This window comes from Chironomus tepperi, unplaced genomic scaffold, assembly GCF_022539635.2.
Source record: "Chironomus tepperi strain 1889 unplaced genomic scaffold, CSIRO-AGI_Ctep_v1 contig_337, whole genome shotgun sequence".
NCBI classification, from domain to species: Eukaryota; Metazoa; Arthropoda; class Insecta; order Diptera; family Chironomidae; genus Chironomus; species Chironomus tepperi.
In genome coordinates this window covers 1,712,715-1,784,803 of record NW_027226459.1, presented here as the reverse complement: position 1 = coordinate 1,784,803, position 72,089 = coordinate 1,712,715, and the positions used below count along the sequence as shown (strand labels likewise).

The 72,089-nt window shown below is 33.7% G+C and overlaps 2 protein-coding genes across 5 annotated transcripts in view; one reads left to right on the top strand and one right to left on the bottom strand.

Annotated features, from left to right (window-relative positions):
* Positions 1-22,580, top strand: part of LOC139093734 (broad-complex core protein isoforms 1/2/3/4/5-like) — a 23,400-nt gene extending 820 nt beyond the window's left edge. Inside the window, exons 2-7 of one of the 4 annotated variants that reach the window (XM_070644558.1) lie at positions 8,872-9,165; positions 9,232-9,318; positions 9,423-9,773; positions 9,841-9,960; positions 17,096-17,222; positions 17,503-19,147. In XM_070644558.1, coding sequence (XP_070500659.1) covers positions 8,872-9,165; positions 9,232-9,318; positions 9,423-9,773; positions 9,841-9,960; positions 17,096-17,222; positions 17,503-18,073 — 1,550 coding nt within the window. In that variant the 3' untranslated portion in view covers positions 18,074-19,147. Of the gene's footprint in view, positions 1-8,871; positions 9,319-9,422; positions 9,774-9,840; positions 9,961-17,095; positions 17,223-17,502; positions 19,177-20,854 lie in introns of those variants that run through there. The other 3 variants (XM_070644561.1, XM_070644560.1, XM_070644557.1) reach the window with 3 other exon arrangements.
* Positions 22,581-33,842: 11,262 nt separating this feature from the next.
* Positions 33,843-71,768, bottom strand: Hml (hemolectin). Its single transcript, XM_070644555.1, has 42 exons — positions 71,404-71,768; positions 69,438-69,611; positions 69,315-69,380; positions 69,202-69,261; positions 69,037-69,140; positions 63,638-63,826; positions 63,524-63,576; positions 63,412-63,462; positions 63,299-63,354; positions 63,042-63,067; positions 62,294-62,395; positions 62,099-62,174; positions 61,933-62,042; positions 61,529-61,630; positions 61,261-61,463; positions 59,316-59,765; positions 57,701-57,817; positions 56,700-57,048; positions 55,895-56,533; positions 55,587-55,730; positions 53,084-53,422; positions 52,767-52,857; positions 52,205-52,693; positions 51,810-52,120; positions 51,344-51,604; positions 51,129-51,275; positions 50,765-50,884; positions 50,210-50,694; positions 45,853-50,150; positions 44,329-44,449; positions 43,681-43,969; positions 43,103-43,621; positions 42,668-43,046; positions 42,121-42,162; positions 41,708-41,935; positions 40,142-41,339; positions 39,290-39,979; positions 38,899-39,196; positions 38,579-38,806; positions 36,775-36,947; positions 36,245-36,659; positions 33,843-35,456 (listed from the first exon to the last, which is right to left on the bottom strand). The coding sequence occupies exons 1-42, from the start codon at positions 71,517-71,519 to the stop codon at positions 35,275-35,277; spliced, it is 14,490 nt and encodes a 4,829-aa protein (XP_070500656.1). The 5' UTR covers positions 71,520-71,768; the 3' UTR covers positions 33,843-35,274.
* Between the last annotated feature and the right edge of the window lie 321 nt (positions 71,769-72,089).

Below are 72,089 nucleotides of genomic sequence, written 5' to 3'. Positions count from 1 at the left end.
AATTTGTCAATTTTTTTAATTTTTTTTTGTGAAAATAATGGAAATTGAAAATATTTTCATTAAAATTGAACGATGGATAATTTGAATAAATTTAAATAATTTAATGAAAATTAAGCAATTCAAAAGGAATTTTACAAAAATTTGCAATTAATAATTAATAAACTTTTAACATTTTAAAAATAGTTTTTTGATAAAAAAAATGGTAAAATATATAAAATTGCTATGGTTTTGGGGATAATAATATATGCACTTTTAGATTTTTAATGAAAAAATTGACAAAATTAAATATTTGGTTATCCACAAAGTCCTACAGTTATTTTTTTAAATTGAAAATTTTAAATGATTAAAAAAGTTTTTACTAAAAAGGTTTTAAATTTATAAAAAAAAAAAATTAAATCATATTTTTTTAAATTCATTGCAATTTTGTTTATTTAAAGAATTCATTTGAATTTTTAATCATTAATTCTTTTAAATAAAATAAATATTGGATTTTTTGGCATTTTACCACAACACTTTGTAACAAAATCACGACCTTGTCATGAACCTAAATTTGAAATCTTTAACAAAATTCTAGACTCGCCGTAATTTCCAAAATTTCCCTACTTCAATATTTTATATCCACCTCATAAAAAACATGCAATTTTTTTTTATTTTAGTTTGATTAAAACAGCAAAATTTGCATATATTCAAAATTCATTATTTTCCATTGTCCCAATAAATTGGATGAACATAAATTAATATGGATTAAAAATATTATTAGACTTTATTTGAAATATTATTAATTATCAATTAAATTGATGATTTATTCAACTCCATGATCAACATATAACACTTTTTTAATTACTCATTATTCAGAAATAGATGAATTGACCTAAAATATCATAAAATTATTGTCTATTTGAGAATTGTTGAAATTTGAAATGATTATGATGTGAAAATATTACATATCAGTTTAGTGGATGATCATAGGATAGGGCGGCCATCTGCTGTATTTTTGTTGGGACGCTGCTGTACTTTTCACTCTTACTACTGTGTCCCGACAAAGCCCCAAAATGTCACGATTTTTCAAAATACTTGAGAAAACTTGATTGGAATCGGTAATTGGCAAGCGGGAGAGTCTATAGGGGTCTAAGCTGTCGATAGAAATAGTAATTTGCTTGGTATTAGAAATTGGCAAGTGGAAACCAGAGATAGAGTCAGCTTCAGGCGACTCACGTGGAAGGTCATGGTTCACAATTGATCTGTACGGCCAGCGAAGTAATGTAAGTTAAAGCAAGCTCGTGAGCGTTGCTCTCAGCTTACTCTCCTTTCGAATGTACTGTTTTTACCTGATAAGATCATATAGCTTCAAAATCAAAGATTCCCTCACCCCCAAAATAAAAAACTTAATGAATGAACGACCCTAAAATCCACAAGCCATAAGTAATACATTTCAATTTACTATAAAAAGAAATGTTTCATAAAAAATGAAATTCCTTAAAAATTCATGAATAAACATGAACTTTATTGGGTCATAATAGGTCACAATATTAGAATTTGTCTCTCAAGTGACGTAAAATAATCAAAGATAAGCACACAAAACTAAGCAAAAAAAAATTTTTAAAAATAAATTATAATCAACCACGTCACAAAAGCAAGCATAACCCAAGCAGGGAGGGAAGCACCCCAAAATTTATCTCAAAAACAAATAAAAAGTAAAACAAAGCAAAAAATAAAAAAAATATTTCGAGACATAAAGTAAAGAAACATTAGAGACATCTACCCTCTTATTCATCCATATCATCTATTTCTGTTTCCATCATCCACACTTGCCTTGCCGTACTTCCATATATATTTATCTTTTCTTTCTCTTAAGAAAATTAGTCGAAAATTGAAGTTTCGAAAGAAGAAGAAAAACTTATCAATAAAGGCATGTACTCATAATATTCAGATAGTTCAATTGTGTGTATTTAATAAGAGAATTTCTAGTAAGTAAGCAACAAAAACTCAAAAGATAAATGTTTATTGTCGATAATCTTTAACATGTATTTTGGATAACATTAATGACATTTGATAAGGAAATGTAACAAGTCACATTATATTATTAGAAGTACATGTATACTTGCTTGTAAGATATACTCTCATGGTGTGGAAACAATAACATGTAAAAAAGTGCCTCGAGACAAACCGGCACATCATCTTGTGTTTTTTCGGGGGTATAAAAGGCAAAAAGATAAGCGGAAGAATGAGAACAAGACAAGAATAAGAAGATAGAAATAAGAGAAAAATAAAATAAGAAATTTTCTGTGTGTAGATGAGTGTGTATGTGTCGTATCTTATTACCGATTTGTCACTCTAAGGCAAAATCATCATCACATTATTCTCACTGGATTTGATAGATAGGAAAAAAGTTACTTTTTTGACTAATTTTATGGGTTTGGAAATTTGAATTTGTCTGACTGTCAGGATGAGGTTAGGGAGGTTGTCTTGAATATGAAAATAATTGGTTATGATCTGTAATGTGCGAACGAGTTCTTATTTTCGGAATTTCAATTTCGAATGGTTCTTATTTTCGGAAACAAATTTAAATTTCAAATGAACGTTAATAATCTAAACGAAAAAACTCTAAATTTGCCTTTAATTATTGGTTTTAAAGCAAGATTATGCTTAAACTAAACTAAATAATTGTAAAAAATTAAATAAAAAGTCTCAAATAATGAAGAAAAGTGAATTAATGACATTTAAGTTTTTCATTGTTTTCTTAGAATGTTTGTAAACAAACAATGAAAACAAAACCAAAAATTTGGAATAATTTTTGAAAAAACTAACTTTAAGCTGATAAGTTCAGCTTTACACTTCGATTAAATGATTGAAAAAGCTTCAATGAACATAATTAAATTGGTTGTCTTGATTTAAACGAAGCATTCAAGCTAAAAATCATGAAAAACTAAAAATTTTAAAAAATTTGATGTTTTTCAAGATGGCGGATTTTTTCCGAAAAAACATTCGAAATACGATTCAAATTTCTTCGAATCAACGTCCGCATCGACTGTTCGCACATTACAGATTAGAAGCATTTTTGTCGAAAAATTCGGATTAAGTAACAAATTTTCAGTGTCAGAAATCGAGTTTGTTTTTGAAATTTTGGCTTAATTATAATGTTTTATTAAACATATTATACGTCAAAATGTTCGTTTTCAAAAACTATACAGGATAAGCTATTTAAATATTACCATAAATATCCAGGAAAAGAGAAAAAAGCGAATTACATCACATTTCTGACACTGAATTTTCAAACGACTAAGCCCTTATTTAATAGAACCATGCTTCAATATGGAGCCTAGGTTTCCACAAAAGGCTTTCAATATGACTCTATTACTGATCTTAGCAAAAAGTTTGGACAAATTATCCGTGTTTGCATCTTAATGACATTTTCTTTGAACAATCCTACGCCATGTTGCTTAGGAAGCTCCAAGGTGTCTGTTGTCTTCTCAACGTCAAAATTAACCCATATAGTTAGAAGCGTAACCAGAGTTTTTTAATTACTGGGTTTTGAATTTTTGTAGAATTCGAAAAAAAAATTAAATTTTTTTTCAACAAAAGGCCTGCATTTGCTGAATTAAAGAACGGACTGCAGTCTGCAGTGTCCAGTTGCATCTTATACTTCGTCCACAGTGGCAGTTTTAGACGAATTCTAATTTTTTTACGAAAAAGATGGATTTTCGTTGGAAATTTCTTGTCTAAATGTGGATGGGAAGGGGGTTTGTAAGGTATCCCTGTATACGGTCCAATTTCTAGCTGTAAGATCTAAATATCTAAATCAAATCATAGTTCCTACAAATCGAGGTTTAGTTAAAACAGTGAAGCATGCTTAAATTTGTGAGGTAAAGAATCCGAAATTGACACTTTACTGCACCACCTGGCAAGACTAATGCAATTTTGCTGAAACAAATTGGAAAAATTGCATGCACATATTGATGAACTAATCAAAAATGCGCCATCAAGTACATCCCTCTATCTATATACCATTTTTCCCACACTTCATACTCATTTCCATCTGAATAAAATAAAAGTTTCATTTCTATACACTACATAACGACAATTGTCCAAAAGACAAGAATCTCCAATAAGTATGAAAAGTACGCGCTTATATCAATCTTATCAGGTTGTTAGTGACCCAAGGTACAGTTTTTTTCTCCGAAATAAATAATAAAATAATAAAAAAAAGACTTGAAGATGAGCAAAATAAGAGAGATCTCTTATTACTCACTCTATATACAATATAGACACACTCTATCTTCATTATAACATGAAAAATAATTTGTCTTTGTAACTTTCTGTGTACTTGCTCGTTTCTCTTCATCTCTAGTTCTTGATGTGGATGGTTTGAAAATTGTTTATGAATAATGTTCTCTTTTCTATTTTAGGTTTTAGATAATAAATTGATGATAAAAAATATTCCTTCTTGTGAAAAATTTTCAATTTTTTTGAGAGGAACAAGAAGAATGTAAAAAGGGTGCTTTTGTGTATCCTTCATGTGAGGGTTACAGCACAGTAAATGAAAATAATTTTTCGATGGGTCTAAGAATAATTTTTAATGGAAATGTTAAGAAGTTTATGAAGGAAATTAATAGGAAAAATATGAAATATTTTTGTAATGGAGCAATAAATATTACTTTATGGATTATTTATGGCAATAAAGCATTTGGATAATATTTTTTAAGATAATTGAAATTTATTCTTAATTTTTGGTAAATTAAATCATTTGAGTAATGAAACTTTTTTGGAAATAGGCTCATTAAGTAGATTTACTGAGACTTTTTTGAGTTAATGAGTTCAAATTTTGTTGCTCAATTGAGTCATATTATCAGTAATAGTTAGTAATAGGCTTCAATCTTAAATAGAACTTGTTGAATTTGAATTTTTGAGTCATTAATAGTTTGGTGTAAAGTGTTGAGGTAATTTGATAATTATTGAATCCAAAAATGGCAATCTAGAGGTTGTGAGACTATAAGATTAAAGGATCAAAGGATATTTGATCGATTCAGGTGGCACACTGCAGAAAAATCTAATTTTTGACTACAAAATGAGCCAAAAACAGTCTTTATGGTGTTACCAACACCTCCACATGATTCGTGACCTCGCACAGTTAATAGCAGAGCTCGAAGTCGACTCGAAAGCAAGTTCAAAACTATCTCAATTGACAGATTCTTTCCTTAAGTTCTTTAGATGACCACGTGTCATTTCTTGCCTTCTAACAGGTCTTATAATACTCGCAGACAATTTAAGGGTCAGACTTAGGAGGTCACACTTAAGAGAAGGATATATGAGTCAGACACAATCCTAAAAATTCGAACTTTTACAAATTTTCATAAAAAATTGTAAAAATTCCATACAAAATTTGTAAAAATTGCTAATTTTGTATTTAATTAGATTTGAAAAAAAATGTAAAAAACATAATAAATCACATGAATTATTACGTCAGTGCTTGACCCTGACCCAGACTCAAGGCTAGCTCACTTAACCTTCAAGAGAAGTTGAATTCAAAATATTTGTTATATATTTAATAAACAACCCCCATCAAAATGCACCCCTAAAAAAATACTTTTCATCATTAAAACAAACTTTCCATTAAATTAAAAAAAATAAAGAATTTCTTTAGTTAAATCCTCTCCGAAAATTCCCACGCCAAAGAATAATTGCCAAAAACTTTTTAATCATCTAAAAGTGATTCTAGCGATTACACACTGTACAAAAACAATTCAATGAAAAACCTTTATAAATGAATCTACAACAATGTTAAAGTAAAATTGCTCTCATTTCCCATAAAAAAACCCCCTTTTTTGTTACTCTCGATGCTCTCCATTCAAAGAAAAAAAAAGAAAGCAATTCTAAGAAAATTAAATTCAATTTCCATACCATCTAAACCATCTTGCGGAATGATAAAAATAAAAATGATAATAAAAATTGAGAGAAAGGAAATGAGTATTATTCTTACCCTAATTTTCGCACACATCCATCGTAAAATTTTATTTGTATTGTTCTTATGTTTTATTTCAAGGTCTTGACGAGACATTACGAATGAGAATTAGAGCGCTATAAATAAGTTTGTGAATTGAATGGAATTAAATTTATTCATGATGGCGCATTTTTTATGGGGATTTGATATTGGGCCAGCATGTGTATGATTATAAGGGATAGATTATGAGGCAATGGACAGTAAAAAGGGCTATTTTGAGTTCTAGAATCTATATTTTAGCAATTATTGACTTATTCTGGGTTCTGGATGCAAGACCTTACCCGAGTGAACAAAAAACCTGAAAAACTAGTCATCAACTAGGCATTAACCAGTTATACCGTATTGTTGTCCACCCTAGATAGATTTGGGATTAGAATTTAGTGCTTAACTCATCAATCGATTGAAATTCATAGCCCCCTTTAAGTGGCACTTAAAGCTTGTTTCATTAGTTGCTAATTTTCTATACCAAGCCTTAACACCTAAGCTTGAAGTTGACTCGAATTCTATTTGGAGTAGACTAGGGTTTAGTTGACTATTTCTTATAATACTACAGTCAAAAAGTCGATTTTTCATGTTACGTATTATGTGAATAGCTCCTTCAACAATTCAGTAATTAAGTAGCATTCGTTGGCAACTTGTTTACCGCGGTCGAAGCTTAACATCTTGGTATACCGGTAAAAAATATCGTAATTATTTAATCAAATCACCTATTTTTAAATATGTCATAAAAGTCAATAAACCATGCCAAAACCCCCAACAAACCAACCCAATGTGATCCCCAATCTCCTCACCTTATCACAAAAAGTCTAGCATCTTGAAGATTAAGAAACTTTTTTTTTATTCATTTTCCTTTTCTGCCTTAATTCATTCTTGTTTTTCTCATCTCCATCTTCTCGTACTTTTTTTATTTTGTGCCTTTTTCTCTCACAAGGTTCACGATCTCAATCAATAAATGACTCCCCAAAGACACGTGTTTAATTCGGTTGATTTAATTCAAAGTCAAACGAGATGAAGAAAATATAAATTTACAAAGTATTTAATTAAATAACAAATTATCGGATAATAATTTCACAGTAGGGAATTCTTCTTGCCTTTATATAATTTCGTAATGAGTTTACGTAGACGATGTTTATTTATTTATGCGAAAAAAAAAAATTAAATCATTTTGATTTTTCTGCGTGATTTGTTTTGTGGGTTTTGCGTCAACATTTTAATATATGGATTAGGAAAAGTAATTATTTTGCAGATATTACATAATTAATTCGGATGAAAATTTCGTGTTTTGAATTTTCATTACTCTTGGGACTCTTGATTGAGCATTTTAATAATCAAGTGGGGATTTTATGAACAGTTTAAAATATGTTATGGATAATTAGATGACAGGTAAATTAGCATTTTTAGGAAGAGAGTTGAAGTACATTAAATTTGGGATAAGTCGATGGGGAAGGGGGATTTATATCTTAATTTTAAGAAAATTCTGTTAAATCCCCTTGCAATTTTTTGAGAACTGTCCAAATTCTTGTCATACATTTGCAATCACTCTATGTAATGACTAAGAGATCGGTCTCAGTTGGTAATCTAACCCGCATATTCGCCTAAGCGTGATACAAATATCCGGTCTGTTATCCAGCCACCCCTGGCTGCCACTTGGCTTTAAGTATATTGCCATCTCGTCGCCGTGGTGGCAACATTTCAATATGTGCCGATCGGGCACAGAGCTTGATCCAATATAACAATAAAAGGTGTCTAATGGACATTGGAAGCAGAAAAGAGGGTTTAAGTCAAGTTTAAGTATCACTTTGTGTCACGATCCTTAACAACCCTCGGTAGCTCAGTAGGAAAGAGCACTTGACTCGTAATCCAGAGGGATCCCACGCGCCTGAGTCTAACTCAGAATCATAGAAGAAGTAAGATTCCAAACCAACCTCAATAAGGAATTTGAAATTTTTGAACTAATATTCCAAATTTTAATAATCATAAAATTTTTAAGCTTTAAGACAGCATCTAACCTTTGCCAAATATTCTATATACCTAATAAATTCTTGATACCTCCTAATTAACATTTAACATAAATTTTAATGTCGAATATATCACATGATTAAACATAATTCTAATATATTCTAAATAAGTCAAAATCCATGGTGTTGGTGTGCAGTGACATTTGATATACCAAAAAATGTTTACTTCCAAGAACTTGGGTTATATGTTGATGGTCGCAATATACAAAGACTCCAAAAAAGCCCACTCAAGCTTAATAAATATTGACAATATAGATTTTTTGTTGTATAAAGTTAAAGAGCAAAGTTCAGATAAAAAATTTTTTAAGGGTCAATTTACATAAAGGCACATTCCATTTGACTTTGAATCCTTCGTACCGTAAATATTTCTACATAAAAAAATTTAGCAAAATAGCATAAAACATGTTGATCCAATTCACACAGTCGACATACTCGTATGATCTCTTATTTTTGTTCCGTCAATATTCATCTATCATTTACGACCGGAAATTTAAATCTCATAAAAATTCAGAACTTTAGTGACTTGTTTACCCGAAAAAAATATGAAATCGTCTTAAAATTCCCCAGAAAAATCTTAAAAAACATTTTGATAACAAAATCTGAGACTAAAAATTTATGAGACATAAAAAAAATATAGGAGCGTAATGTGAAATTTCTTTTTTACTCAATTGCATCACCGCTGATAATTTTTGGATGTCGTACATATTTTTTTTTTTTTGTTCAGTCTTGCTAATCACATCAATTTGCTCACCGTTTTAACCTCTTTGTGACGATTGTCTGCAACAATGTCTTGATAATTTTTTAATACTAAAAGAATTTTGTGTTCATTAATTTTCGTCTTTAATCTCATTTTAGTAATTCTCAAAGACGTAACATTTTCTATAATGTCGGAGCTTTTACAATTTATGTATCAAGGCGAGGTGAACGTAAAACAGGCGGAATTACAAGCATTCATGAGCATTGCAGAATCATTACAAATTAAAGGTTTAGCAACAAACAGCGGCAATAGTAATAGTAACAATGGAACGAATAATAACAATAATAATAGTACCAGTAACGGTAATAACAGCACAATGAGAAGCAGTGATGCGATGAACTCATCATACAGTCAATTTCATTCGAACAATGTCAGTGGTGGTGGTGGTGGAGGTGGTAGTACTGCCAATAATACTGGAGTTCATCGTAATCATAATCAACATCAATTCAATTCCGCAGGAAATCATACGGAAAATCATCGACAAACAACATCAACGCCTCTGTCGACGACATCGTCAATTGATTGTGGAAATCATTCGATAAAAGGTAGCGACTGATTTTTTATTTCCAGCTAATTTCAAATAAATTAAATAAATTTTTTTCTTCCTTATTCGAATTTGAATCGAACCCTCTTTTTTATATCTATACAGGAGGTAAACACATGAGCGGTGAGAGTACAACACCCCAAACGGCAACACCCTCATCATCATCGTCATCATTCGCACAGAAGCGTACGATTGATCAAATTAGTGAGCAACAGCAACAACGACAAAGTCAAATGAAAATGAAACGTACTGTACATGATGTCAGTGATAGCGACATGAATGATTCAATTGATAATATGACATCTGATGATATTTTTTTACCAGCATCGATGCAACCACAAGTGACAATTAATGAATCTCCACGATTTGATGTGAATAGTGTAAAGCGTGAGAATAGTAATGATGTCATTCGGCCACAAAGTCCTATGAGTGGAAATGTCTATAGAAATTCTTATCGTAAGACATCAAGCATGTCTGCTTATGACAAATTTTTTTCTCATATTTTTTTTCCATCTCATTACAGATAGTTCAAATTCAATGCAAAACACTTCCTTTCCATATTTTCCCGATTTCACCTCGAGCGACTTATCAAACAGCAATAACATTAATGACTTGAGTAAATCGCACATGGAAGTTCCACCAGGTAAGAAAAAAATTTTACAATTCGAATACGAAATGATGAAAAAATATGAAAATTCTCGTTCAAAATTAGTTTGAATAAGGAACAGAAAATCTTGTCATTATCATTCATTGCACAATTCCATTATATTGTATGCTCTGTGTACCCTTAACTTGAGTTTTGTGTTTGAATTTTTAAGCGATTTTTTTGAGGATGGTCTCAAAAATCTTTTGTCGACGCAAATAGCTTGAGAAGGGTTCAAATTTTGAAAATTATCGATAGATTAAGATGTAGAACTAAGTGAACATCTTGTTTTACATAAATGAGATGTAATTCAATCATCTTATGGTTGAGGGTATTGACACATGTAAATTTAGATGTTCACATCAATCAACATATCCTTATTACATGAAACTTGAAAGGCATAAGGTGTAGAGAAGACAAGACGTAAAAAAAAGTGTTCTCAGGTTGGTGAGATTAAGGATTTTAATAATTTTATTGAATTGTATGAAATTCAGGTATTCAGAACAATTTTAAACCAGTTTTGGCATTTCTAGACATGACTAAGCCATAGAATTGAATTTTACTGACTTCCACTCCATGCCAAAGCCACGTCGACCAGGAAATACTTTACTTTGCGTGTTCTATTTGTGTGCTTTTCGGGTTGAAGGCCTTGTCTAAGGTAACAAGACCCATATTACTTTGGCAGATCAACCATTACATTTATCGACACCCAAAATTCTGAAGTCGACTCGGATGTCGTATGAAAAAGTCGGTTCTAGTCGACTCTACCACATATCAAGTTCTAGTCAACTTCGAGCTCTGATCAATTTTTCTTAACATCGCATCAAAGTACCAAACCCTGCATCCTAAATTTTCACGGTATTTACTTTTCATCTTTCTCAACTCTCACTCCATTGTTCACGTCAATTTGTGATAAAATAAATTTTAATGCAATTTTCTCCTCATCAAGAAATGAAAAAAATCGAAGAAAATCGTGAGTTTTGATTCCTTTTTCATTCCTCCTTTTCATTTCTATCTTGAGCATGTCGCTTCAAGAATTTTATTACCGAATGTGATTTTCATTTCTGCTTGAGTAAATCTCACAAAAAAAAAAAATTATCAATTCTTCAAACGAAAGCAATTTTTTAACGATGTTGAAGGTTAAAAAATAAAAAAAAAAATGTTTCATGCTTTTATCGAAAACAGAAAATTTATTGAGCATCACAATCTGTGTGTGTGCAGTCACAAAAAAGACAGATGAAGGAAGAGAAAATTATCGTATGATTGGGAATGAAAATGTAAATAAAAATTATGATAAGTGAACAGAAAAATAAGAGAAATCTCAAAGAGGTCACAATATGAGATCATTTAAGACTTAAAAAAAGGCGATATGAAGTTAAATGACTTTGCTTAAAGTTATCTCATTTGCTTTATATTGTGCTGTATATTGAGTATGCATACATGAGATATTTGCTTGTATTTGAGATTATATTTTGAAAATATCGACATGATTAATCTACTTGAATCTTGATTTACAATGTCTCATGTGTATGTCATGTCTAATAAAATATTTTTCAATAATTTTGAGTGAATATGTTAGGCATATGTGTAAAGGAAGCTATGAATATCTTGCTTAATCTGATTAAGAATTGATATCTATGTAAATTGGGAAAGTTTTGGATCTTAAAGTCAATAAATTATGCAAAATATCAGAAAAATTTACCTTGTGATGTTCATCCGACCTTTATGATTTGGATCTTTACATTTTTCGGCAAAAATTGACCAAAATCAGTCATAATGGTGCAGACAGGGCAACTTCACCCTATGTTGTTAATACGGCAACATAGTAATATCCTATTGAAAACGTTGTGCTGTTTGAATCATTTTCTAATAAACAGTAAACATACTTACATGCCCGAATGACACATGACATATAAATGTTAAAAAATTTGGCCAAAAAGCTAGATCAGCTATGTGATTTCCGGGATGTTATATTGAATGATGTCATCAGGGTATTAATTGTCTGTTCGGAATTAATTTAATTTGTAGTATTTTATGCAAATTAACGGTCTATCTAGCTTAACATTGTAATTTTTTAGGATAATGGAGCTTAAACCGCTCTCATCTAAAATTATCTAGACTTAGGATTGATACCTGTTTAATTTTATAGCATATACCTAGGTCTCTGTAAGCTTACAACCACTCATACTTACTTCATCGGTAAGAACGTATTTCGGTCGATTGACACGCGTTTCTAATATCCGAATCCGGCTCATTCGTGCTCAAAATTAATGAAAAACTGAGAAAATCCAGTCTCTCTAGCAGACAATGACCAAACTCACCTAAATGAGCGCGTTACTAATCTGTTCGGATCCATCATCTTCTTAAATTTTAAAACTCATAAGAGAATATTCCCCATAAGTCATAATTCAAAAGCTCATCTCCAAAACATGTGAAGCAATTGATAATTTTGACATAAAATACACAAAAATATGAAATAAAAAAAATTAGATTATTAATAAATTTTATTACAAACTCTCGTCGTCGTCATCTATCTATTTATTATCACTATGTCTTATTATTTACAGTTTAAGTCGAAAGATCTCGCACACATTTATCAATCTGACCTCGATTTTTGTCGAGCTAAACAATTTAACTTGATTCATTATTTTTTATTTAATTATTTCATATTTTACTTTCCTAATAAAGTAATGAGATTGATATAGGATGAGAGAATAAATTGCAATTTTTTTAAGACTTTTTTTTGTTATTGATGCATCTAAGTGATGACAATAAAATTGATAAAATTAATAAGCTGAATGGAATAAAAAAAAAAATAATCACTCAATTTATTATTGATAAAGGAAATGTGAAGGAGAAAATGAAACTTATAAGTTTAAGTTAAGGAGTTGTTTACATACTTAAATGTGTTTATAGAAAAAATACAATTGCGGAATTAATAACTTTTCGATTTCATATCAGTCGTGCTGATATTAAACTACATATAAAGCAATTTTTATAGTGAATAATATGATTAATTTTCAAAACTAGAATGGGATATGCATTTCAATTTGAAAGTTTTAAACTTAATTATTAGATTTCGATTAATTAAGTTTGGCATTTTATTAGTATTCAATTGCGATATTCTGATATTTTATTAAATTATTGAGTCCCAAAGCATTTGTAATGCTTTTCAAATTTACGGGATTTTCCGGTCCTGAAACCGAGTCCATGCCAGAATCTAGGGGTGTAGACAGAAACCTACTTGCTGACAACTGACTCGCTTGTCAAATTGTCAATAATGTGCAAATATTTCTCTAATTCTCTTTGTCATGATTAAATTCTTCTTGTATCTTCTTACGTCAAAACTCAATTTAATAGAATCTTCAAAAAATATTCTAATTAGGCTCAATAATCTGGATCAAATGCTTTCAACAAATTATCCTAATTGAATATCTTCTGAAAAATTTGTCAAACTCTAAGAAATTGATTTCGCATATCGCAGACATACTTCCCCTTTAATAACTGAATGTAATAAGCTAACGAATTTAAACTATTAATAACTTCATGAATATGCTGGTTCTATCCCGAACAACACAGCTTATTCGCTGATATACAGTCAAGTAACTGTGTTAACGAAATGACGTGAAATTATCCTGACGACATCATTATGACTGATTTTAACACATTTTCACGGCAAAAAATGTAAAAGCTTGAAGTCGATTCGGATTTTGAAAGAAAAAGTCGACTCCATACAAAATTCGAATAGACCTCAAGCTCTGAAAAAAGCGATTCGTCTTATTGTACTTACTTACCTCCGACTTGGGGCGTAAGTTGCTGCAAAAAGCCTTCCATCTGACTCTATTGCTGTCGAGCCTTATTATATTGCTCGGGTATTCAACCTTTTACATCAATGTCAAGTGTTTTCCAAGAATCAATGAACTTATATCATTAAATTTACTAACGAGTAAAATATTAATTCATAATTAGATGAACCCAGTCAGCCCACACTTGTGCTTCTAACAGACGAAAATTCTTATTTGGAGATAAAATCATTGACTTCTGTTCTGAGATATTTCTTTATTGTTAGATTTTGCTTGTTGAAATTTCATCAGAAAAATATTTCCCATGACAGTTGTTGAATAAAAAGATGAAAATCCAATTGATTCCATTCAAGATTCCATATAATCTCTTCATGCTTAATCTTTGCTATAATATTAAGTTTCACAATATCCATTTCATTATCAATCTCTTGATTTTTTTTTTCTCCCCCCTTGAAAGCTGTAATACGTGTAGGATGTAAGGATATACATAATAAGCACAATAAATCTAATAAATCCTCGTCGAATTTCTGACAGTAATGCTGATTAATTCTTCAAATTCCTTTACTTTCCTTATACTGTTAAATTATTTAATCGAATAATGCCAGAAAATTTCAGATAATTATTCTCTGACATTCGTATTACTTCCATGTTATTAACGATGAGCGTATTATTGCCACTGCTATAAGCACAACGATATTGATTAATTGGAACCAATGATACTAAAATCAATGAATGATTAATAAATTAGCGAAAAGTTTATGATTGGGGGGATGTGAATCAATGGGAGTAGTTGATTAATATTGTGATTTATTGCCTGTCTTTTGTGGCTTGATGAGAAGGGGGTAATGTGGGAGGCGTGGACAAGATTTTTTGGATAAGCTTATTATGGATTATTTACATGGAAATCAATGGAGTTCATTAATTTTTTAAGGGCATGATTTTGGGAGAATTGATCAAGTTGTAGACGAGTTTGTTGGCATTTGTGGATATTCTTGAAGGTAATGGATAAGAGCAATAGACTGTGACTTGGTGGACCTCACTCGATCGAGAGCCATAGACCTGCATTTCCTGCAATTTTGAGTTGATTTTAATAGTAAATTCCAAACAGGTACAGATACTGCTTTTAAGTACCGTATTGATCTGCTTATTGTCTCTTAAGGAGTCCAAGGTGGCACACCTGCGTTTAATGCCTTTTAGGATTACAGAAAGCAATATTTTGGACGATCCCTAGTTCAAGCTATAACATGCATGATTTTCATGATTTGTCCACGACAAGCAAATGTCCATAAATTTACAAAACCGCATTACGCTACTAAACTATTTCCAAAAAATCCCCAAAAATTCCACAATTTGTAATACATTTTGATGATAAATCAAATTCATTTCTCCACAGAATTATCAATCCAGCAGTAAATTACAATCAACATCTTCCACATGTCAAGTGTTCATTAATAGACAGCTGACATAAAATTATCAGCAGTTATCAGCTCAATGATGTTTTCACTCCTTGCCTTTATTTTACAACCTCTTAGTTAATTCCTCTATCTATAATTTTCTGTTTATGCCTTAAAAGCTACTTCATGTACTTTATTTTGTTTTAAAAAAAAATTCAAATGATATTTTTAATCGACATATGACGATGATAAACGTCAGCAGAAAATAAAAGTAACTAACGAGAGAGAATATGTCTGTATAATTGACAATATTCATGAACAAGTAGTATAAAAAATCAAAGATCAAAATAATAAAACTGATAAATCTGTTCTAAAAAGGCCGTATATCAAATAATATATGAGCAGTAAAAATTTTCCATAATTTTTTTTTTTATTCATACATTATTCGTACGTATCCGTTTGATTTGAATTATTTTGTAGAATTTTAAAATGAACTTTGATTTTTGAGATTTTTAAATGGCAAAATATGAATATTTTCTATCAATTTCTCCAGCTGTTTGTTTTGAAATTTGATTGTAATGTCGAGGGCAATGTGCAAATTCTACCCGATATCGACATCACTCTATAGATTGATTTAGTGATCCGGTATCTGATGGAAATCGAACCCATATGCTCACAAATAGAGTAATATATACAGATATCCGGTCTGTTGTCCTCAGAGGCATTCTACTCGGTTAATTTTGGTCCTTTTAATGATGAAAAATTTAGTTCCGGGCAACGTTCGGGTCTGGTATTAGCAGAATCGGTTAGATATGGTTTGACACCCCAGACTCTATTCTGCTTGGACACCATAATATAAGAATTGTCAATTTCTTGCTGTGAGTCGGGAGCAGATCCAGATTTAAACATTTATATTGGCCTAATCGATGTTTGAATTTAAAAGTCTATATCCAGTCATATCTAAAGCTAAATCATATCAAAAGCTCAGATCCCCATCCAGGGTCATGTCCTATCTGCACATCTGTAGATTAGTTCAGCCAGTAATCAGGAATCTAAACCAGACTAAGGTATTTTTTGTCATAGAATCAAAATTCCGCTATAATGTCGATAATTTGCCAAAACTTTTGTAAAAATTAAATAATTTTAAGCTTGAAAACTCTTAATCCCGAGCAACAAAGCCACATGGACACCGAATTCGGTCGGCTTCCATTTGATTCTATTATGTTAAAAGAAGAGCTTTAACAAAGTCTTAGCAGAGCCTTAAAAGCTCCCAGGTGGAGCCTTCTTCAATTGTGTCGCTCAATAATATTCAATATCTCTAGTGTCTGACACACAAAAAACTCCATATATGGTTAAATACTTAAATAGTCACGTACATATCATGTCAAACGCTTCAATAAGTACTTAAAATATATTCTCAAAAATTATTTCATCTAACCATAAACAATCAAAGTTTAATAAATGTTGTTTTATGAGACTTGACCCACAAATCGTGTGCGTTGATAAATTAAAGACAAAAAAAATCAACAAGATGAAATATTTTTAGTTAGTAAATCTCGCGAGCATTTGGAGATAATTTTTAATAGAGAATATTTTGTTGTTTATTTTAATTTTTTTGGATTTCATCAGTAGCAATGTCAAACGGCTTGATTTGATGGCTTTTTTATATAATTTGGTTTTTGTGATAAGATTTTTTTTTTTCTACAATTTATTATTGAGTGGAGCAGTAGCACATAGAGATAATGATATGTTTGATAATTGTGCTTATTTTTGAATATTCTAAGCTTTATATATTTTATATTTTATACATGCTCACTGAGCAAATGATGAGAATATTCTCAATATCATCAATTATGAATCCATCAAAAACAATATAAAACCTTTTGTTTTAAATACAAAAAAAATGACATGAGTATATCCAATTGTACCTCTCAACAGGTACTCACAACACAAGCCTTACTAACGTAACGATGCTATCTGCTACCTCATTACTCCATAACTCAATGATATTTAATCGAAACAATACGGTGGCGACACAACAGGGCATGAAAACTTATTGGCTATGGTATGAATTTATTTCTATTCTATTACACAAATTGAGGAAGAATTTGACTAGTCAGGAGTTGATTTTGGACTGAAAACTGAATTTAAGGGATGGCCATTAATGATGTCTATCTAAATTGACCTTTCTACTTCCTTACTTGAAGAGCAATTGACAGATGGACATCATTAATGAACAAACCCCAAAATTCTATTTTTAATGCAAACAACTCAACTTCCTCTTCAAATATCCAAACTTGAAGAACTTTCTAATGAAAATTCCATCAACAAAATATACATGACAGCCGCTCTTATCGCCTAACAACATGTCGAGCACGCTGTATTACCCATCAGGGACAGTTGATATCAACAACCGGCCAACACAATCATCCACCACATGTTAAAGGTGGTACAATATCAACCTCAACAACACCAGCCGTAATGGTACCATCAAATAATTTCAAAATGGAGGATACGAGTGGAACATTCGGTCATCAACAGCAAATGTCAAATCAAATGCAAAGCATGTCATCAACAGCAAATTTGACAATGATAAATCAGCAACAACAGCAACAGCAGCAGCAGCAACAACAGCAAAGCATGAATAATTTTGCAATTCCAACAAATAATAATAATAACAGCAACAACAACAACAGTTCAACCAATTTTTCCATGTCAAACATTCTCAGTCCTTCACTATCCGACATTGATCCAATTCTAATGCATGCATCAAATCAATTGGATAGCAATATTCAAATAACACCAATTATAAATGCATCAATAGATGATTTGCACATGAATCCACTGGACAGTGATATTTCAATACATGATACATCAAATATTCATAATATTGCAATTACTACTGCTAATAATTGATATCTACACAAGCGGATGTAGCAGCACACAAAAAAATAAATATATAGCAATTGTTCATGATAATTATTCGAATTTACTATGTTTATCCTGTTTTATAATTTTTTGATATATATCTACATATAATATCAATTTTGCAATGAATGATGATGATGATTATACTGATATGAACATGTTTCAATGAAATGAAAATACTCGAAATTCTCATTCAAAAATATTCTAATGAATATATGTAGAACATTTTTGAATGGTGATATAATTTAAAATTAAAATATAAATTGAAAAAATGCAATAAATTTTGAGAGAGATTTTTGTCAATTTTGGGTGTAAAATGGCTTAAATAGGGGGTCTTTTGGTTGCCCTTCATACCACAGAATATGACTAAAATTCGAATATCACATCCAGAAAGCTAGATTTTAAGTAGTGTAGTCCAAAGGGTTGCAATACGAAAAATCGACTTTTGACCCCCTTCCTCTCAAAAATCTCAACATCCCCCTTCCTAAGAACTTTTTTTTGGTGTTTCTCAAATGACTACTCTAAATGTGGTCAGTATCCAGATAATTCGTTAATTTCCTAACAGCAATCTCCGTAAAAGCCTTTAAATCAAGAATATCATAAATGAATAAGAATTACACCAGAGTTGATCAGGCTGCGATTTGTCGATAGAATATCAAGTTATAAACTTGATGTTTTATGGCAAATTGCACAAATCAACTTATCTCATCTATTACAAATATGATTGCATTTTCTCTATTTAATAAGGAGCGAAACAACAAGAGCAACGTAATCTGAGAGTAACGATTGCAACCATGCTCAACTAGTTCAATTCAGTGGATCATGCTTTCGAGAGATTTCTCTTTAGACCTTTTAAGGATTTCCTACTCAAGCTCTATTTCACAAAACCAAAAAAACGCTGACAAAAATCTCTCAAAATTAAACTCTTTCAAAACAATAACATTTAACATCAAAATACCTTTAAAAATATATATCTCAACTTATACATATCTCTCTATTATGTTTCACCATATTTCCTTATATTTAAGCAGCAGTCCTACCAGGCGAAAGGTGGTTCAATGGCAAATTACAATTTATGTTGAGTCAACGAGGTAATTTATATACTTTTGAATAAAATAATAATAAATAGTTGGAATGCAAGGGATGGGAATGTATCCTGGGTGGACACAAATATGTTATGACTAGTTGATGGCAAGTTAATGTCCAGTTGGTGACTAATTATAACGTGTTTTTGTCCACTTGGGTATGTCTTGATGTTGTTGTGAGAATTAGGATGGAAATTAAGGTTATTGGATAGTCATTGACTAGTCTGTGGTAAGCTAAGGTATTGAAGGCAGAAGTCATAAGAATAGAATCAGGAGATGTACAATTCAGGTGCCAAAATGAGTCATCTTTGTCATTTTGGTCAATTTTGTCACTTGTCACCTGAGTTGTCAGCTCCTGGATAGAATTTGACATTTGAAGCAGTCTCTATTGTCACTTGACAATTTTTAGTTGCAGCTTGTCCTTGATAAAACCAAAAAAGTCCAAAATCCCCTCATTAAATTGCTAAACACGCTGTATATCCATCCCTTGACACAAGAAGAAGAAACTTTCAGATAACATAATCACTAAAACTCCCCATATGTGTGTGGTACATATAGGTTCATATATTTACAAGAAAATGTACAATAAATATCACATTCAGAATCCTCTCCCATTTATTTTCACATGGCAGCAAATTTTTCGTACTTCCACAAGATGTTGGGGCAACAAAAGCAACAAAAAAAATCTCCTCATTTATATCTCAGCCCATATTTCTTCCTTCTGTGTTGAGCCTCGTGTCTTTGTAAATCTTTCTGTGTGAATGGCAAACACAATGAACAAAAAAAAAAATAAAACTGAATTCATTTTCATGTCGAGCTATCCATTCACATACATAAATTCCATACATTCTTTTTGGGTTATTGCGAAAGATTTTGATAATTTTCAATGGCATTTTATGGCTGTGACTCCTTAAAATACTTTATTTTGGTTGAATCAAGATACAGTATTATTAAATTTCTAGATTTGGTTAGTTGAAATGAAATTGTGGAGGCTTTTGGGAATGTTTTCATGTGCTTTGGGGGTTTTAGCGTATTGTTGGATATTCAGCTGAATATTTCTTCAAATATAGCTCATGACTTGGACTAAAATTGACTAATACTGGCTGAATCTATGCGAATAATTCAAGAATCCTTATTAAGTCCATGTGAAGCCATATGGAGTCCATGCGAATCATAATGGAGTCCATGCGAAGCATAGTGGAGTCCATGCGAATCATAATGGAGTCCATGCGAATTCTAATGAAGTCCATTGGAATTCTAATTGAATCCATGCGAATCCTAATGGTGTCCATACGAATTCTAATGGAGTCCATACGAATCCTTATGGAGTCCATGCGAATTTTAATGAAGTCAATGCGAATCCTAATATAGTACATGCGATTTCATATGGAGCCGGATTCTGATGGAGTTCATGGGAATCCTTATGAAGTCCATTCGAATCCTTATGGAGTCCATGCGAATACTAATGAAGTCCATGCGAATTTCTAATAGAGTGATTCGCATTTAGACATCCAAGTACCTTTGACATCCGTTAAACAGAAACAATTTTCCAATTCAAGGTACAAAAAGTAAATGGAAAAACGATGACTTACTTATATTTCCTAATTTCTCAAGAAGAAAACAACAAAAATCAATTTTATATTTTATGAAAAATTCATGATTATTTTATTTTATTTTATTTAAGGCAAGCCGCTGCTCGTACATGATGGATTTTCATTTGGAATTCAATACATTCGTAAGGATAAAAAATATTGGCAATGTAATTTATCAAGAAAATACAATTGTAAAGCACGTGTCACAACGACAGACGGAGGCGATATAATTGTTACAAATAATGAACATTGTCACACCGAAATCCGTCAACATTTGAGGAAGGACTACAAGATGAATAAACTACAAGCACAATTGAGTAGTCAATTGAATCATCACATGCCATTTCAAATTGGTGATAGAAAAATGAATTTAGGAACTTACATGTCACATGCTGCTGCCGCTGCTGCTGTTGCGTCGTCGACAGCTTTAGCAAATTGCCCACCCGCAATATCCTCAATCTCAACGACACAAACGTCAATTATGCCACGACAAACTACAACAACAAATTCATTCCCGAAAAATTTATCACTTAGATCGGAATCAGTTTCACCACCACCAACAGCAACACCACCACCTTTACTGCCACCACAACGACGTGACTCAAATGATTCACCATCCAAATGTTCATCACGTGATTGATGACTTTTGTGTCTTTATTATAACCATAAGTTTATGTTAATGTAAAAAGGAATATTTTTAGGTCTTAATTATTGTAAATGAAGCATCAAGTTAGGTAGATGCCGCAAAAAAAATGTTCATTTCCAAAAATCAGTGAACTAGGAACAGTTAAAACCAAAATGGCAATAGTAATTAAAATATCATCGCCTAACAAAATATAATGCGACAAGTTCAAGGCTCTTGTGGTTGCTATGACAATCTCACATGTTAATTCTAAATACCACAAAATTATACCAATTTATTCATGAGGAAAATGAAGCTTACGACTTTATAGCTGTCAACTGATGAGATAATCTCTAATTAAATTAGTTTGATGAGAATATTTTAGGATGTGCTTTTGAGAATTTTAATGATTATGTCAAGATAAAGTGAAATTTAAAGGATTTTTTAATTGGAAAATTTTTGGTTCAAGGTTTTAGATCAGAGGTACTTTTAAGTATGATGGGTATCGAAAGTTAAACTGTTGATAGCTTTACTTGATTCCAATGTCTCAAAATTACAATGATTTCAAGTAAAAGCGCTCTCAAATGGCATAAGGCACCAAATATGAGTTCATATGAAAGCATCATACCAACTAGGTACCAAGGGCACATCTATTGCAAGCTAACTACACCGCTGGTTTCCTAGCTATGTGTCTGGATACGGAAAAGAATAACCCGAGCGACACAAATGAAGAATGCTCCACCATGGAGCATTTAAGCCTCCACTAAACACCAAAAGGAAGCAGTCTACTTTTGACAGTCATAAAACAGCCTTCTAAGCTCTCTGATGGAGCCTTATTCATTTGTGTCGCTCTGATAGACTTAAAGCCTAATCCAAACCACCTATCCCAACGGATATCAGCTCTAAAAAATTCTAATTTTTTATCCAAATCTCATGCACTGTTCTAGTAATTGATTGACATATTTATGTCTCAGCATGTCATAAATTTCCTGATTGTCAATAAATAAAAAGCTTCACAAAACTACTCAATATTGAAAATCAAATTTAAACTTTTTTTTTTTTTGACTTTGTAAAATACTCGAAAAATATTAAAATATTTTTGTAATAAGTTTTTATAAGCAATGAGAATTTTATGTAAATAAGTTTTTGTAATCCAAAGTTGTTTGTTATGGACGAAAAATGTTTAATTTTATTGTTGGGAATTTTTAAAAAATAAAAAAATTAATTTTTTATAAAAAAACTCTTTGATTTAAATGGAATTATTAATTTTTAGTGGTTCATGTAGAGCAGTGCTGGGCAATTTGTGAACTGTAGCACTTCTGAGTATAGAACTGAGGTGTGTCGTCGCTTGGAACTGGCGAACAACCTGTTTACCTCGGCTCTCCGGAGTCTAGCATTGAGAAGTGCCTTGGCTTCAAAAAAAATTGCGCACCACTGATGAAGAGAGATTGGTAGCTTAAATAGGAAGCTCAACTTCAAGCAGCTACTCTTAGTTCTTAGGAAGTGTATGTATCACATAGTAGAGTAACTAGAGTAACAGTCACTTTTTGACTTACAATAGAGCCTAAAATAACACAAATCATTTAATCGATCAAAAGTTCGATCCTAAGCCGGATTCAGGCCTCTAACTTGGTGCCGGATTCAAACCAAATGTCAGAATCACGATGAACTGGGACCGGATTTCGGATGGATCTACCGATTTGCTTTATTTGGGTAAATAAAAGCTTCTAATTCACCCAGCAAAAATACTATTCATTTATTCATTTTAAAACTACAATCACATAAAAGATGCATTACATTTCAGCACTAGATTGAAATTCTATCACATTGATTTATCTGCAATTGATATAGCTTCAATTATTTAGCCAGATCCACTCACTCATATTTATTGGAAAAGGAATTTTATTAAATTTTATAAATTCTCTCTTGAGTAAACGAAACAATCATTGCCAACATGATAAAAAAAGAGCTAGCAATGCAAATATTTTAACAATTTCCAATGGGATTTCATTGCACAAACAGTTGTTAAATTAATGATTCAATGAGTTGAAGTGGAGGAAGGGTAGAGTTAAAAAAAGTACATTGGATTTGCAGTAAATGTTGATGCAGTTTTAGGGGTTTGAAGGGGATTTTTAAGTATAGAGGTTGAAGTGGCTGTATCTTGATGTACCTATAGGCAGAGCTTGAAATCGACACGGATTTTAGATGATAAAGTCGACCAAAGTCGGCTTGACTTCTTATAAAATCTGAGTCAGCTTCAATTTCTGCTTAAAGGACCATTGAAGCTAGTCAACCCCAAATTTCTCTCAAATATTCATCATTTCAGCATTTATTGAATCTGAGTTCAGTATAAATGCATTTTCAGCTCATTCAGGATATTCCCAAAATCCCCGTCCCTTACCCGATCCCAAGACACCTTCCCTAAGTGTGACACAATCCAAAATTAACAAAAAAAAACCAAATTCCTAGCATATCCATCGACCCTATCAACTCAACAACCCCCAATATCCAACACAACAACACATCTCTATTTCCATTTAAACAAAGATTTTATGCTGAAAATGTAAAATTTCAATAATTTATGCAAACATAATGCACAATGCAAAGGCATTTGAAGTAATTAATATCCGACACTTAAATATGCAATTTAATTCAATTATTTTCAATGGAAAATGGATTTAAATATATGTGCATACATATATTTACAGTATATCATGTATGATAATGACTATGATGATGATGATAGTAATTGAAGCAATGCCTGAACAGAGAGGATGATGTAAATATTGTGAGTAAATTTTATTATCATGTTTAATCAGTAAACAAACAAAAAAGTGAACAGAACCAAAAAAAAAAAAAATTTCCTGTATTTGTCTCATAAAATTCTCGTTATTGCTCTCATATGAATATCCATAATATGTGCTGTGGTGTCTGTGTTTCGAGTAACCAACAAAAAAAAGTGTTGGTTAAATTTTTTTGGTTTGGAGTGAATGAGGTGCATTTTTTGGAGTGGCTGATTAAAGAATTTGAAGCTGATACGATGTGAATGCTTTATGGGCTGATTTGGATACTTTAAAGTGGATAATTACAAAATTTTTGACTGCATGTCTATAATTTTAGAGTCTAACTCTACAATTGCAGCCCTTAACCTATATTTTCAGTTGCTTTATGTTAAAATCGCCCTTAAAAATCCCTCCCATCATTGCACATTCCACCAACAGGCAAACAGCATAATTTCATGGCTCAGATAGATCGTTACGGTAGCTAAAAGCATTCTATTTCCTTGTTAGGGTCCATTTCATTATCTATTTTTTGTAAAAGGCTTTCACGACAGCGAGAACATGATGGGAGTTTCCGGAATTAACCACGTTCAGAACATCATGCAGGGCGTCTCGTAAATCATACAGAGCCGCGGCATCATACTGAGTCGAGGCATCATACTGAGTCGAGGCATCATACTGAGCTGGGGCATCATACTGAGCCGGGGCATCATACTAAGCCGGGGTATCATACTGAACCGAGGCATCGTACTGAGCCGGGGCATCATTCTCAGCCGGAGAATCATACGGCGTCAGGGCATCATACGGAGTCATGGGATCAAACGAATTGTGGGTCATCATGCGGAACCGGAATATCATGATTCCCTAATTGGTCCATTCCATCCCCATTTCTAATTTGTAATGACATCCCCTGTCATTCACACAACTCAATTCAACACCATACAAAAGACCAAAACAAACATTTTAAATTGCATAACACCCGCCATTTAGACTAATTTATGCAACACCAAATCCACTCAGTTACCCGAAATTGTTATGCAAAAAAACTGCACTTTCATTCATTTTTACCCCCTAAAAAAAGAGCTCTTAAAATAAAATAATGAAAAAATAAGAAGAGGAGATGCAAGATAAATCACATTAATGTGTTGATGATATCAATTTGATATATGATTTTAATGTGTTTTAAATTAATTCATATTATATATATATCCTCTCTCTATCTTACTCACTCACTCATTTTGTATAGTCTCCTCTGTGTATATGCATATGGTTTAAACGTATGTATGATGATGATATGCTGCTACCTTATACTTTGCTTGCAGCAAGCTATAAAGCTATAAACATATAGTCGCCTTGCTCATGCTTTTTAGTATCGAAATGAATTTATTAAAAACATTTTTGTAGATTTTCAGGATTGGGGTAGTGGAGCAATGGAAGTGACTTTTTTTTGATTAAATAAGTGATTTTTAAGGTAATTTTTGGAGAAGGCTGGGTTTTTTGGTCTGACAAAATTCTAGCTTTTTCAGCTACCCCAAGCAGCATGATATGGAAAATCTTAGATTATAAGACTTAGAGTAGAATTACTTATGAGCAGCAAAAAGTATTCGTTTCTGTGGCGCAATAACATGATGTGAAGATGCCATAATGAACAGACAGCAATTAATCGACCATTGGTCAAGTTAAAAGCTTGATCTGAAATATCGAGTTTGATACTAGACATAAGTTCGAGTTATCGCAGCCTGTTCCACTCTAGTCAAGCTGATAATTGAGAGGAGTGAGTGATTTTCTATTAAATTTCACTGATTTCATGCCACTAAGTCATCGATTTCATGCCATATTTATCATTTACTTACTGCTTCGGTAACCAGACAGTCCTACTCGTACTCAGCTGTCATTTCCGAACTAAAACATCTAAGACTTAACGAAACATCAACAAGTCATCAATCCTAAAATCATTTTATAATTAATATTACAAATTTCAAAAAATTTAAGCAATTATGAACCTTAAATTAAATTTAATCCACAAGTTGACAAACATAAAGCTTTAAAAATCCTGTAATCCATTTAGTGCATTACACACCATGGAAGACAATATTATTTTTCAACTTCACTGCTGAATACATCAAAATTTTAAAAAAATTAAACCTCGTGTATGTAAAGTTAATTTTTTTTAATTAATTGCCTTACCTAGACATGCATGTTTTAAAATCATCTCATAACCGGATATAATTAATGAAATTTCTCATATTTAAATAGCTTTATTTACCTCACTCACTCATTCACCATCTCATCTATCTCCATCTTCCTTCCTCATTATTTCATAATATTAAATGAAATTTATTATGCATCTGCCATACATGCATATATATATACACACAAATTGTGTATATTTGTTCAACTATTTGCTCTTGCAGGTCTCATTCAGTTTCATTATTACACAATAAAAAAAGAGCTTTTTTGCCATTTGAATTGGCTTTTTTTATTTTATTCTCTACATTTTATTATTATTTTTCAGCTCTCGTCTCTCCTCTTTTTTTTTTGGCTTTGGCTTGAAAATTGTTTGTTCACCGAGGGCAATAATAAAAACGCATGAGTGGAAAAATATCAATTAAATTGTAGAAGAGCATACAGTTCAGAAAAGAATCTAGTCTATACTTGGGTACTCGTGACCGACGGAAGTGCATTTTATCCGCAAAGGGTCCAAAAATTGAAGGTCATGAATTAAAAAACACAATTCTGGCATAAAACATCACAAATTATCGAAAAAGTATTAAGAAAGAAAGAAATACGTACGTAAAAAATACGTACGTAAAAAAATAAATACGTCATAAATACGTATGTAAAACGTAAGGGAATATTTGAAAATGTTAACTTAACTAACCTTCTACTGCACCAATCAATTTGCTTTTTCGGCAGTAGCTTATCTAGGCTAAAATACACATAATAAGCAAAAAGCCATGTTATTAGAAGACCGGTAGAAGCTTCACTAAATAAGTTCTTTAAATCAGACTTTGTGGATGAAAAGAGAGCACGTGGTAGACCGAAGAACGCATGGAAGGAAGCTGTCGAGAGAGACAGCATTGCATTTGGTATTGGCAATTGGCAGGCGGAAGCCGGCGATAAAACCAGCTTTAGGCGACATCTGGGAGAGGCCATGGATCACAGTTGATCTGTACGGCCAGTGAAGTAAGTAAGTAAGCAAAAAACCTCAAACTGACGGAGTAGTTCGGCGGCACACAGACGAATGGACAAAATGCGGACATCACTTGGGAAAAATGCACTAAAAATGAAAAATCGAGATCGAGTTGAAAAAATATTATATAGAAATAGAGGATATAAAATTTTATTGTTTGATTGCTTCGTTGATTGTCCTTCTATTGACCTACACTTTTATATTATTACTATATGAATAAGAATCTCATTTTCAATTCCAATTCATTTGATATTGTATTGTCCATTTGTAATAGTTTATTTTGAGGATTTTATAAAACATATTTACAATGTGGTTGAGTCGTTTATGGATGTGATGTGGTGACTTCTTGATTTATCGGTTTTTTGGGGTGACTTTTTTTGGGGACCTTGACAAAGGATATTCTATTTTAAGGTTGATATTATTGAGTTGACATGGCTTTTATGTTACTTAAAAAGGACTTGTCTAGCCTTTCAATTTGGAAGAGAAAATGTACATTTTGGCATTCTTTAAGAGCGGCTATGGAGCTTAAGGTCAATGAATTCTTGGTAAGTAAAGCTTTCAATGATGGCCAATCTGTATGCTGTGGCACACTAGTGTTCACTAGTGATGAAAAATCTCGTGTGGCACTAAAAAATATCCAAAAAACCCAAAAATAGAATAGATAATTTAACAAATTTCAGACTCAGTTCTTGCACAGTTGCATGACTTAAGGTATATTAATGCAATGTATCCAGCCACAATTTGTGTATCGCGAATACACAAACTAAATTGGTGTGACTAAAAACAGTGACAAAGCACTCAATTCGGGTTAGACTGTCCCTGGAACCGAATACGGATTGTTAGGGTCAGTAGGTCGACATTTTAACCAAAAGTCTCGCTGTCCTAGTGCTGAGGATTGTCTTGTCAAAAAAATGGTTGCTCAACTATGGCCTAAATCAATTTTACTTTTGTGAACAGCACAATGCTCAATATTTCACTTTTGACTATAAAAATGATCCAAAATGAATTGTCACTTAGCCGTCAGAATACCTTCGTGTCCGGATGCGTATATGGCGACGTACCGGCATCTTAGCGACCACATTGTACTTTTGGCACATAGAATTTAAAAGAAAATATTTGATTATATCCTGAAAATCATCAAAAATACGGAATAAGGTACAGAATAGTCAAAGCAACTAAATGACAAAATGCCACAACACCAGCTATATCCTCAACAAAAATTTTGCATCCTGAAAAACGTTTCAATATTAAAAAAAAAATTTCATCGTTATTAAAAAAGGACAGACACTGCAGTAAATTGTAAACAATTGAAGAATTTTCTCATTTTGACTTTTATGACAACTTGTTGTTGGTGCTAAAAAGTGCAATAATCCTTTACAATATTGTCATTTTATGTGTCCCTTTTTTTGTGCTGTTGCTGTGTATTTTACACAGTTTTGATATTAAATTTCTCAAAAAACTATTCGAACATCAAAGCAAATAAAATGTTTGTAGAGATTGTGAAGATACAGAAAAGGGTAAGCATCATAACATTCTGACTTGTCATTTTCTTCTTTATTTTTAATAAAAATAAAAATATTTTTTAGACTTTCATTTTGTGTAATAAAACATTTAACTATTGAGCCATTTCTTCTGGAGGGATTTAAGAGAGATTTTAGCAAAGTTGAATTTGAATTTATTAAATTATTGCAAGGATTGAGAAGTTTTCATTTTGTGTGTGTGTGTGACTGTCCTATGGCTGTAAAAACCAATTTGCAATCACTAAATACCCACAAACATGATGCATGACTGAATAATTTTTAATCAAATATTTTCAATTCAACAGTTAAATCAATGGATGTTCTGGGGCTGTTTAGTTATTAGGTGACGTAAAAAATTGATTTTTTGATCCCTGCTTCTCCTTCTGTGACACAATATCGATGGAAAATATTCATTTTTGAGTATTTGATTCGGTACAAAACTTTTCTCCGTCTAATTCATGTAAAAGCGTTAAGTAGTAAGTAGTAACGATCTGTAATACATTGAGACGTATTCAGGATGAATTTTAGAGGTCAATTCCAGTCCCTTTCCCAAATCTTCATTTTTCTTCTAGGATTCGATCGGGACAAAAATCTCAACACCCACCCAAACCCGTTACCCACCATTCTCTGAATTCCCTGAATTCGTGTTTAATACATAAATATAGCAACTGCTGAGGTGATAAGCCTCGAGCATCAAATACTCATACAGCATACGGTTTACGACATTTCCAAACAAATTTGACCGCATACAAAATGCCCACAACTGGACTTATTTACTTACTTACTTCCTTTATTGGGACGCACAATGGTCCATTGCAAAGTTGGCAAGACTTTGGAGTCCGGACTTTGTGGAGTCCGGAATTTTTGGTTATACTCCACACTGGTTCACACTCCAAAAAAAAGTGGAGTCCAAACTCTAATGGAGTCTGGACTTTGTAGAGTCCGGATTCCAGTGAAGGCGCCTCCAAAATGGAATCGTGCCAACTCTGGCCCATAGTTGCACATAGAGGATGTCTAAAGACTGTTCTATCCTTCGAAACCTTCTACCAGTTCAGGATTATAAAAACTCTTAGTCGTTCTTTTCACCACTGGGCGACTGTATCAATATTCCCTTCATTTCATCCACAAAACTACTATCCCTTGAAAAAAATGACTCAAAAATTCTACACATGGATAGTTAAATGACATTTGGAACAATATAAAAATATTCTTTTATTTCTTTTCCAATTTTTATTCATCTCAATTTGGTACGAGAGAAAAAAAAAGAAATTTATTTATGCATGTCCATTTCATCATTGCATACTATCGTTTTTTTCATTCATTTTTATCTGTTTTCTATTTTCTGTATCTCTCTCTGTTGAGTTATAAAGTTAGATATAAGTATGATAAACAAAACTATGTGACTCTACAGATACGTATATGTACATATGTAGTCAGAAACAGTGAGAGAAAAAAAAAAGTTTTATGCAAACATAAATTTATTGAACAATTTTTTATGCATAAAATTTATATTTGTTGTGAGGTAAAATTGGATATTGGTGATGGTGAGGTTGTCGATTGTCGGAATGTCTGGAATATATTTGGGTAAAATGGGTCGATTTATTATTGAATCTTGGTGTCTTACGAAGTCTGTTCAAATTGATTGCGGAAATGGTCTGTTACCCTCCGGGATACCTTAGCATCCCTAGTCTAATTGTGAGGCTACCACCCTTCAGATCGTACTTATTTCAGCACTTAACTTGGTCATCAGCGGTGTATTGAGCAGTATCAGGAGATACCACGAGAATTGCAACTCTAAATACATGATAGACGCCTAGCAGACAAAGAGCGTGCTTTCATTAGCTGAAAACAATGCTCGCGAGCAAGCTTGACTGGTAACACAAAGTTCTTGAGAATGAGACCAAGCTCTAGAAAATGCAGTAGCGGCTTAGCTTTTCCAAATTATAGAGAAACTTGCTTCTTATATTCAGCAGATGTTGGAACACAAATGGTATTGGTAATTGATAAAGGGCACCCAGCGATAGAGCCAGTTTTAGACGCAAATTGAGAGAAGCCATGGATCACTAATAATCTATACGCCCAGCGAAGTATCTAAGTAAGTAGGAACTCACATGAAAGTTCATCAATATTCATCAACCCCCTAAAACTTTAAATATCATGCGCCATCAAATATTCTAAAAAGCGATCAAATTTTGCATTTTTCAACTCATCACTCTGTAAATACACACGTTGGCATTGTAAAAAAATATATATATTCATACATAAATTTTCTGATGTAAACATATTTTTTTACGTTTCACTCTTTTTTACATCTCCTCAACGCTCTGCATGTGCTATGAAAATATTGGTAGAAAAACCCCAAAAAAAAAATCGAATTTCTGCCATACATAAATTCCTCATTTTTTTCCAACTCTACATGCTGTTTTCCTTTCGGCACAAAGCTTTGGTCAGCATATGTTGACATACGATAGTTTTTTTTCCGTCTCATTCTGTTTTCTATTGGATGTTGCCTCAAAATAAAAAATCATGAAAATTGAAAAGTAAAAAAGTAAGGAAAAATATATAAAAAAATTGAATAATAAAAAATTTTTTTCATATCAAGCAAGGAACGAAAGGAAATGAAAATTGTGTAAGGTTGTGAACTAAACTTTAAGTGAATTTGAATTTCATATTTGTTTTCGAGAAAATAAGCATTCAAACTGAATGTTTATGGTAAATTTCAACAATTTATCTTCTCTGAATCATGAAATATTTCATGGCATATTGTACTGATGTAGGATTCTTTTCCTTCATGTTAAAGGATATTGCTACACAATACACATGTGGGATTTCTCTCAATTAATCTATCTAGGGTTGAAATTGAAAAATCTTATTCTTTAAGAATATTCTACACATTTTTATGCTGAGAAATCATTTACATTTTATTAAGGTTTAGACAGAGAACTAGGGATGAGAGACTTGGATCTATGAGAAATATTAATATGGGTGTGCTGCACTATGACAAACAAATTGCTCCAGAGCGACAAAAATGAAAACGGCTCTCCTACGGAACTTAAAGACTTCGCTTAAACTCTTCTATTAATAGTAAATTTAAACCGTCTTCATGTGGATGCCATAGGGCAGCTGTTGCCATTAGGATGCAATATGGAAGCCATTTAGATTCAACATAGATGCAGCTTCCATTTGGTGCTAATAAAAGAGGCTTATCAGAGCTTTTAAACCTCTGTGACAGAACCATCTTCATTTGCATTGCTCGGGGCTGTCACTGTGTCGTTAGGACACCTACAAGTCTCTGTGAAATGCACAGCTAACAATATCTTAGAGTTATCCTGGTGAATATCTCGTGCCGTTCAAATTGGTGTCTTTACTGTTAACATTGTTAATGCAGCAAAGCTGGTAACACTCTCTACTTAAGTATGAACCGAAAATATCGTAGTGTAGAGCTCCATTTATTGTTAAATGATGAAGCCATCACCAAACTGCTTTGATGAAGTCATCACATGTAATTCAGAATATTACAAATATCTCACCATGTGGGCTCCTTAGTTGCTCCATTCCTGCTATATTATGCTATATTTACCTCATTTGACTGCCCCTCACTACACTTTTCAACCCATTGGAGTGCTGCTCCCGACAATTTTTAATTTTTAAAGCCTGTGCACTTCAAAGTATCAAACGTGATTGCCCCTTAAAAATCATTTATTTTCCTACCTTACTATGACATCAAAGGAACAACTTTTTTTTATTTTACAAATAAACACTTGCAAATGAAATTTACAAAATAAACCTTATTTGTACCTACAACATTTCGATTTATGCAAACAGCGACAGTCGAAAGAAGGAACAAGAAAAAAAAATTGTAAATTGATTGAATAAACGGTAAAATTTACAAGGGGATGGTACGGAAGTTACGTAATATTTAAAGGAGCTGAGAAGGTATGAGGTGTATGAGGGTTAAGGAGGTCAACTTATGGTTCATGATTATGGTACAAAGCGTTATGGTGGGTAACAGAAGGCTGGACGTGTCTAGCAACGTTATTCATCACAATACCTAACTTCCGAACATTCCCAAGGTAAATGAATATAAATTTTTCAATCCTTACTTCAATTCCCCTTCCATTTCACATTATTTTCACTATCCACTGCTATTTACGAAGTGTTAAATTCATAGCAATGTACATGACACATTTTAAATTCCTTTTTATCCATTTGCCGGGGTTTTATGTTGTCAACAACTGATGGTTATTGCGCGCTGACATTACGGGTAAAAACTAGAATATTTGTAGCGATGTTAAATTAAATTCAATTAATGAAACTTGAAAAGGAATGTAAGTGTGAAGCGTGAATAAAAGAGGAAACTGATTGACTGTGGAGAAAATTGGATTTAATTTGAATTTATTGAAAATTCGATTTTTATGTCAGGATCAAAGTCGGAGAAATTTTTACATTGGAATTGAATTCATGAGAATATTAAGAAATTGAATTATTTTATTCAAATGAAATGAAATTTTGATTTATATTGAAAAGTACAAGAAATAAAGCTGTTCAAGCTTACTTATTGGAATTGCACAAATTGGTTAATCAATCAAAAATTCATTCCGAGGTCGGCGTAACTCTGGTTTTGTGCCAATTAGGGTTTGAATCCGTCAACACGCCTATGTCTGAGTCATGTCAGTCTGGAGCCGGATTTTGGATCGATTAACCAATTTGTGCTATTTGGGTTAGTTTTTAATCCTAAAATTCAGTTCAAAAATAAGATTTTGTATGGAAAAGTCAACTCTAGTCGTCCAGAATTCATGTTACCTCCTGTTCCAATTATTCAGTAATTCGCAATGTATCCAAACTGTCAAATTATATCCAAATATAGTTCTATGCCGCTTGAGTAAACCTCAACTCTATAAAATATTATAAAACGTGCTAAAATTTACCCAAAACACCTTAAAAATAATTAAACAAACAAAGCAGTTTTAGGTGACAATTTATCTTTTATTTGTGCATTTTTGTGCAAATTTTGTGCATTAATTTAACAAAAAATAAAACTTATTGGTAGATGTCGTATCAATTGATAATGATTGATATGAATTAGTAAGCTTTATATTTAAAATTATGAAGCTTGTTTAAAGTTGATTATGTATCCGAGCAGCACAATATTGGGGTTTTTAGAATTTTGCCATAAAATTGAAAGCACACGATGTATGTAAAAATGGACGAAAATCTGGCACCTGGTAAGAGTGATTCTGGCTTCAGTCTAGAATTTGATGAAACCCGGCATCAGGACAGATTCATACCGGCCTGAGGTCAGATTTTTGGCCATTCTACGCAGTGTGCCTTCTTGATAAGAGCATCACTAGAGAATTACTAGACAGTCTCTAAGAACTTAGTGAAACTGTTAGAGACTATGTTTCCTAACATCAAAACTCTCCAGCAAATTGAGTATACTTCGAACTCTGCCTAACATACAATGAGCAACTTATTTAGTTTGGTTTAGTGTGCTAAGAGCATGCTTTTAAGGAGCTGCATCTCTCAAGTTATTTAATAAAAAAAAAATTAGTAAAATAGTAATCTAGCTGTACATTATTAGAAGTAAATTTAGGCTTCATATGTTCCCTAATTCATATCAATCAACAATTTTTTCACATAAAAATCTCTAAGTTTGTATGACAATGTGTGCTCAAATAGTGCTTAAATTAAAGTATGTATATATAACTAACGATGTGCATTTAAGTGCTAATGTGCAGAATTTAAGGTGCCAATAATTTCAACGAGCAGTTTTTTCATTCTTTTGTTTCTTGTAGAACTTGAAGTTGATTTGAATATTGTATGGGAAAGTCGACTCAAGATGACTCGATTCCATATAAAATTCGAGTCAATTTAAAGCTCTGCTATCTCGTCAGGAACAGCTTTTATAATATTTATGCTACAAATCCTCAAAAAATTGATCTTAAACCTAATTAAGATGAAATTTTGATGACCTAACTTAATTAAATCTCTAAATTTAGAATCTAATAAGGCACAGAAGTTATGCAATCAGTTTGAGTTTCCTAAATTCTAACAGACTGCTAAAGACAATTTACCAACTTCTATTTTTACAACATTTCACCAAAACTACTAGTTTTGCCACAATAAAATGATCTTGTGCCCCAAAAAAAAAAAAAACTATTTCCGAAAAAACAAGAATAAAATTGCTCGTATTTGTGCATGAAACTTTGTGTGCAAAATAGTTAATGAAAAAAAAAAGTATTTTTTGTGTATGTATGTGCAGTCAAAAATAAACGAGTAAAGTGGAAAACTTTCTCTTCATAATCAACATTGAGGTAATTAAATAGCTTAGTTCTTCTTCCTTTTTTTTTTTTTCACTCCACTCAATCAATTTTAATTTCATGTCTTCATTGTATGTTTAAAAAGCAGCTCTCAACTTATTAAGTTGTTCCTCATTGCCACATTTAGAGCATGAACATGATGCAGGTACATTAAAGTTCTTTATAAACTTGTAGTTGTCATCACAAACAAGTTCCACAGGCAATTCACGAACTCCACTTACGGAACAACATTCACAAGTTTTTAGTTGATGTAAAGTCACTGCGGAATGAAATGAAAAATAATTTTTTATCTTGTTAGCTGCTTTTTATAAGAATTTTGTATTTTAGACTGAATGCTGGCTTAGTGCTTGGTATGGTCGATGTGATTCCCCGAGTAACACAAATGAAGGAGACTTCGCGACGGAGTTTTTAAGGTTCCGCCAAACCTCTTTTATTTACCGCCATAAAAACGGCTTCCAGTTGATGTTAATAAAGGAGGTTAAGCTGAGCCCTATAAGCTCCTAGACAGTGTCTTCATCATTGGTGTCGCTCGATGCGGATGCAATTTTATCTCAATTGGAACAGACTGCGACTAGTCTATGTCTATTTATAAACTTGAAATTTCATGGCAAGTACCATGAATGTCAAGTTTGTAACAAGACATAAGGTCAACTAATCGCCTTCGGGTTTTTCCATTCGGGACTTTAGATTCAATTTTCAGTCTACAAGTAGAGTTGGCAAGACTAGAAAGTTGAAAAAACATGAAATAGACGTTCCCTGAGTCGATAGCTTAAATTAGGCTAATCAAAACCTTTTATGTCCCATGACAAACCTTGATGGTAAGCCTCTACCGCAGTAGTGACACGGAACACAGTTTGGACAATACAGACTTAGATTATTCACAAGTCTATAATCGTCTACATCTCCAACATACTTGTAACCAACTTCCCACATAACTAAAATGCGTCAATCCATTTCATCTAACCCAACAAATCTTTTCAACTTTCCTTTCTTTTTTTAATTGAAAAACTTTTTTTTACGTCATTCATTTGCGTGTTTACAACTTACATGGATCAAATTTAGTACCACTCTTGCATGATCCGACACATTCTGTAATTCCTCTCACACCATTCACATTTTTACATTTTCCATGTGGCGGCATTTGAATTTGTATCAAACCAATTGTTGTACTCTCGGCCAATGACTCTGGCATGCAGTTCTTCTGTGACAATGATTCCATTTTACACTTCTCACAACATCCATCTTTGTAACGCATCAATATTGGACATGATGATATGTCGGGACATGTTGGCATCATTGATGAAATCATGGTTTCACCATCTTTGATATTGCATTCAAATTTCGTACAATTGTCATCAGTTGACCATGTTTGTCCAATATCGTAAAGTTTGTTATCGACAATACATTTGGTTTTGACGCACTCACCACAACACTTGCCGGGTATTGGTTTCAGTTCTGAACCCTGTAGAGACAAATTTTGATTTGTAAATAAAGGCACAAAAAAAAATTAGATTTTTGCCTTTGATCGAATAGAAAAAGAACCGACAATTCTCTATTTCTCATCTACATTGACTTACCGCTTGACATATTGTATTACAAATTTCACGCTGCGTTTTAATTATAGGATTTCCATTTGTGTCAAAGGCACATTGTTCCTTTACACATGCATCATCTGTTGGCCATATCTCGTCCATCTTTTTCAATATCTTGTTACCGTTAACTGTTGCAACACAACGATCTGGTGGTGGGCCTGTATGGTATGGGGAAATGGGAGATAGATATTGTTAGAGTATTGATGTGATTGGACTTTTTTTTAAATTAATTGGGTTAGGGGAGTGTTTCAATACTGGAGTATAGGAGGATGAGGCATAGTTTGGGCTTTTTTGGACATTCATTGCACATTCATACAAATTTGCTGCATAGGTGCACACAGTACCAAGCTGTCTGCTCCCTTTTCATCTTTAGAAATGCTTAATTAGAACCCCGAGTAGCACAAATCTATTAATCGATCAAAAATCCACCTTAAGCCGACATGACTCTGACTTGGTACCGCATTCGGTTCAGAGATGCTTGATTTACGTCGGCCTGGATCTGGATGATGGATAGGTTAACCGACTTATGCCTTTTGGGAACAGTTTTGAGTGTTGTCTAGTCAGAGACGTAGATCCTTCGCTTTGGAGTCTTAGAAAGAACGTGTTAAAGTTGTTTGACTTATATTCCACTTTGTTCCAACAATTATATCCGAATAGATGCAAAGTGGACCGAATTATGCGAATTAAGATGATATCCATTGATTCCTAATATGCAAATGCTCCCAAAAACAGATTTTACCATTGAAACATGACCTAAAGCTATGAAAACTTACACATACCTACTAATCTAATTTTCAAACTCTACCCAAAAAGCTGTGTGCTCAATATTTCATTTCCAACAACAAAACCAACTTCTGTCAAATTTTTATCCATTTCCCTCCTTTTTCTTAATTAACAAAAAAAAATCTCCTTTTGCTTTCGCAAACAAGTTTCTTATAAAGATTATCAACAAATTCCCTAAAGCATCCACCCCAAAATTCTCATACACATTTTTCCTGTTAAAGCGCACTATATTCAGCATAGTAAATTCTACGAAACACAAAATTATCTTTTTTTTTCCTCTAATCAAGTTCTCAAAAAAAAGGGACAACTATTGTTGCTTACTATAAGCACTGATGTCATGCTGAGAAAGGCAGGCGAGAATAATTTATCAAGTAGTCAATGTGTGTATTTATAGTTTTTCAAAAAAGAATAGAAAAGGTTTTTTAATAAAAATGAAAGAGGATGGGAGGCTGTAAGGGATGGATGCTGGATTTTAAATGAAATTGTTTGGAATTGTAGCTTTAGAAGGGGATTAAATGGATTAAATGTGTACGCCTGGACAGACATGGAACCCTAGCATACAAGCATATGCTTATTGAGCATATTACGGTCCCAATGAGCATGCTCACTGGGTGCTGTAAGATGGTCATTGAGCATATGCATGTATGTTAGGGAAGCATACTCAGTTGTATTGATTGAGCACATTTAATTGAGTATGAACACTGTCTGTTTGGGTACCGTATCGGTTAGTAACATGATCTACAGAAGTATAGCATTATCCTTTGAAATACTGATTCTGTTTCTAATTCAGATCTGCCTTAACACCATCTTTGTGTCCTCCTAAATCAAATACAACACAACCTTAACACTTCATTCGCCACAACAGCATCAAAAGTCGTCAATCATATTACATTCCCAGAAAAATCCATTATAATTCCCATTCAGTATCCCATCCTTCACACATTCATAAAATACATTCATCCACAGAAATAACAAAAAAAAAAGAAGTTTTTGGACAGAAACTTACGACACTCGTAGATATCGCAACAAATTTTATCATCAGCACTCTTTGTCTTTTCCACAACATAAAATGCTTCCGTACATTGTATAGGTCTGGGCGGGCATAGTGATTTATCGCAAATAAGTTTCGATACGGGACAGCATCCTGTTGTGTCGATTATTGCCTTAAATCCAGGCTCAAGTTTTGTCGTGTTATAGTTTTGTGTCGGCTTACATTGTGATTTTGGTACGCAATCTAAACGGCAACAAGAAGAAGGAATAAATGAAAAAAGTTTTAATTTTCTGGTATGAAAATGGCAGGAAATTAAAGTCATTTGAGGGACTTACCGCAAATATATTTTGAGCATCCATTTGTGTCGTTTATTATTTTATTTGTCTGATCGAGACCGCATTTTGGTAAGACTAATTGAGTACAAGTGGTTGGCACTAATGGTTTGAAATCCGGTACACAGGCATATTTCTTACAGCATTCACCAGTCGGTGCTGATTCGACAGCCGTAAATCCTATTTCACAAATTGTCTGTTGTGCTGGACATTGAGTCTTTTGACATTGAATTGTTGAATCATTCTTGCATGTGCATTTTGTGCACACATCGACATGCCATGTGTCGCCTGGTAAATGACCCTAAAAAAAGTTATGCAGCATAGACGATAAGAAAAAATTGACATTTAACAAATTTAATGTAATTAATTTCACATGAAAGAAGGATAATCTTACTTTATCATCGCATGCTCGACATTCAATCTCACGTAGACATTTTCCATTGTGTAGAACCAATCCTTTTGGACAGAAGCAACCCTCACTCATACCCGTACTACATATTGATCTCATCTTTTCAATTGTCTTCGGATCCTTTAAGGCTGTCGAAGATTTTATCAAATCTTCTCTTGCTTGTACAGTTTGACATGTTTCAGCACATCCACATGGTGTATATACATATGGAGCAATACATTCCATTGTACATAGTCCATTTTGTCTCCAATCAATACAAACACCATTACGTGAACATTCGCGAGCATAAGCAGCAAGTGATTCACATGAACCTTTTTGTGTTGGTCCCGTACGACACAAATCTTGTTGACATGCTGTTACATACATAATTGGATCGACAACAATATGACATTTGCCGAAAATGTCTTCATCAAGTATTTTAAAGCATGGATCTGTTTCTGGTGGAAGTGGAAGACATTCACTTGCCTCATCAACATAACATTGATCCTTATCTTCCGTAAGTTTAAGTTTTGGTTCATCAGCCAACCAACTAAGTGCAAAGTTTTGAATTGGCGTGTTGGTAAGTGGTAGATTTGTCACGGCTGGATTGTTTGTCAAGTCATCTTCAGGATTTCCATTACAATTGCCACAAATACCTTCCATTTTATTTCCATATTTCACACTTGGTACTTTAATCTGAATGGTGAGAGGAAAGGAAGTAAATATATAAGTCATAAGTAGTCAACCAACTAAATGCAATTTTTTTTAATCCACAAGCATTCCTATCAAAAATTGCATCAACTTCATATGACCGAATAAGTGCTAATGGATGTAAATGAAATGCAATTATGTACTTACACTAAACGACATTGCTTCAAACATCGTTACAAGTTCCACTTGAGACTCTGGCAATAGAATGTTGAGTGCCTTTCCTTGTTCAGTAATTTTTATCCAATTTTGTGTATATGACAAGCCTGATAATTTTATACCATCGACAATGACTTCAAGATTCTTCATTGAGTTCTTTTGTATGTGAATGATATGACTTCCATATGTGATATGAAGTGCCTGAGTGCATGTTACTTTTTTCTTTGCTATTGTATTCGCTTTTGTATCACATGGACCTATAGTTGCATAAACTTCAAATGTATGGACATTTTGTAAGTTTATGTCACGTGTCAATAAGTATGTGCAATTGCCATCAAATGTAAAATTTTTACGATCATATGTTAGATATTGTGACTTGCCAAAACCATCACATACACAATCACGACACTCACTTATTGGTATACATGTTGAGCCTTTTTTAACCGTACCCGATGGACAGAAGCAACCAGAGAAACATGTACCAGGAATATTTGCACAATCTGCTGATTGTAAATTATTGCATGTCACTTCACACTTTCGACGATAACAATCTTGATGTACTAATGGTGCAGCACAAACAGCTTCACATGAATGAACTGATCGCCATGTTTCTAAATGGACATTTTCATCAGCTGCCATACACTCAACAACATAATTCTTCAACATTGAACATTTACACTCTTTTTTGTAGTTTTCAAAATCACTCGCTGATATTGATGCCGGTGCTGTTCCATTTGTTAGTGCTTGAAGGCAATCACAAGCTGTCTCCAAACACGTCGATATGAAATGTGTTGGATTAATTGACTTTGTGCATGGCGAAAAGATATCATCTTTAACTAAATTACACATCGTCCATGCAGCTTCTTGCAATTTTTTCGGACATACTTGTGGCTCACAATCCTCCTTGTTTGTCTGACTAACTGACCAACTGTCGCCAAATTCAACTGTTGATGTGGCTAACTGTCCATTTGGCATACGTTTATCGTCTGCTTTATCATTGCTATAAAAACCGCATAGACCATCAACCTGATTGGCGTATTGCGATGATACTCCCAATTTAACATCACCATATTGATCTATCGTAAGCCATATGCCGTGTGTATGTGAGACGTAAAGCAAATTGTCACCATTTTTGGACACGACAAATGACATTTTGCGATTTGAATTTTGTAATTGTTGAACCGTGAAGCTGGAAAGTGGATGGAAGAGAAATGAGGTAATGGTTATTAAGAATTTTTAAATGGGTCGAGGATGCTTGGGGAGTTGTTCATAAGTGACGTCCATTAAATTTTAATGTCAGAATAGACTAGAATTGAGGCTTTTCAGATTTATCCTGAATATTTCATGGACATCACTAGTGTTCATCCTTGACATGACTAGGATTCACCCTTGACGTCACTAGTATTCATCCTTGACGTCACTAATGAATGAACCCCACCCCATTTACAATCATCCTCATAATTCCCACTTAGACTGGATGAAAATAAGTATTTTTGCAACAAATGCATTGCATTTTATGCTTCTTAATTTTCAATAATATCAAGAAAAAATACTCACTAATAGCCATCAAGATTAACAGTTAAAGATGGATAGAGAATTAATGTATATTTTGCAATTTTATCTCTAATTTCAATCTCTTTGGTACAAACATTATTTCCAGTCGAACAATTTTTTCTCATTATCACGTTCCACTTCTCATCTGACACGTCTCGAGCAAGAAGATGACTACAAATGTCATATTTAAATTCAGTTGAATCAAATGTATTGAATGTGCGGCCGGTTACGCTGTTAAATGATGAAGAAGAAAGAGAAATAGAGGCAATATTAATAATAATGGTGATGTTTGTGTCATTAAATGAAGAATGAAAGAAAGGGGATGATAATGGATAGAAAATGATTCGATTTTTTTTTCCATTCAATCTGTAGATGTACTTTAAAATCATAATGGGTGTCATAATCACGTGACTTACTTGCATACGGCATCGTTCTCAGCAATTGGTTCGCATGTGAATCTAGAAAGGAATTAAAGAAGGGAAATTAGTTCAAATTTCACATCTGCAAGCTTCCCCAACCCCTATTAAGAAGCTATTCCTAACAACTGCTATGGATGTGCCCTTGGTGTGGGCAGCAATAGAACAAAAGTCTTCAACCATTCAGTTTTGACATCTCCAACCTTCCCCCACCCCTAATAAGAAGCTATGCTATGTATTTAATCTCTGCTATGGATATGCCCTTGGTGTGGGCAGTTACAGAACAAAAATCTTCAACTATTCAATTTTGACATCTCGAACCATCCCCTTTAAGTAGCTGTGGATGTGCCCTTGGTGTGGGCAACAAAAGCACAAAAGTCTTCAACCATAGCTTATCAATTTCAATCGAATCTCAAATGCTACTCAATTATAATTCAGTCCACCCATTCCACAGACTTTCAACCCTAAAGTGTCTAATCATATCCAATTAATCGCAAACATATTGCTAATACCCATCATAACTATAACAATTATCTATAATAATTACTTGGCACACTCATTAGCTGACTTTTGAATTTGAAGTCTTAGCATGTAACCTCGAGGACATTTTGGCTCAGGACAACGAATCTTTTTCGTTTGATTCTCTTGTGCATAATCAGGTGTCTCATCGGTATCGACAATTGGTATGCACATAAATTCGAAACATTCCTCAGAGTTTATGTCTTGCTGATCTTTCGATGTAGATATTGGAAGAATTGCTTCATAGCTTGCAGTATATTTAGCCTTAATGTAATAATATTGATGTTGTGGCTTGTCATCCTCTTCATCATCACTGAAACGACTGCTCATTTTAGATTTGCGTGATTTCTTTGGTTTAATTACAAATCCAGGTGGACATGATGGATCGGGACATTTCTTTGTGATTGCTGTGTGATATTTAAGTATTAAATTACATTCAAAATAATCATTAAATTCAACTCACTTATAGTCTCCGTTCTGTTGACAGTAATTGACGGTTGTTCGGTAATCAGGCAATTAAGCTCATCATCTGGACAGTCAATTTGTCCATCGCACCATTTCGATTCCGGTATACATTCACCACTCGATTGACAAATGACAGTATCTGGTGGACATTTTTCACATTTACAATCACAAGTTCCTGGTGATACTCTCTTTTGTCCTTTTGGACATGGCGAGCATGTCTTTGGTGTACATTGTGGAATTCCACCCATTTGACACATACATTCAGCACAATCCTCTGTACGATATGCTTCACCAACTGGATAGCTCATATGACCTTCAAAGCATGGACAATCACTTTGCGGTACACATTCAACACCATTCCAATATTGTGGTGGATAGCATAAGCACGTGTCGCGATTATTTGCCGACAATGGAACAAGAGCACCCTTACATATACCACAAATCGATTCTGGTGTGATAATCTCAACTTCCTCGGGATATTTAGCTGTTGTTGTTGTTAATGTTGGGTCAGGTGTTGCTAAGAGGATTGAAAATTGATAATAAATTATGGATTATTGAGTATTGATTGTGACTTACGATAAGGCAAATAACATCCAATTGGCTCTAATTTTAATTCTATCGCCTGATGCCATTTTAATGGTTGAATCTTCAAATATCTAGCATTAATTGGACTTGGGAAGTAATTCTTCTTGACATTATCGGAATCGACATTTGCAAGGAATTGTGCTGGTCTGTTATTTTTGTCGATCAATTTATTCCAAATGATGTTATCTTGTGAGTAGAGGATTGTAAAGCTCTTGACCCAGCCATATTCACCTCCTTTTGTTAATACACCAGTAAGGTTGCGGTTCTCCATAAAATCAAACTGGAATGGATGGAAAATTTTCATTAAAGCTGCTCAATAAATCCCAACAAATTTCATTCAAAATTAAGTCATAAATTATGAAATGTAGACATAAGCAGCATACATAATAAAGTTAACAAACTTTATCGCACTGACACCTCATGAAGTCTAAATTATTAGATTATATAAGCCACATAATAATACAATGAATTTTATGTAAACTGCAACATATCTGAATCCACACATAAACACTCATTTACATATTTTGTTTATAAAGTTCTACGAGGATAAAGCATGCCAGCCAACCTTCTCATGTCCTAATTAAATTAATTAAAAAATTTTCTCCCTTCTTTTTTCCCTTTTAAGCTCACAAAACTTACCATGACATATTCATTAACATTATCAGCTAGCGGCATCCAGCCTCGTGCGGATGACAATTTTATAATTTCAAGTGGATTACGACGCACTTTTGTTTTAACAGAACCTGCATCTTTAATGGAACTATTGTGGATAAAAATAAAAGAATGAGAAAAATTAATGGATTGTTTTATGTTTCAGGTACATTCAGCCACAAGGCAAATCTCATTAGTAGATTAATTTAATAAGTATAAATTGTTGTAAATTAAATGAAAATGTCATTAAAATTCCAACTGTAGAAAATGTGTTTGTGTCTTGTGGCTTTTGTAATGTTAGAATTGTTAGTTGAGATTGTGTCTGGTGATTTTATTGAAGGGTTGTTTGTAAATGACGTCTGAATTTTACTATATTGATTCCGTTTTGGAACTGAAAGACTTATGCATAAACTGCTTGAAAGAGTAAGTCTTTTTAGCTGGAGGCACTGCGATTAACAACGATTTAGACCTACAGTTTATCGTAGGATTGGAATCACTTGCAAGTTCTGGACATTGCACAGACACGAAAACGAGACGATTTCGATTGTGAATTGAAAGGACATTTAAGCTAGATTCTATTGTACAGTTAGGTGCCTATGTCGAGTAATTGGTTAGACACTTGACTCAAATTAGGTGTGGTTAATCAAAGGTCGCTGGTTCGAATCCATTTTCGAAATTTATACATTTTTTGAAGCAAAAGTTGGGAAACTAAATTAAGATTGTCTTAGTCCACTAAAAACTGATTGAAATTTGTATGAAATGCTTTACTTCACAAGTGAATGCAAAAACAAATCAAGCAAATTTTAGTCATTTTTAGCGATCCGGAGCAAATTCAAATTAACTTTAGTACAGAATTTTAGATATTTTAACAGCTTAGTGTACTAGAGCACTCGAGAACGTTGGACTAAGAAATAGGTCAGTAACAGCAAGTAGACAGAAAAAATAGGAACAAAAGCTGTTGTATAAACTATGTGCACGCGGTTACGATAGAGACTTATCACCAAGATGTACCACGACCCAAACAACTTCGGACAACACTTCCCTACTTCCTTAGAATCATCTAATATCAAGAAGGAAAATATGGTTCAAAAATGAATGTAATTGATGAATGACATTCCATCATTTGTGACCGACCATCCATCAAAGATTCCCATTAAAATTATTCCTTTAGAAAATCAATTCCAAGAGAGCACCAATCTCATTAAAAATTATCAATAACCAATTTTCAGTCATCATAATTAATCCGAAATACTTTTACATATAAATTACATCATTGAATGCATCCACAAGTCGATAAAATATTCATTAAATGTTAACAATGTATAAGGCGTAAATTTATGATACATCAATTGTTAATTTTGTTTTGTTATCGGAAAATTGCTTCACAAAATTGCACAAAGTGATTCCAATTAAAACAACAATAATGAAGGCATGCAAAAATCAAGTTTTAGTACTTAATTGGTCTGTTCCTCATCATTCATGTAAATTGTTTCAATAATTAATCAATCTTACCTGAAAGTGATTTGATTTGGACTTAATTTGCTGTTTTCAACACCTAATGGATCTTCACAGAGTGGCTGTACAGTTGTAATTGTAAAGACAGATGCAGGCGTTGTAACTGGCACAAAAACTTCTTCAAATATTTTCGTTGGCTGTGTGACAGTTTCAATTGATTTTGTGGTCGTTGTTACAGCTGGTGGCAATGTCAGTGGCTTCCTTGGATCTCTCTGGCATCCTAAAACTTCAACCCTTAGAGCAATTCCTTCATGCCATGTCAATGGATAGAAACGAATAAGTTTGGCTTCAACTGGAATGTTGAAAATGTGTTGAACTGGCGTATTTTGATCGATGGAACCGCTGAATATTAGTGGATTTCCACTTGCGTCTGGAATTATGTGATAAACAATTCCATCCAAACTGTAAAGGACCTTGAAGCTTGTCACATATTGTGTAAGTAGTGGACTTCCTCTTATAATCACTCCAAATATTGGCATTGCCGATGGGAAATCAACTTGCAAGTATTGATTCAAATCATTTGTGGCTGGTGACCAACTTCCAACAGATCCATCAGTTGGACGTGATTCAAGCCTAGCTGTTTCAGGTCTGAATGCTTTTCCGAGGACACTGCTTGCTGTTAATGCTGTATCAGGAAGTAAATGAAGTAATGGAACCAATTTACTCTTTTCACAAACGATTGGTGGAGTTACAGTTGATGGAAGTAGAATCAAAGGTGTTAATGTCGATTCAGTGACAACAGGTGATGGAGTTGTAGTTGTTGGTTTACGAGTAGGCTTGATTTTGTCTGGTCTTCTTGTTGTGACTACACCTGGTCTTACAGTTCTCTTACCAGTCTGTCCAAATTCACCTGGTTCACCAGGAGATACCTTACAAATTGGTTTTATTGCCTGAACATTAGCAATATCATCACAGTCGAATGTCTTTGGATTAAACATTTTATTGATTCCACACGTACGTTCCTCATAGACATAAGTATCATTTGGTGTCAATACACATTGTAGGAACTTGTGACATCCATCTGGATGTTCATCGAATGGCTTCTTTTCTAAATCACATGAACCAAGATAAATTGGAACTTCAACCATTTCAGGTGATAATGTTGACGTAGTTGACAATGTTACAACACCTGGTCGAGTGATTGGTGCTAATGTAGGCTGGAATACTTCCCATATTTCAGTCTCACCCGGATCAACTCCACAGTTAGGCTTTAATCTTTTAACATTATCTGGCCAGTCACAAACCATAGCAATTGGATTGTACATCATGTCTGGGTAGCAAGTCTTGACAGCATAAATATAAGTTCCATTTGGTGCTGGCATGCAGTGTAGGAACTTATAGCAACTGTTAGGATGCTCAATATGTGGAGGATTTGGATCACAGATAGTAATGTAGTAAGGAAGTTCACGATATTGTGCCGGAGTTGGAGTTGTTAAAGGTGCTAATGGTGGTAAAGTTGGACGATCATATGGAGGTAATGGCGGTGGTGGTGGACCTCCAATTGGTGGCGGTGGTGGACCTCCAATACCTCTTGGCTGAGGCGTTGTAGTTTCTGTTACACGTTTTGTTGCAGTGACTGGTTTACCATCTGCATAATCTGTATCTAAATCTTCTGGTTGTGTCACTAATATTCTTTTAGGTGTTGTTGTTGTTGCTTTTATTACGTCTATTTCCCAAAGTTCTATTTCACCTGGATCAATTCCACAAGCAGGTTTCAATCTCTTCACACTATCAGGCCAGTCGCAAACCATAGCAATTGGATTGTACATCATGTCTGGATAGCATGTCTTAACAGCATATACGTAACTTCCATTTGGTGCTGGCATACAGTGTAGGAACTTGTAACAACTGTTAGGATGCTCAATATGTGGAGGGAATGGTTCACAGATAGTGATGTAGTAAGGAATTTCGACAGATTTTCCAGTTGTTGTAGTTGGAGGGAAAGGAACTGACACCTTACGTTCATATGCTGGTACTGTTGGACCAAATGTTGATTCCGCATGTGGTGTGATTTGTCCAGAAGGACCAACGATTCCACGTCTTGTGGTTGATTCTGTCTTTCCAGATGGAATAGTGATCGGAGTTGGTTGTTCTGCAGGTGGTGTCACTTGACCGGGTCTATATGGACTGTCTGTTTTCTGTGCATATGGAGCTAATGTCGATGGTTTAGTCTGAGTTACTTCAATTTCATGCACTGGAATATCACCTGGAGTTGTTCGTTTTTTAGCATTTTCATCTAATTCCCAATAATCAGTGTCTACGACTTCTGGTAGTGTAAACTTCCTCTTTGTGGACGGTGTCGTTGTCTTAAAGTCCACCTCCCAAAGATCAGTTTCACCAGGATTAATTCCGCAACTTGGTTTCAATCTTTTCACATTATCTGGCCAGTCACAAACCATCGCTACAGGATTATACATCATGTCAGGATAGCAAGTCTTAACTGCATATATGTAACTTCCATTTGGTGCTGGCATGCAGTGTAGGAACTTATAGCAACTGTTTGGATGTTCAATGTGTGGAGGGAATGGTTCACAGATTGTAATATATGATGGTGGAGCTCTGCCTGGTTCTGTTGGTCGAACTGTAACAGGACGAATCGTTGATGCTGCAAATGAAATTGTTCCATCAACTGTATCAAATGGTCTTGCAGTTGAAACAAATCCAGATGATCGTGTAGTTGTTGTTGTGGGTTTTCTTGGGTATTTGATAACAATTTCTTCCCAATAATCAGTCTCACCAATATCAGTTGCACATTTTGGATTAGCAAGTTTGGCATTCTCAGGTGTATCACATTTAAGAGTATTTGGATTGAACATCGTATTTGGGAAGGCATTGCACTTCTTTTCTGTATATTTGAAATTATTCGGTGCAGTTTCGGCACACAACAGATATTTAATGCAACTATTTGGATGAACAGCAAGTGGAACTGCTGGATTACATTCACGAATGTATGTTGGTGGTTCACCTTCAAAGTAGTCACTCTCATCTGGTCCGGTGACTTTCCTTCTCGGTGACTGTGTGGTAGTGGTGGTTCTTCTTCCAAGTTCCTCCCAAATTTCAATTTCACCTGGATCAACTCCACAGGAAGGTTTCAATCTTTTTACATTGTCTGGCCAGTCGCAAACCATTGCAATTGGGTTGTACATCATGTCTGGGTAGCAAGTCTTAACAGCGTAAACATAACTTCCATTTGGTGCTGGCATGCAGTGCAAGAATTTATAGCAACTGTTTGGATGCTCAATATGTGGAGGAGTTGGTTCACAGATAGTGATGTAGTAAGGAGGTACATACTCTTCTTCTTCCTCTATTATCACCACTGACTTTTTAGTTGTTACTGATACATGTGGCCATGGAGTTGTAATTTTGCCTGTGATGAAAATTTCAGCATCTGGATGGAATGTTGGTGGAATGGATATAATTTTGATTGGTTTTGGAGTTGTGCCACATGCTGCTTCTGTGCAGATGAACTCATTATTGATGCATTGACAGGTCTTGCAGTCATTAATCTTCACAACCTGTCCAGGCTTAAGTTGTTCATTGTTTGGTCCTAAACATGTACAATCCGTCAATTTTACACATGTCTTCCAATCTCTCCACAAATTTGGATATTCACATTTTGTGACTCCATCCTTTGGCACACAACCAGGCAAACAGTCATTTGAAGATTCTGTACAATTTCCGTTGATCATTAAAATCCTTCCATAATAATTACATGCTCGTTTACATGGAACAGCACAATCATTCCATACATATCCCATCGGGCAATCACCTTGCATTGGTTCCTTTGGTTTACCACATTGTGGATCAATTGCAATTACACTTGCTGGCCAATCACATACCATTGCTGTTGGATTGAACATCATCGATGCACCACAAGTTTTTTCGACATACTCAAAGGCTCCATTAACACTCATCACACATTGTAAATATTTACTACAATCAGCTGGATGCTTAACTAATGGAACAGATGGATCACAAACTTTTGCAATTTCATATTTAGGCGTTGTGACTGGGATGATTGGTATAATTGGAATAACTGGAATTTTCACAGTTGTAGGCTTTTTGGTCGTTGTTGTTGTTGTTGTGGCTACTGATGGTGTTGCAGCAAAATCACCACAGTCACAGTAATAACGAGCTTCATAATCAAAGCATTGACCTTTACAAAGCAGTCCATTTTCCATTGAACATTCAACATTTTGTCCTGTCATTTTTGGATGATTATGTCCAACGACTGTTCGACATTCAATTGATACATAAAAGTCTGGGATGCATTGAACTTTTTTGCCAGCTTCTTGCTGTAAGTCATAGAAAAAATAATTAAATGCATTTAAATTTGTCAAGCAATTTTACTTACGAATTTGGATGCTCTTGGCATTGGCTCTTTGTCATCAACCTTAAAGTAGCTTGTCTTTGATGGCATTGTTGTATTTTCCATCACATCCTGATTCAACCATTCAGTCCATCCAGTTTCACAAACAACTAAATCCTCAACTTTTTGTACATTGTCAATGCATGGCGTACCCGTGCAAACTTCAGCACCACGTGAGCACTTACATGTGTAACATCCATCAGACTGTATAACATCATCCTCATAATATGTAACACCATCAACAACCATACATACTGGCTTACAAATTGACTTTGGCACGCAATCGGTATATGAATCATTCTTATAAACAGTTCCAGTTGGACATTCACGAAGCTTACAGCCTTCAATGCAATTATCACTCTTACAAAGGCGCTCTTGTTTCAATGGATGCATCATATTATCACACGTCTCAACTGGACATGCTTCAATACACGGATTATAGTTTGAACATGTTGGATCGCATTGCATTGCTTTATTGGAATTAGATGAAGCAAGGTGAGAATGGAAATGATAATAAAAACTAAAAATCCTTGAACTTACGACACAAATCAGGTGTTCTCCAGCGGATATTAATTCCTCTCGCTGTGCATGCATATGCATATGCTGCTAAAGATGTACACAAGCATTCACAATCGCCACCTTGATCGCAACTGCATGTATCTGTTGGAAAATAAATAGATGACCTAGATAAGCTGAATTTTATGGCAAATTATTGAATTTTTTGGATATTTGTAGCTTTAATTTGAAGCAATTAAGCATCAAATGATGTATGATGTAAAATCATCCAGATTATATCCAAAAACAGCTTATAAACAGCTTTAATACAATGTTTCATGTAGTAACAAACAGCAACAAGCTCATTTCATATTGAAAACCTCATTAATTCAAATAAAAAAAGGCTTACCATGAACACATCGTTTGTAGTAGCTATCAACTTCAACTTCCGAATGACATTGTGCAAATTCCGATGATTTCAATAATCCACATTTAAATTGCGACCATGTTTTCCTCTGTGGATTTAATGTACACGAGTCAACTTGTTCAGTTGGCACTACGGAATACAGAAACAAATAAAATAATCGAATATCCAAAAAAAATGAGAATGTTAAGCAATCTTACTTGAACAAGAGTCATCGAGCTTCCATGAGTGACCAAATATAATTGGATTATTTTCAATACCAGCCGATGGATTGAGAAAATCATCAAGGGCATCATAATTGTAATTTCCACATAATCCCTGAACTTTACCCTTCCAACGATTCTCCAATCTCAAATATACTCGTGTGCCTCGATCCCATTTAAGCATTACACCAATATGTGGTATTTCAACGATGAGAAAGACACCCGAACGATACGTGAGCATTTTTTTCAATGGCTTTGCTGTATATTGTGCATATTACATATATATGAAAATAGAAACAGACATAAAATGAGGAAAGGAAATGAAAATGGAAATTGTATATTGTAAGGAAGACACAAAATGCTTAAAAAGGATTATTTATTTTAATTAAATTAATTAAAGAAGCATTAAAGTTTTCTTCATTCTCATATGTCGTGTATATACAACAGAAAACACGTATCATACCTTCTAATAAGCCCTTGATACCCGGCACGGCTGTATCAGATGACAATGTAATTGATTCTGGTTCATCACCAACAAGATTAATTGTCAATGCTTTCGAGCATGTGACACCATTAGAACCGCATAAAACGTTTTGAATTGTCACTGAATATCCATCAGCATTAAGGATTTTTCCTTTTGATAGAACATATGTGCATACACCTTGAAAATCAAATTCACGTCCATCGAATGTTGTAAAGTGATTATCACCCCATAAGCTACATGTTGATGCACACTCTTTTGCTGTACATGTCCATTTGCCGCCTTTACATGTACTGTGGATTGAAATGAGAGCATTTTAGGATTTGGCGGGGCTTGAAATGTCCTTAAACTTCAATACATCCTTAAAAATCACTTACCATGTATTACAATCCTCTTTAATTTTATCGCCATCATTATAACTCCTTCCACCATGATGACATGAACAATTTTCAGGCAAAACACATTCCTTTAATATCGTATCAAGCACATAACCAGCTTTACAAACACATCCAGGACGACATAAGGCCGTTGATGATGAAACATTTAAATGCATATTTTTACATGTCACTGGCTCAGCTGGTTCACATGTTGTGAATATTTCATGTCTTACAGCTGAACATTTCTTTGATATATCACCGGCAGCCGGATAGTTAACAGCATCAGAATCACTTGCATCAATACAAATCCATTTACCACCTGTGCATGTACATAACTGTAAGAGTTTACTTCCCGGACGAACTTCCTTATATCCTGGTTTAAATTCCAATCCTTTATAAGTGCATTTACACATTGATATCACGACACATTCATTACTTTCATCTAGCACTTGACCGGGTGGACAGCGACAACCTTCTACACATTGCAGTCTTTACATGCCACATGAGAGAATTTCGAGTAAGATTTTAATTAAAAATTTATATGGAATAGATGTGAACTTACTTGCATGGTGTGTCCTTTTGTAAATCATAGCATGTCCGTGAACAGGCTTCACCACATTGGTCAAAGACTTGTCCGTCGGGGCAATTTATGGCTAGAAAAAGAAGGCAAAAAATTTAATTTATTTTCCACACAGTTAATGCCTTAAGGGGTTTTTGACATATCTATATTTAGTTTAGACTCAATTTTAATGAGGTTCAAGTCAGGTGAGAGTTTAGCATGTAAACTTTATTTTGGCCTTTATGCTATATAAAAAAATCTCATTAAATATCTAATTATAGATGCTGTCAAGTCAAGTCAACATCCCCACAATCACTTACCACATTCAGCAACCTGATATCTCCAATTAAGTATCGTTCCTTGTCGTGCACATTCTGTCGCATAAGCGGCCAATATTGGACATGCACATTGACTTACATCACCTTTACATGCACACATATCGTACATACAATCCTCATAAAATGGCTCTGGATCAACAAACAAGTGACATTCTTCAAAAACTTTATCTTTTAATACCTTTGAGCAAATTTTCTCAGCCTTTGCTTTATTCTCTGGATTCATTTGACATGGATGCGGTATAATTTTATCACTGATAAAATCGCACGACTCTTTCGTTTGCCATTTGTTTGCGAATGGATGAACAGTCGTTTCAATGTCACCTGGGTAAAAATGAGAAAAAATAGGAAAATAGAAAATTGTGAAAGGTAGGTATGATGGAGGTCTAGTGCAGTGGTGGGAAACCTATGTGATGCGGTACTATACTGTGCCTTATTCAACTTTCAAGAAGTCTTATGAACCGCTTTCAGTGTTCGACTTCGGCCAAGACTTAACCATCAAAGTGTACCGTAAACAAAAGGTTGTCCACCACTTGTCTAGTGCTGTTGTGTATATCAAATGAAAATTTCAATGTCTGTGAGAAATAAATCATGTGAAAATGCTTTGACTGATGTGAACTAGACAGAAAATTCAATGAAATTTGAGTCAAAAATTCTCAAAAACTATCAGAATTCTTCCTTAATTCCAAAGAATAACCATGAAATGGAACTAAACAAATAAAGTTTAACTACAAAGTATTATAATTCAAGAAATCATGCCCCAACTAATCTCAAAACTTCTTACCATGAGGAAATAACCGAGTAGAAAAAAAGAAAGAATCTTCATCTTCTAATTACCAAAAGTTTTTCCTCTACTTCCATAACAATTGATTGTTTAATTGCTGTTTTAGAATTCAAATACAGAAGAGAAAAAAGTTTATCTTTACACTTTTTAATGGATACAACTATTGAAAATGATTTTATTTCTCTCATTGTTCTCAGCTTCCTTTTATCTATCCTGTCTTCAAGAACTTTTCCTTTTTCTTTTCATATTCTGATAATTTCTTCAGGAAAAGTTCAATTTTCTTCCTCATAAAAATAAAATCATCAGAAAATAAAATGAAATTCATGTAAAAATGTGTTTGATATGGGTGGTGGATGGAGAGAGAAGCTTATCAAAATTGAGTTAAGGAAGTAGGATATTGTAGAATATATGCTGGCAGCTGCTTATATTATGAAGATAAACCTGATGCTAGGAATCAGTCAGATGGTCAATATAAGTCATCGAAAGTACCATGCTAGAGTACTTATCATCACCGGATATCGAGCAGAGTGGTTGAAGATGGTGGACCAATTTATAGGGTTATTTGTAAAAGATCCCAAAAACCTATCTAAATTTTCGAAATCCATACAAAGCTACTCTCCAACCTCTTTCACCTCAAAAATGTCTGGATACTGCACACTAGTGCAACCTAAGTTTGGAAAGAGTTTGAGATAAATCTGGTCTTGACTCATCTGACATCTAAGCTGGTTTAGCTATTCAAACCTAAATTGTTTTATTTATCCATAAGTTGTTTAGGAACTATCGAGTTTTAGCTAAATCTGTTTATGGATCTGAATTGAGGTGAATAGATTGATCTGAATAGGTTGAGCAGATGTTCTTAAAACATCGTGATAACTTGTTCAAAAAGCACATAGGTAACCGTTTTGGTCTGAATATGGCACCATATTAGTCACGTAATCCGACTCTCTAGATGGCAAGAGATCGCGCGGTAGGCCAAAAAACTCATGGAAAAAGCTGTCGATAGAGATAGTACCACACTGGGAATTGGTAATTGGCAAGCGATAGCCTCTATCGTAGCCAGCTTCAGAAGCCAACTGAGGGAAGCCATGGATCACACTTGATCTGTGTGGCCAGCGAAGTAAGTAAGTTTAGACCAAAATGAATGACTTTGACATGATGCTAGATTTAGATTAAATTAGTTAGTTTTGTACAGTCCAGGCAAGTTATAATAATTTTTTCTCTACGCCTTTCTTGTACCGAATTTCGGATCAATTGACCAACTCGTGCAATTCGAGTTGAAATCAATTTTAAGCTAAATTCAGCCAATACCTAATCTAACGTCTGTCTGTCGCTACATTTTCCACCTTCAAACAAAACTAAGCACAAACTTTTTTGCAATTTTCAAAGTCATCATAACTTAGACACAATCCAATGTCACATAATAAATTAAAATCCATTAGATAAACAGTCTGACAAAGTGAGTAAGCTACTGTCTTCATTTATTTTTATTCTATAAGAATAACACCACAGAAAGTACTCGAGAGAAACTTTCAATGTCAGTTGTCTGTAGAAAATTGAACAATTGAAAGAAGTAGAAAAAAAAAATAAATTTAGACGATGGAAGAAGTAGAAACTCTCATGAGATGAAACTACATGATGTTCATAGATACACAAGGAATCGAGTCTGAATGAAAAAATAATAAAAAAAAAATTATGATAAAATACCTTCCGGTGTAAGAAAATCATCTTGCATATTAGAATTAAATGTTCCACAAAGCCCTTTAGTCTTTCCACGATATGATGCTGGTGCATCGATATATGCACGGGTTGCTCCATCCCACCATACTTGTACGCCATCATGAAAATCAACTGAAATGATAGTTTAAATGTTGAAAAATATACTAAAACTAGTGAGATTATTGAATGAACAGTAGCTTGAAGGTCTGACTGAATAATTTATGATTTCTAAAAAGTTTTTAAGGAATTTCATCTATGCTCATTCAATACACATAATGTGAAAAAAAAATTCTTACCGACAAGGAAACTCGAACTAGCTTGCTTTATTACAACAGCACCATCATCCAAGTCCCATGGCAATTTATTGACTTCAAAACCATCAAGTAGCACAAATCCACCCTGCTTCAATTTAATTATTCTCTTTTGACCAGCATTGTCTTTAAATTGCATTGTGAGTGACTTTGTACATGATGGCATTTCCGTTGTAAATGATGGTAGAAAATTCATACTTTCTGATATTGCACCCGAACATGCAACATTTTCCGCTTCCACAGTAAGCTCATCGGTTTTCATTAAGTAGTATGAACATTTACCCATAAAATCGTAACGTTTTCCATCGAATGTTACATAATGTGGATCACCAACAGATGAACAACGTGAGCCACATGTTTTTGATGAGCATTCCCAATTACCATTTTCGCATGTACATGTATTACAGTCGCGTTTAATTTTGCTATTTGGTGGAAATGCTTTGCCCTTTAACTTACATGGACACATTTCCTTCTTGACACAAATGCCATCATTAAGCATTGTACCATCGGGACAAAAGCATCCTTCACGACAATCTAATGAATTAGTCTCGATGGCGGATCCACATGATGGTTCGTTCAATGGTCCACATGATTTATACACACGACCGTTGGTGCAATTTAATGCTGAAAAATGTAAGATGGAATTGGTACAATAAATGTTGTAAGTTTGTCACATGAGTGGATGCTGTAAGCATGCGTTGTCTCTAAAATGTCACGTCAGTTGGACAATTGCTTAAAAATTTAATTTTTGGACACAATCAAGTTGTAAATAAAAGAAATTAATGCTTACGACAAATCTGATGGTCTCTCCAGCTATCATTCAACATAATGCCACGGAAGCGACAATCCTTGGCCAGAACAGAAATTCCATTACAACTGCATTCCGTACGCTTTAGTGTATTCTTACAATCACAATAATCCGAGATGCAATTTTTCAATAAAACCTTCTCATTGAAGTTTTTAAAGCAATTGGCCATTCTTGGATTTTTCAATAAATCAGTACATATGAGATTTGCCTGCTCATCAACAGATGTCTCACATGCTGTTTGCGTTTCCATCTTCTGTAGACGTGTAATGCATTGCTCCTTATTCTTGTCCATACTCAATGCACGCCATGAATCAACAAATGTTGCTGGCATCTGTGTTGTGGATGATATATACAATAGTTGAATAATAGAAAGGATATCGAGTATAAAAATATTTATTGTGTTGGATGGCTTAGCTCATTTCTTGGAATTATTTTTTGTAGATCTGTGGAGGCATTGACCGGTGTAAATATTCAAAACATTGGAGTTAGCTTTTGGTGATCTTCTGAGAAGTATTTTTCAGATTTAGGCACCTAAATTGTCCTACTTGGAAGAGAATCTCAAGTTCTCTAGAATGCTTAGGGTCGTTTGGATGCTATGGATGCTTTGGTAATGCAGGGAGATTTCAAGAATGGAAAAAACAATTTGTCGAGAAGTTTCTATCAATTTCAATAGAATATGATAAGAAATTGTGGAAAATCGGTCAAAAATCAGCTTGATGCTGTTCACAGCCTGAGATAGAGCCAGTTTTAGACGTCAACTGAGAGTGGCCATGGATCACAGCTGATCTGCAAGTCCAGCAAAGTAAGTATATCATTCCATAACTTCCAAACGACCAATCCAATCTCTAACCTTCCTGATCATCAAAATCCAATATGAAACTGCATAACTAGAACTGCTTAAAAAAATCTATTTCCACTTCCACGAAAATGAGCTTATCGAATGATGATGATAGAAAAATGAAGAGCACATTAGATCTACTTACTTTATGATTTTCTCCATCTTTTGACATAAAATCATTGCTCATGATTCCATCCATTGTACCACAAATGCCAGCTGTTCGATTGAATATGCTTGCTGATGCATCAATCTGAACAAATTTCTATAAGAATTCAAACAAAAAAGTACATAAGAAAATGAAAGAAGATTGTAAATGTGATGGAGGAAAGGAATTGAATTGAAGGAGAGGAAAAATAATAAGGAAAAAAAAATGTAATAAGGAAGAATGAAGATGAAGGATTATTGAAAAAAAGACGAAGAAATTGTGCTTCCATTGAAAATGAAAGAATCCTTGCGCCAAATGTTTGGAATGGAAATTGATGAAAATCATAATGATGGAAATAACGGAAGAGAATAGTTTTATTGAAAAAGGAAATCTGATTTAATGATAAATCATGAGGCAAAATTGATGTACGAAATTATTGAAAAAACATGGAATCAGATCCTTTTTTTTATTGCTTATTTGATTCAATTGATTATTGCTTGATGATAGAAATTGATGAATAAATTATGAATTTGTTGATCCAATTACATATCGGAATATTTGTGGGTTGTGTTAAGAATGTTAAGCTTTTATGGTTATTTAGTGGGATTGTGACTTGACCTAACAGGCAAAGCAGAGCTGGAAGTCAACTTGAATGTTGTATGGAGTCGAGTCAAATTTTTTCGAATTTTTCATACAAAATTCGAGTCGACTAGGAGGTCTGGGACAAAGGTCATGCTTTCATGATACAAAAAGACCATTATGGTAAATGAAAGTGGTCGTTATGCCTGTTAATCGATCAAAAATCCAGATCCAGACAAGTGCGACTCTGAATTGGTGCCAAATTCGATTGAAATCGGGCACAATGCCAAAATTACTCAAGCCTGTGAACACGATTTGAATTAATTAACCGATCTTTGCTATTTAGGGATTCTCAATCGATCGACTAATCCTAAAATCATGACAGATGCCGAGCCAGGTCCAAGATTCTCGAATATGTTTTAATTGATAATTGGCAATGACAATAAAATTGAAATTCAATACTTTACACTCAATTTGGACATATATTGACTTTTATTGCTTTTACAGCTTTGTATCTGACTTGGAAAAATTGCAATAAATCCATCAATTAACTGCAATCCAAAGTCATACCAGATCAGACCAATCAAGTGCCTTAACCATAAAACTTCAAACATATGCAAATAATTTTGATGAGTTCCTTCATTCCAGATTATCATTCAGCATAAAGGATAAATGAAATTTTCCTCAAAATTACTCACAATAAGCAATGAATCTCCAAAAAGAATGAGCATGCAAAAAAGTGAGGAAGAAGAATCCAAAAAAAGCCAAAGAGTCAAAGTCATTAATGACCATAGCAAGCACAAAAAAAAGTTGAAGATGAATGAAGGAGTAAATAAAGTTATGTAACTTAATTTTCACATCATATGTATGCCAAATGAAGGAGATGGATATAACATAATGCATACACAGTAATTCATCAAATTAGTGAAAAGCTTGTGCTACTTCGCCTCCACTCAGTCGCCCATCTATCCTTTGTTAGTAAACTCAATGTTGGATGGAATGGAAAATGGCATCAGTAGAAATTTATATACATTACTTTTGAATCCCATGTGATGGTCAATGGAATTGACTCCAACAATATTCTAACATCTAATCCAGATCTTGTCACTTTTAAGCCAGAAATCTGTACCGGAATGGGAAATTCCTTCTTTGTGGTAAACATTTTTACTTCTCCATTATCATTCTCAAATGTAAACTGCTCATTTTGTAGGAAAATTTCTAAAGCATGTGGACATGGTTGTACTGAATCATATGGACATGAACGTAATATAACATTAAAGCTTCCTTCTTTGTAGTCTTGAACCAATACATGCGAGCAAAAGAGTTCATGTGAGTATGTGACACCATCAAATGTTTTAATTTTATTGCCATTCCATAACATGCAGATACTGGGCTTTGGTGTACGGATCTGCATCTCTACATCGCCTGACATGTACAGTTGATAAACGCCTGGTGATTCAAACATTTCTTCATCCTCTTCCCATGACTATAAAGTATAAAAAAGTATTTATTTTCAATTATTTATACAGCATGCAGCATTAGATTAAATTGAACTTGAAACTAGACGCTACCTTGAAAGCATCTAAGCATATTTAATAGTAAATACTGATACCTTACCATGAAACTTTTTTTTCATCATATTTCCAATCTCTTACATTATTTATGTGCGAAAAATTTTCTTTAAAATACTTGAGGAAAAATCGGAATGAAAAAGTTTTTCATCTCCTGAATATTTATTTATTTTTTTCTACTCGATTTACTTGACTTTGTCTTGTTTTTCTTTCATGAAAGTGAAAAACTTTTCTGAAGAGCTCTTTTTAATGCATCAACTAAACACAAATAAACAGACATGCATGCAACTTGTATACATGTATGCAACGATCCGTGAATAATGTCGTGAATTTCTTAACTTCTTTGACTGTGGGGAACTTGAAGTTTGCTCAACGATATTTGCCCTCAACAAAGTTTGTTGCTATAGCTTACATGAAACATTTGTGCAACAGTCAAGGTTCTTCGAACTTTGGGATTTAGACATTATGTACGGTTATCTGATTTATGAACAGTTACATCCGGGAGCGGACAGAGTTAAACTCAAACATCTTCTTCGGCTGATTAGCATACATTTTTGGGAATTCCCAAGCCTAAACTTAGGACTAAGTCTAAACTTAACCTTAATTTAGGAAAAAGACTCCCTGGATCTCCAAAAGCAACTTGACGTAGAACAGTAACGAGGGAATTTCAATTAGATAACAAAACATGGAATCTGTACAAGCTTTGTGATGTGGCCTAGGCTCCAAGTCGGATAGTCATTTTACAATGTATGAGGAACCACCACACTCAGCTCATTTAGATAATAGATTCAATTTACTTATTTATATTGAGTCAAGTCCTAGCAGACGAGGAGCATGCTTTCAGGAGCAGATTATACTGAGTGCATACTCGCTCTACTAGTATATTTAAATACAGCAAGCTCTTAAAAGTAGTTAGGTAAGTCGACTGTTCCAAACAAAATCGGAACCAATATTGAGCTATGTTAATACCTAAACATGCATCTCTAAAGCCCGAGCGGTACAATGTGACGAACTGCAGATTTTGCCAATAAAAAAACGTTGAAAGCCATCACCACGGTGACGTCAGGGCAACTCTGCGTGCTGCCATTAATACAGCAAGGAGTCGTTTACCTATTATATTTAGGGATAGGGATTATCAGTTCTTATCGATCGATTGTGAATCGTAGGACGAGGAATGGAGTCGCAATCTTCACTTTAAACAATAGAAATTCAGTTCTTTTTGCGTAAAAAATTCATTATTCTGTAACGTAATAACTAAACTATCCACAAAGCAGCAATACCCCAGCCTGTTGGGCTGTTCGGGCTGCAATGTGCAATGTGCTCTTCAGATAGCAAATCTACATATCGTATTTCAAGTTCAACACACAATCCTGCATTATTTGCAGTTTAAACACAAACTTTATCACTTACTACTTTTGGCTTCTTTTTCTTCTTCTTGATAACTTTCGTCTTCTTTATGATAGTTTCTTCAATTTCCTCATCTTCCTCACTACTTGACTCGTACGTTTGTGTGACCATTTTTGAAGTACCTTTCTTTTTAATAACCGTTCCATTTGACTGACCAAATTGGAATGTTTGTGTTGGCTCATTTTGAAAGACGAGAACTCCATCTCCTGTAATGTAAGCATGCACATATGGATGTACAGTATTGAATTTATTAAAAATATGTAAAATTTACCGTAAACACATTTTGGAATTTTTTTAGGTAAAAATTCACCAACAGCATAATTGCATGTGTACTCAGATGCTGGCTCAAATTCAAAATTTATTCCTTTTGGACCTGAATGAGAAGGAAGAAGGAATGAGAATATTGTGTAAAAGCAGACATGAAGATTTTCAATTAAAAGTTTTTAAGAGGAAAAAGCCATGATTCTATAAAATAGGAAGGGAGTATGGAAAGGAAATTAAATTTTTGAACTTTTTTTTTTACTATTGTGGATTAACCGAAGGAACCACAATGAGACATGTAGAAAAATCATGTCTGGTTTTTGGGAAGAATGAACAGTTTTGAAATCCTTTTTTAGGTGTAAGGATTAATCATGATTTATATGAGACATATGCAGCAATTATATAGTTCCTTACATCTCAATTTGCATGATATGAGATCGCCAGTCGATGAGCAATTGTAAGGACCATTAAAGTCCATTTTCTTTGGTGAACAATCAGCCATATTATATTGACATTGTGGTCCTCTGTAAATGAAATTGTTTAGTCTAAATATAGCATTTAAAGATATTTCCGACTATACCTAAAATTATGCGGACATTGACAAACATTGTATGATAAACAAGATCCACCGTTTCGACATGATGGCTCGCATGTAGCTACAGGAAAGAAAAAGGAATTTTTTTTATTTTAATTTATAAGCTAGTCGATCTACATCATCGTCATCGTCATAGAGAAAATGTAAAAAATATTTCAATAAAAAAAAATTTTTTTTTACGTTCACAATCGGGAATGTTTTGAATTTCCTGCCGTTCCGGTATCCATGCTCCATTTTTGCATAAAAGATTCATCGAGAGCGATGCATCTGGGAACTTATAGCCTACATGAATTATAGAAAATTAATGTTGGTATATGGTATAATATTTATAGAGCTACTTTTCATGTAGAGCAAAATTTTCACGGCGAAATATGTGCTGTGATGGCAAGGGATGGTAGGTTTTGGGGTGAGGGTTATGTGGTATCTAGTCTACTCGAGTTTAATTGTCCATATAGAAGATGAGTTGACTTCAGGATCAGCTTAAAATTGTACAAAATTGCTAGATACTTATCTGAGGAGCACAATACGGTCAATAAATTCAAAATATAGCGCCAGGCCAGCAAGACTCAATTATAACGCTGGATTTAAGCTTAATTTACCTCAAAGTCAGAGCCACTGCAGCTTAGGATAAGATTTTAGGTCAATTGACCGACTTGTACTACTCTAAATGATCCACAAGCAGCGATTGTGGCTCTGCGATGTTTAAGGACAATTTTATGCATCTTAATAATTAGCAATTATAATTCCAAAACCCCCAAAACCTTCAAAAATTAAGAAAATTGAAATAAATCGCATTTAATCCTGCCTGAGTCAACTCATACACAATTATATCAAATCTTAATGCCATCACAGAATCAAATGTATCATCCCTTATTTCGCTTATTCTCATACTCTACATGAGAAATATGAAAATTAATCTTTTAAGTACCTTTCATACATGTTACAGTACACATCCTATGAATGTACAAAATATATATATGGAGGAGAGAGAGAGAGAGAGAAAATGGATTAATATAACAAAAGGTTTTAAAGAGGTTTTTCTGATTGTTTTCAAAAATTTCAGCAGCATGCACTCGTGAAATTAAATGAATTACTTTGAATATTCAACTATGCTGGATAAAATTGATTTAATTTCATGTCAAGCATCATCAAGCTGAAAGCAAACAAGCAACACAAGCTACTCACGCTGTTGTACAAGATCGCTTTGAATTTGCTGGAAGCGGTGGCGATGAAAGACAAAGCTATAATAAAATTTCAGTTTTTAACGGTCAAAATTTAAAAAAATCCAAATCAATCACCTCCTTTTTCATTTGGCATGTCGGTCCCATAAAATTGTCTGGACATTTACACTAAAAATTAAGACAATGAAGCTCATTATTAAGCAATAAAACACATCAATTCATTTATTACCGTTCCCGGTGCTATACATATTCCATTGTTTAAACATTTTGGCAAACAAACAGCTATAAAACAAAAAGACATCACATTAAGGATGCACAAAATAGATAAATGATTATAAATTACGTTCACACGGTGGAACTTCATTGAATTCAAAATTCTGTACAATCCAGCGACCATTCATACACGAAAGTGACATTGTGCTTTCGCCATTTGGAAATTTATATTCGTCTAAGCATGTGATTCTACAGGCGCCTGATCCACATTGGAGTTTGGTGTTTGGAGATATTTTTGGTTTTGTTGTACACTGAGCACCTGTTTTTGATTAAAATAGAGAAAGTTAGATTGATTAAGATTATGTAATTAGATGTCGTTTATGTATTATGTAATACAATAGCCCTAACAGGCAAAGAGCATGCTTTTATAGTGGAGAAATACCTTAGGTATCTAATATCGGTCACTTTGCCTGTTAGGGAAACATTATTTTTGAAAATAAAACAGCAGTAGACTATTTATTGTAACAATCTTCTAGATCCTGAATATTAAATAAATAGTGAAGTGTCAGACCCTTTAAACCTGGAGCTTATACTAAGATCTGAATGGTTTTTAAGCTCTTGACATTGCAAGGACGTGAGTCTGTTCATAAGATACTAATGTTCCCTTCAATTTACCTAGTTACAATCCTAATATTAGAATATTCTTGTGGATATAACTAGCAACGAAGACGAATTTTGAGCCAAAAATCTCAAAACTGCACCAAACACTCGAGTGTGGTATTTCTGTGCCATGAAAGCATGCTCTATGTCTGTTAGGGCGAGATTCGGAGCTTGAACGACGAAAATGGAAAAGGAGCTTCAAAAAATTAGACATGACCTAAGGTTGAACCCAGGTCGTTTGGCACATGAGGCCAATATTCTGCCATTTAGGCCACTGATGCCATTTTGCCTCCTGCCCGTTACTAACATAAATAAAACCAAAATTTAACATTCAATATTTATTGATTCACAAAGTAATGTCTCAAAATCCAATATTCAAGCATGTAACTGTATCAACGTTAACAAGTATGAGGTTCATTCTTAAAAAATCCAGCGAACATCAAACAATGTTCATACGATTTAAATGTATTAAAAAAATAGCACAAAGCTTAAATTAATTTTTAAAATGCATTTAGATCAAAGCCTGTACCAAATACCAAGCAATCAATTTTGTAGCAAAAGCTATCGACATTTTTTTAATTAAAATTCTTTCAAATTTAAAAAAAATATATAGCATATCCATTAATTCACAAAAATAGGAACTATATATGTTGCATATAGCATGTAAATATACAGCATATTCAACGTACGTATGGCTTCATATACATTTTATGGTACCGTGTACTATTCATAACGCTAATTTTCCATGCAAATTTCTTTGGATTCAACCTCTTTTTCTTAAGACCAGACTTTATTTTTTGATCCTTTAAGTATACTTCGGCACGTGTTACGGATGGTTGTACAACAACTCTGTAGCCATTTTCAATCAAAAATGAAATGAACCCTATAAAGCATCCAGTAAACAAAAATATCAATGGCATTTCAACGTCTTCGGGATCTTCTAAAAATCCTTCAATTATTCTCGTCTTCACCCTTATTTTGTCCTGTACGGCAAGCATCAAATCTCTTTGTAAATATTTACGGACACCAAACTCGTGTATAGCACTGACCGTCCAACGAAATTTCTCAGTATATGGAAATCCTTTGCGAATTGTGTAGGCTTGATGGGTAACTTTAATAGGAAGCTTGCCAAACCGACGTTCATTTGCTCGATAATTTTTTACAGTCCGTATAAGCGTATCAGCATATGAGCATCCAACAATGTAGCCTATGGACTCAATTATATCGTCAGGTGGTGTAAGATCAAGTGATTGCCATGACTCAAGTCGATTAATAATCAATGAATTGCGTATGACTGGCAAGTTAAGCTTTATGGCTGCATCCTCATTGTAGTAGCTTAAAACATTTGTAGATCCGCGATTAAACTCAGCAATGCTTCTTGGTTGTCGGAATGATGTCTGTGTAAACATGAAGGCGATGACCATCGATTTGTAGTAAGCACCAAGGATGAATGCACCAAATATGTATGAGTAGACCAGCAGCCGTTCCTTCCATGTTATGCGCTCCAATTTGGTGATAGAATGTCCAAGAGTCATTTGGTACATGACAAAAATTATAGTCCGAAATCTCATTGAATCGCCATTAAAGATCATCATGAGTTTCCATATAAACAGCACAAGTATCATAGCCAATATTATCAGCAATGTTGAGATCATGTCAAATGGATTTGTAAAGTTGACATAATTCAGCCGATGGATATACCTTGGAGTCATCAAACATATTCCATTCATCTCACTAGTCCAAACAATTTCAGTTGACGGTTCCGCTACATATTCATTTGTGTATGTGCATATATCAAAGCTACCATTGACGACCAATTTCATTTTGTCGATTGAAAAGTCATGATCATATGGATTGATAATCTTGTAGCTTATGCCGAGTCTGCTAGTGAATTCACCCATTAATATTCCCTCAAGTCCATAAATCTTTTGTCCTTTGGCACGGGTCAACGGTTCACTGTCGTAGTGCAATAAGTTTATGACAGTCTTTCTAGACATGTCGGTCATTTGGAACAGCTTAGTCATTGCTGACTTTGCGACTTTTGTGAATTTTAATTTATTTTCGTTCATAACACGCACATACCAAATATCAAATGAGCCTTCAAGCTTGTGGGATATGAAATATGCATTATGAAGTCCATTGTCCCTAAGTATTGCCCAGAGTGCCATCAACTTTGAGGTTTGACTTTCGGATGAGTGAAAAATGACGAAAAATTTTGTGGCTTTATCAATGAAAATTTGTCCAAATTTCGTCTTTAAAAGCCTTTCATGCTGTAATGTCTCGGGTGTCATTAAAAGCATCACATAATCCGGATTTGTAGCCAGTTTCATCGATTCTATGCTGTTTAAAGTAATGATGACTTTATCACTACTCAATTTAGCCAGAAGTCCTTCATAATAATAGTTCCAGGTATTTAGGTCTAGTAGAATCATCGTTACTTCAATTTTTTCCCTGTCAATCGCATTCGTTGCCATGACTGTCTTTAAATAATCACATAAGCTACTCCATTCATCCTGCTTTATAGTTGGAATTTTAATGACTGCACTTTCAATTATAATCTTTGAATTTTGGAAATAGCTTGTTAAAATTAAGTATGCCGAAAATGAGAGAAATAAAAAAGCAAGCTTCATAGCTGCATAAGCTTAAATGTACAACTTAAATGAATAAATCCACCACAATGAGTGCATTTAAAAAATTCCACTCGATGAGTAATTGTAAAATAATTATAGACCATGATTTTAAAGGACATAACAAAAAAAGGCACTCAAATGTATAGGTTGAATACTTAAAAATTACTGCGTAATAATTATGTTTCATTAAAAAAAAATGTGAATTTTAAATTGGTTACTTTGACAACGAATTAAATGTTTGACTGATTATTGAGAAAAAAATTTGCATGTAATAATTATGGCAGTCAATGGAAAAATAATTAATGGATATTACGAATTTTTCAAAAGGTTGATAAATAATTAATAATTTTTTTTATTCGAAATCTATTTATATGTGGATGTAGAGCAGTGGTAGGCAACTATTAATTTTTTGTGGGATATTTTTGTGGTCAAGCCTCAACCAAAATTGCTCACAACACTTGGTTCTTGACATTTTAAAAGATTTTTAACGGCATAAAGGTTGCCTAACACTGATGTGGCTTTTCATCATTATTTTGAGCGATGCAACACAGTGAACCATCATTTTTTGCTGTTAAAATGGGTCAAAATAAGCCGTTGAGGTGCCATCGGGGCAACTTCACGTCTTACCGCTAATATTGAGCTCTACTAAACACGTTATGCTTTAATGACTTCACGATAGGGATTTTATCTCTTTATTTGAGCGGCCTAAATGAAGAAGCTTCCGTCATGGAGTGTAAAAGGCTCCAATTAATCAATTTTATACAGATCAATTGAAAGCTGCCTCCGTTTGGAGACAATATGGCATTTTAAGTTAGGAAAAGAGGTTCTATATAGTCTCTAATACTCCACGGCGAAGCCTTTTCATTTGTGTCACTCGGGTTCCGAAAGCTGAGATTGTCACCTTTCATTTTCAACATCATTTCCAACACATAACCAATCCCGCTCCATTAAAGTTCTGAATTGTTTAAAAAATTTAATTTCCTACATTCTTTACACTCTAGTTACACTTCCAACTCTTTTTTTTTCATGAGAGAAAAAAATAAGCAGTTTAAATGAGAAACAAAATTGAAAGCTTTCAAAATCCGGAAGCTTTAGAAACACGTGTCAATTTAGCATTGACATTGATAAAAATGTCTACATATATGCGTATATGACGTACAAAAAAGAATTATAATGTAAATTCATTCAAAACTTTCCATAGCATTTTTAATTGAAAATTGTGTGAAAAATCATTAAGGGTTTTGTGGATTGATGCCGAGGCTATGACGAGACCGAAAAAGGGACTGAGACTAAGATGGAGACCCAGATTGAGATTAAGATTGTGACCGATACTAAGTCCGAGACTGAGACCGAGACTGAGACTGAGATTGAGACTGAGACCGAGACCGAGACTAAGTCCAAGACCGAGACTAAGACCTAGATTGTGATAGAGACTAAGATCAAGACCTAGGACGAGACTGTTTCAAGATTTGTCATATCAAGAATACGAAGAATTCCTTTGTTATCTCTATCTCAGTCCCGGCTTCAGTCTGTAGCATCCCAAGAAAGCCTTGGATTATTACAGTCTCAATCTTAGTCTCGGCATCGATTTTTTTATGGATAGCATCCCAAATGAACCCCGGGTCGCTGCTGTCTCGATCTCGGACTTGGTCTCAAAAATTCATCGAATCCAAAACTTCAGGAAACCCCAAAACTCACTCTAAAATGAATCTAAAATCAATTAATTCAATAAAATTTCATTTTCCTTAATCATAAATCAAAGACAATCTGAAAATTTTCTCCGAACACCACAAAATCATAAAGTATAAAAGCATAAACTACGCTCACATGCATGAATTGAATTCTAAATTTTTCTTTCCATGAATAAGAGCAACAATTTATTAAACTGAAAGAACTGGCACTTCATTCCATATGGAGTGTGAATGGAATTTCACATGAGTGCACAAGTTAAAGAAAAAGGAACAAAGTTTCAGTCGGTTGCTAAGCATTAAGCAATTGCTTAAATATTGAAATGAAATTTATTTTTTTATCATCATGACCTTCCATCATCGTCACACAAGTTGCTCTCTCGTGCTGTTCATTTTTTCCTCTTATTTTATTATTTTTTTTTCGGTTCCAGCATCGACAACTTCCACAATGAAATTCTTTTCATTTAATTTATTTTTAGATTTTTTTATCGTAAAATATGCACAAAATAATTTGCGTTCTATGACATTATAATGGCGAGAATTTCACTTACCCGAAAATGATGAAGAGCTTGCGGAAGCATACGATCCACTGCCGCTGCCAAATTGAGGTTGCATCACACCTGGTTGATAGTTGTAACTCATTGAGCCAGCATTTCTAGAATATTTTAATATTTTAATACTTAATTAAGTTTTTTTATGGAAGTTGGTGGACTTACGCCTGAGATCCTGACTGCTGCATGCCAGGTTGGTAGCCGTAGCTCATTGAACCAGCATTGCTGAATGAATATTCAATTAATTTACATAATTTAATGAAATTTGAGGTACTTACGCTTGTGATTGAGATCCTGACTGCATCATACCAGGTTGATAGCCATAACTCATTGAGCCAGCATTGCTGATGAAGGAATTAAATGTTAAAAATCACAAAAACCCAAAATTCATTCCAACTTACGCCTGCGATTGAGATCCAGTTTGATAAGGACTGTATGACATTGCCATTGGTTCATTAACCGGATTCATGGATCTTGATGTATATACAGTCTTTACTGTTTTGACGCCACCCGTACTGCCACCTGTATTTGATGGATTTCGAACCACCCATGAACTCTTCTGACTGTAGACAGGTCTTGAAATATCAAAAAATAATAAAAATTTGTTAGCCAATTATTTTAATATCAAGCTTGTAAGCATAATTTATTCATTTTTATGTAGCAAATTCCAATGCCAAAATATATAAATAAAATTTTATGACTTTATCTCGCCAAAAAGGAAGCAACAAGAAAATATATTCAGTTTAAATTTTAATTGTTGCAATGACATTATTTTTTTATTATTATTTCAGTGAATGGAAACTTCAAAGTTGTGAAATGATTGTAATGCCTTAAAATGGAGCTTGTTCAGTTGATGAATATTGGGGGATTTTTGAGAGATTTGTGGATTTTGTTGCACGAGCTATCGGTAGGGTTGGCTATGTGATTGGTCTTTTAGAGGATTGAAGTCTATTTCGTAATTTGTCATCTAATGAGCTTTGATTGGATCACTGAAATCCAGAGCTAAACTAGGGAACTTTAACTAGATCATTGAGATCCATAGCTGAACTAAGGCATCTCAAGCTAGTTATTGTTTGAGGGTAAACCACAACATTGTATTCAAAAGACCTTCAATTTATAATGTAACCTGATTACATTATCACATATCACTTATTCAATGACATTAGAGTATACAGTCTACAAAGTATTCTTGGATGACCAAAGAACGCTTGGAATGAGGCTGTTGAAGGAGAGACAGTCTTGCACTTGGAAGTGGTAATTATCAATACGGAAGCAAGCTTAAATAAAGCCAGTTTTAGGTGCCAAGGACCACAATTCATTTGAACGGCGAGCGATGTATGACAGGACTGTATTAAGAATACAAAGGAAAACAGCGAGTCGAAAAAGGAACAAGTGAAAAAGTTCTCTTGCTGATTTTTGAATCCATGATCGCTGGGTCTGTGTTGCAGTATTTAGATATTAGAATTAATCCAATCCACCACCGAGTCATTTTGAATCACTCACGTCGAGTCGGAATTCTTAAGATAATTAGACTCAATTTAAATCAATTTGGATCTAAGCTTAAAATGGCATTTTGCAACTTTGATCCCAAAACCAAGAGATCCCCATTCAAAACCCTTTTCTATTTAATAATTACAATATTAAAATGAATCCTTAAGACTTTCTAAAATTCCACACAAGAAGGATCAATTTAAAGTCACATAAAAAATCCATTAAGAATCCACAAATCAGAACCAAGCAAGAAATAAATTTTAAAAAATTCATGTTTTTAAATTTTTAAATTCACTTTAGTTTCCATTCTTTGTTAAGATTAAGCATGTTATTGCACATGATATTTCATCAGCGACTTGTTGAATGTGCTTGACTTCTTCTTTCTTCCTTTTCTGACATTTATAAGTTATAGGGCGGCCATCTGCTGTATTTTTGCCGGGTGCCGGAATGTAATTTTCTAACTTGATGCTGTGTGACTCGACAAAGCCCTAAAATGTCCCGATTATTCAACAATTTTTGGAATTTTCGATAAATTTTGAACTTTTTTCTTATGGAGGTCCGGGTTCAAGCCCGGATAATTATTTTTTCAGAATTTTAATTATTTTCTTAACAGTTTCTAACGTAATTTAACGAGTTCTTTAAATAATAAGACTCAAAATAGTAAAAAAGAACCACAAAAGTGCCAAAACTAGAAATGTCCCGATTTTTTCCAATATTGTCTCGATATTTTCCGAAAATCCTCTGGCCACCCTAAATTTATAAGAGAATAAACAAAAAAAGACAACGAGGGAATAAGAAAGCGGCAAAACTGTCAGAGGAAGGAAGGAAGGAAAAGCCTATATACAGAGTCAAAAAGCAACAAAAAATTGTCCGTACCTCACATCATCTTCATCACTGTCGCGAAACACCATTTGTGACACAGTGACATGATTTGATAGATATATGCAGATCAGTGAGAAGCAAAAAATCCATTTAAAGTTTTTTATCACCATATTTGGTTCTATTTTTAGGCACTTGGTGCTGTTTATCACTTCTTAATGAATTTTATTTTTTTATATTTTGCTCATTTTTTTATCACTTAAATTCACAATATCCTTATATGTGTGTATGTGTGACAAAACACAATGTCACATGCACTTTGGCATGACTTAACACACTGACACAATTTTTTTTGCACTTGACACTCACTAGACACAAATTTTAGTTCTTTATTTCACTACTTAACTGTTTCCAACTCTTTAATTCACTGTCACAATAATTACTGATCCAATTCATGGATCCAGCGCTATTTTTATAGCAAATTTCTTATCAGTAACAGCAAGCTTTTAGAGAAGCCAGCAATCTCATGACCGGATACAGTGAGTATCGCAGCATAAATTATGAGAAAAAATCTCCAAGTTCTCAAATTTTTTACATTATTTCTCAATTCTTAATCTCACAGTCAGCACATGGCTTGTGGCACTTAATTCTAATGTAAACAAAATAAACTTGAACTACTTCAAGCGGTTTAAGTTGGATAATATTGTGGAAGTCCATTGGCATCATAATCGTATAGGGAATTC

What these genes read in the sequence shown, in the direction of transcription:
- Hml (XM_070644555.1), bottom strand. Translation starts at nt 71,519, where the DNA reads ATGGTGATAAAAAACTTTAAATGGATTTTTTGCTTCTCACTGATCTGC. An exon ending in ATATCAGGTTGCTGAATGTG is followed by an intron (nt 52,858 to 53,083) that starts GTAAGTGATTGT and finishes TTCTTTTTCTAG; the next exon opens with CCATAAATTGCCCCGACGGA. An exon ending in GAGAACACCTGATTTGTGTC is followed by an intron (nt 50,695 to 50,764) that starts GTAAGTTCAAGG and finishes ATTCCAATAAAG; the next exon opens with CAATGCAATGCGATCCAACA.